Genomic DNA, 70,426 nt, shown 5'->3' with positions numbered 1-70,426 from the left:
CTGCCCCCTGCACACCCCCTACCGGGCATCGAGCCCGCAACCCGGGCCTGTGCCCTGACCGGGAATCAAACCGCGATCTCCTGGATCCTAGGTCGATGCCCAATCGCTGAGCCCCGCCGGAGGGCCATCCTAGTTGCTTTGTGTGTGTTTTTGGCTTTTCCCCTCACACCATTCTCACTTCATACTCCTTTCTGTTCCTTCTTCTCCTGGCACAGTGTTTGACTCTCCCCCCTGCCCCCACCTATTCATGCCTGAGGTTTCCCAAAAACACTAAGATATTTCTGTAGATGATGTCTGTAGACCGGTGATCTCAGCAACAGAGAAGGAACGAGATGGGGAGGAAGAAGGGACAGGGAAAGGGAAAGAGAAGGAAATGAGAGGAGGGAGGTGTGCGCAGTCTCGGCAGGTGCTGGCATCCACCCCTCAGCCCCACGCATGGGGCTGCTTCTGACTAAGGATCTAGTAAAAAACAAAACAACACAATTGCACTCTTTATTCCTTCTCACCAGACAGGAGTCAATGACTACTTTGGGACTCAGTCTCACACAGTCGTTCAAATGTGGGCTCTGCAGCCAGGCTGCCGGGATCTCGAAGCCTGGTGACCGTCCTTACCAGCTCTGAGGCCTGACCTCTCCGCCTCAGGGTTCTCATCTTTAAAGTGGAGATAATAACGGGAGCCACCTCTGGGGTTGTTACGAGGACGAGATGTGATAATGCACGTAAAGGGCACGGCATCGGGCCTGGCACAAAGTGAAGCTCTGTAAACGCTGGATGTCATTATTCTGAAAAGTGTTTTCGCTGTCGGCTGCATCATGTTCTTTGCAAACGAACTGGCCCGGTCTCTTGTGGCCTTGCCATGCCGACCGCAGCCTCATAAACGTGAGCGGCAAGCACTGCTTCTCTCTCTGGAGAGCCTATTAAATGCTCTCGCCGTTGGGCTAGTAAAGCACTAGGGTCGCTTAGGCAAAGAAGGGAAGTAACCACAACGTGGTCTGTTCACAATAGGCCTGTTCAGAAGGTTCAGCCAAAGGCAACATACACATTTTATTATTTCATCGCAAGAGTATAATAAAATGTGAAACAAATGAGCCGCGCTTGATGTTTTTATAGAACTTGGCTTATCTCCTAAGTGCGAGGTTCTTAATCAGCTGTGTACGTTAGAATCACCCAGGAGAGTTTTCAGAAAACACATATACGGGCCCCATCCCCTGAGGATTCTGAGTCACTAGTCCTAGGTGCTGTTCTGGCATGTTTCTTTGGAAAACAGTACCCCAAGTGATTCTTGTGCAAAACTACTGTTCCAGGTATTCCTGGCCCCATTCCTCCCATTCAGAGAAACCCAGTTTCAATTAGAATGTAAAGACCATCCACAATGTTGATGGCACTCTCCATGAAACTAGGGGTAGCAGAAACTTCTTAGCATGTTTTTCACATGTTCTAGGTTCATGCTCATAACATAACCACAAAATTCTAAATTAGATTCCATTAGAATTGAGCTACCAGCAGCTCTTCTAGTGGGCTTTTCTGATGTTTTCATGAGAAAAACAAAAACAGAAAGAACATTTGTGGATGATTTTAGGACTCACTTTCTTGACCCGAAGCTGACTCCACATTGGGATGTTGAAAGCATGACGGCATTGCTGTTGGAATTTCTATTTTTCCCTTGAATCTTTCCCCCTACATTCTTATTTTGGGACACTTGTCTGCTTTAATAGATGAGGTGTTCCAGTTCCTCAGCTCTTAAATCTAGAGACAAGGGCAGAACAGGAAAAATATAGTTGAATCCTGTTATGTTTAACGAAAGCACGCCTTTTAGTTTCATGAAAGGATAGATGTTGTAAATAAAAAAGACATTGTTTCACCCGCTTGTGGCTTCTGAGACTCAAAAGCTCTCCCAGTTATTATAGGCTGCTCCTCTGTCTTTAATATTTGTTGATGATTCTGCCATCTGTAACCGCTCCTTCTATGCTGGCTCTAAGGAAAAACTGGCTGAAGTGATCCAGCAAATAAAAAGGGGATTTTGAAAGAGGACTTCATTTCCTCACACATTCAAACACAATTTCTCACCTCCTTTATTCCCAAGTCCAAAGAAATCAATAAAAGTCAGAGACTGTGGGAGCCCCCATGTCGTTTCAGTTGAGTGACCATACAGAGTGCTTACGATAGCGCCCTGGTACATGGCAAGAGCAATGTGGAGGTGTCAGTTACTTTTATCATTTTTTTATCATCTTCAGGTGTTATTATTATTACCCTTGAGCTACAACTAATGTTTAGGACCTAACTATGTGGAATCTCCCCTAGAAATGTGACTCACTTATAGCAGACCCTGAAGGAATGCTTGTTGAAGTGAAGGAAGTTAATGGCTTGTGAATATAGAAATAATGTTTTGGAGTTTCCAAGGTGCTTCACAGAAGAAATGCCCTTTCTACAGTAACAAAAGAAAGAATGGGGTACTTTAAGCCTGGCTGTTAGAAGCTGAAAAGTCAGATTTTCCAAGGCACATCACTGCAGGCTGTTCTGTACTGTGACTATGTAAGACACTAGACACGTGGTGCCAGGGAATGTAAAGAACAGACTTTGACATGACCCGCATACCACATACCTGTACTGGGTGAGTGACAGGGCACTGCACTGACAAGCCCCTGAGCCAAGAGGAGACCTGCTCTTCGGTGGAATATTTTTATTGTGTGTAGGAGACTCCTGGGCATACTGAAGAGGGATATATCACCGACACTCTTTCTAGTGGGCTCCTGTCAGAAATCTGTCCACATCTCTAGTGCTCCACTTACTCCCTTGCATTTAATTGTCCCCATGACCTTTTCTGCTGATAGTCTGCGAGCTTTTTGAGGGCAGGCTCCACATGATTTGCCTTTGTAACAGCACAGCACACCAGAGCCTCGCACACAGCACTCAGTGAGAGCTGGATAAAGACAGGATGTTACCGTACTCACATTTTTTTAGTTTACATATTAAATTACTAGGAGAAATGTCTCCATATGTATATATAGTAACATTTTCTGGAAGGGGGAACTGACATATCATCTGAAATACAATTTGGCAATGAGAGTAAATATTTGAAATGGGGATAGTCTTAGAAAATTCTGGGCAGGTGAATGTCTAATACATGTTATTCATTCATTATTCTTTCTTCCTCTCCATCTATCCACTCGTTCATCCACTATCCATCCATTCACAAATCTATTCATCTTCATATTTAGTAAAAGTAAGCTACCAACTCATCCTTCCAAAACAGGAGGGAAATGTGTTGCTTTTGACTTACTAAAGTAAATGCAAAATCACAGAGATTACTATTTTTTTCTAGTGATGAGAACAATCCCATTTTCTATGACTAGAGACTTCTACCCCCAGTGGGTTAGAAAAAAATAACGACTTGCTGGCCACAGCCTTCTTGACTTCATCCCCCCAAAATTCTAAGCTCAGAATTTTTTTGCTAATTGCTCACATAATATTGGATTTAAATTCGTGAACAAAGTTGAAAACCTTTACTTTACCTTCGGTGTAAAAATCTAAATCAAATTCTTCCTCAATGTATAGATAATTAATATGGAAAAAGCCACACTTTATTATATTTTTCCCTCTTTCCACCATAAGCTGATAGATTCTGAAAAAGGATAAATAAGTTGAAGGCACCAACATTTAAAACTTGATCTTCAGTGTTGTCTCGCCCGAAAATGAATTAATTATATAGATGTTCAGGAGAATCAGAATTTTTTAATTTTGAAGTAAAAATGAAAACTTCCGCTTTACAGACACAAATAAGCCTTTAGGTTTTATGTTGATTGTGAGGTAAAAAGTATGTTTAAGATTAAAGCAAATGGTACAATGCATATGTGGGCTATACATGTGGATTTTTCCTTGGAAAAGATTTTAGAATAAAAGAATCCCATGAATTCACAACATGTGTTGGAAAAATAAACTTACAACAACAATATATTGTGTAATAGCTGTTTCTTATAATAGCTCTGTTGTATCCTTTCAATAGTTGAACATAACCACACCATCTTAAATGCCTTAAATGTAATTTTGCCTGAGACTTTTTACCTCTAATTTTTATTATTATTCTAGACTACTGTTCAGTAGAATTCTCTTAAATAAATTATGTCCTGATTCAAATTTTCTCTATGTCTACTTTTGTCCCAAAAGTCAGCAAAGTGTTCTCTACAGGCAGGTTTACCATGATAAATAACACAACAGGAGAAAACACACCATTATTTTAATGAAAACTGTGTGTGAAGTCAGATTTAGATACTTAGATATCTAGTCTTGAAAAAAAGTACAAATTTAAGATTTTCCAAATGATTCCCTGATTCTCACTCACCCTTCTTTTTTTTCCAAATGGAAAACTATTTTCTTCCTAGTAATGAAAGTTATCCCTCTTCCTAGAATGGAGACTGCTATCCACAGTGGATTAGAAAAAAGGAATGACCTCTTTGCCTTGCTGGCCGCAGCCTCCCTGACTGCATCCTCCAAGTCAAGGCCCAAAGTGACAAGGAGATGAAAGTTACTGAGTATGTTCTGAGACTCCTGGACATTGACTCCTTCAAGCCTGACCACCAGGGCCCTGAGTTCTCAGCAATGTTTGATACTGCCAGTCAGCAATGACAGGAAATGTCACCATTCCACCTAAAACAATGTTGAGGATGGCTTCAACCTTAGGATCAGCCACAATCAATTTAAACATTTAATACACCTGCGTTTCCCTTATACAGTTGCTGAGATCCAAAAGGCTGGGTGGGTTGGAGCCAGTAAGGGGACTTATGTCATATGGAGCCAAGTCTAGCCCAGCACCATTCACAAAGCAAGTGGTATTCCCATTTCATTTTATGTATTTGAGGTCATATCTGGTGGCTTCATTTTCAATAGATGCATTTTTTATTTGTTATCTATGGCAAACATGTCTTTTTATAGGTATCTTGAATTATCCTTAAAGTTTACTTGGTATCAAAACAGATAACTTGTCCTTCCAAAGCATTACCAAAACATTCACTTCAACCCAAGTAACATAAATTTCCAGGAAGAAATTGCATAGCTTCTTAGTTTGGTTCACAGCCTGATTTTTACACACTCAGAAACCTAAATTTTCTCCCAACTACTGAACTTGACTGTTTTTTTCAAAAATGTAAAATTGTCTCCTTAAAAAATATATTCTGGTATAAGTAGCTGCCACCCATTAAATGTCAATGCCCCCCACCCTCAAGACTGCTCATCAGTAAAGGCCATTGCAGGATGGGCCCATGAAAATTTCCTAGTAGAAGAGTCACACACAGTGTCAGTCACAAAACATTTGAACTTTTACCTTGTTGTCTGACATCACTTTCTTGCTCTTGGATTGTTGCAGAATCACACATGTTTTGGAGATTACTAAAACTCCCTTGGACTTAGCTGGCAGAAGAGGGGTCCTGAGCCCCAGAACTCACAGATGATTTTGGCCTGCATTGTCATGGGGGAATGACATCTTCAAAACCAGGCACAGAGAATCAGACAAGGTGACTGAGATGGGGGCAGGGGCTTAAACAGATTTAATTCTATACTGGAAACAAACTGGAGAAAAAGCCCACAACGTGTGTGTCTGTGTGTGTATGTTTGCACCTCCATGTAGATATGAGTTCCTCAAGATCATAGACAGTGTTTTACCCATCTTTGTAGCTCCAGTATCTAGCATAGTGCAGTATCTATACTAGTTGCTTAATAAATGATTATTGAATGAATTGCATTTTGGACCAGTCTAGGCCATGGGAAAGCCTCTCTAGATCATGTTTTCAGATGACTGCCACATGTCTGAGCCTTAGTTAATTTGGTCTGGTTTAGTTGTCTAGCATAATGATTAACTCTTGCATAATCCAGTCATAATTATATCAACATAGATATTAATAGTATATTGGATCCAACCACCACTTCCATTTGGTACACAGAACTCCATAGGCCATAAAATCCATTCCATTGGAAACAGAGTGGCTCTGTATATCAACTTTTAATCTTTATACAACAGTCAAGCAAAATGAGACAAGGCCTAATACTTTTTAGGCCCAGAGGTTTCCTTTACAGTTTCACTATAAGGCCAATTCCTACAATACATACATGTCCTACTACCAATTCTTCAAGCCACAACACCTAAGGCCAGATTAAAAATAACTAAATGGGTCATGACTTCTACCCCACCCACAAAATGATCTAGGCAGAAAATTCCTACCTGCTTGTTGTTCAATCTCACCTTGCTAAAGAAAGAAACCTCTGGGTGGGGAAGTATTTATTCATATAAATTCCTAAGGATGACATCCAATGAGAGATCTCTTGAGCAAGACAGCATACCCACGTGTCTGGAAAAGACCCAAACCCTGTGTCACTTGTAATGGGCCAATGAGGAGTCCAGGTAGATGACAGAGTAGAGCATTTCCTGTCCTTCCTCCTCAGCTCCACTGCTGTAATTGGGGCAAGATTTAGAGGCACAACTCCCTCCTCCGTGGATTCTCCACTCATTACTTCTAAATGCTACATCAAGTGACCTCAGTTTAACTACCCCATCTGCTGATCTCCTGGTATTCTGTTTAATAGGCTTCTTATCCAGAAATATACAGCTGGATTCATGGCTAACACTTATTGAGCACTATAGGCCAGGCACTATGCTAAGGATTTTACAAATTGTTACTAATTTAATCCTGCCAGCAACTCTATGAGGTAAATGTTCCTACTATCATCTTCACTTTAGAGATAAAACTGAAAAAAGTTAAGCCCAGGTGCCCTAACTTCCGGTTGGTACTTTAACATTATGCAACATTGCTCTAGCAAATGTCACCAAATACTTCATTTTCCTCATTCAAACGACTAATTGCTTCCAAACTATTAGTTCCAAACTGGACCCCTGCCAGTCTGGAAGCCTGTGAGGACTTGTTGGATTAATCCAAAGATATACTCCCACACATCTATTACCTGAAATTCTAAAACCTCTCTGTGTGTCATCCAACTAGATTGTCTATTAGTTGTATTTCTCCAATGTTTATTGACTGATGGGAAATGCTTATTTGTTTGCTCGTGACCAAGGTATATATCAGAGTAATTTTCCTTGAACGGTACCTAGTACTCTAAGAGATAAAAGATGTTCGATCATGGGGATAATTAGGAAAGGCACTTCAGGTTAGAGCATGAAGCCACACATCTGTGTGTACGTGCAGGATTGGCAGATGTAACTGCAGCTAAGATGAAGCACAAAAGAAATGCCTGGAGATGAGGAAGGGCCACCGAGTTTTCTTTAAGGGGGCCCCTGAGAACTTTACACCAGGTAGTTTATGTTAAGACATCTTAAAACAGCGTAAGGGTCAAGTCAGGTTTCCTAACAAACTCTGAGTATGTTTATTAGAAGATGGAAGGTGGTTGAGAGAGATGAAAGAAAAGTTGGTGATAGCCAGAAGAAGGGGACTACAGGTGGGCAAGAATCTGTTGGTACAGACCAGCATTCAAGAACAAAGACAATTGTCTACTCTGCTGAGATTGGTGAGGAGGAGGGAAGGAGTGTGGGGGATGTGTTTACGATAGTGAACTAATTCCTTGGGTGATGATACTTGATGGTCTCCCTTCTCTGGTGCAGTGCTGAGAGCCAGATGTACATTGTTAAAAGCATGGTGGGTGGGAGAGGTGGGAAAGAAGGGAAAAAATAATGATAGTTGTTGTGGATTGGAGGAAGCAATAGTGACATTGACTTTAGGTGACACATTGTGGCTTCAGCTGAAGCACACAAGCTTGTAATGAATGATAGCTAAGATTTTCTTCCACAACGCTCTGTGGGCCCTGACCTGTAGAAATCTGTGGATTTGTGGCTGGAGGGAAACTAGTAGACTAGGGAAGGACAAAGCTGAGCCAAATCCTAAGGTCAGTAGGAAGACCAATTAGAAAATAACTATGGTCTGAGGCAGCAGGAAGGGTTGAGAACCTGTATATAGTGTACATTCGTTCATTCATTTCGCAATCTTTTATTTAATCTATTGCCTACTGGCTGTCTTCTAAGCTCTGTAATATGGGGCTGAATGAGACTGTGCCTTGGAGTTAAACATTAAACAGTGACAAGGTTGTCATTAATTGCTATGGAGCACATGTGTACAAACATGCTTTGGAAAAGTAGGTTCTACGTGATGCCAATGCTCAGGCATCTCTGTCTCGTGCTCAGGCAATAAGAGAAACAGGGAGAAAAGCTTAAGTTATTCAGACAGTATGTAGATCCAAACAATTAAATGATATACAACAAATAACTATTAACATAGAGATTAAAAGTGTTAAGTAGGTGAGGGTTTGGGGGGGGGCGGGAGACATGATTCTGGAAGAGATGTTTGGGATTCAGGAGATCTGGGAGTCCAGGATGAATCTGGCCATTGGAGAAATGCTATTCCTTGAGGTTAGAGAAAGGTTATAATATGGTATGGGGATTAAACTCTAGGGCCTTCCCCCATCAGCTTCCGTTCATCATTTGCAAGTACCTTCCTAGAGGAATTAGCTGAGGGAGTCAAATGAAAGGATTAAAAATCATTGGTTAAGCAACAAACTGGCAGGGACCTAAGTCTGTATAGTTTGGTTGGCCTAGGACCAATATTAATATTCTTTTTAAAAAATGTTTTTATTGATTTGAGAGAGAGAGGAAGGGAGAGGGACAGACTGCCTCTTGCACGCCCCCTACTGGGGATCAAGGCTGGAACCCAGGGAATGTGCCCTGACTGGGAATCAAACTGTGACCTCTTGGAGCATGGGATGGGGCTCAACCACTGAGCCACACTGGCCAGGCCAATATTAATATTTTTGTTGATGTTTTTGGAAGGATACATCAAGGCCATCTAGATAGACTCAATAAATAATACAAAGACCAAAAAGAAATACCCAACCAGTGTCCTTGGTGGTTATCTATTTAGGTATTTACTGTCTCCTTCAGACCAGATTCTAAGACCCATAAGGGCAGGGACCTTGTCTGTCTTGTTCCTTGTTGTTTTCCCAACACCTGGAACAGTACCTACACATAGTAGTTGTTCAGTAAATTGTTTATATTGCTTAAACAAAAGCAATAGATTGTCATCAGTGCCGACAGCAGCAGAACATTAACTCTGCCTTGGGGTTTGGGGTGGCCTTCAGAAAGCAGGTGGTATTTTAGTTTGGAGAGTGGGTAGGACTTTGTGAGGTGGAATGGCAAGAGAAGAGTATTCCAGGAAGGGTGTAACACCATAAATAAAGGCAGTGTATTATGAAAAGCAACAGTATATTTGGCAAACAGTGAAAAGTTTATTTTTTGAACATTGGTACTTTAAAATGTGGACAGTATTAGTGGAAAGTAAGTTTCCTTTCGTACAAGCATAGCTCACTTTATGTAATAGCTGTGAAACAAGGACCACAGGGGAATGCAGTAAGTTAAATCGCTTCTAAAAGACTATGTGTGGAGTGAAATTCTTTTGTCACGTGGATAAAACTGCTCATAGAGAATCTCTCCCGAAAAGCTTTTTCCCCCTATAAGGACCGATGTATGGCCTTGGTCTAGCTTTTTTCCGCGAGATTTATTCAAGGAAGCACGAAGAAACTGGTGAGCTGAAAGAAAAGGTAATAGTGGCCAATGCTTTTTCACAATGATACAAAATTTAGATCAAGCCTTTAAGGTTATTTAATGTGAGGAGGTTACACCATAAAGGTTCATCCTCTAAGGATTACCACTAACCCAATCTTTCATAAAAACAGGATAGTGGAGGTGGAACTTGCAGAGACTTTTGTTTGGTGAACATGTAGTATGTACTAGGTGCTCTGCAGACATTGCCTCACTTAACCCTTACGACCTCCAGAGAGGAGGATGGCCACCCTCCATTCTGCAGAAGGGGAGACGGGTGCAGAACAGCCAGGTAACCTGCTGGGCTGGTAAATGACACTGAAGTCAAGGCTGGCCTCTTAGTCCTTCCTCTTTCCCTGACGCTGTGCTGCCCTGACATAAGGGTTTTTTATTGGATACAGAGAACACGTTCTTCATCAGACATAAAATACAATACCAAAGAAAGGCACAAGTCACCGAGTGTGTGTGTGTGTGTGTGTGTGTGTGTGTGAGAGAGAGAGAGAGAGAGAGAGAGAGAGAGAGAGAGAGAGAGAGAGTGTGTGTGTGTGTGTGTGTGTGTGTGTGTGCTGGGCCAGGCCTATCGCACTGTGAAACAATGTTTCCCAAATAGCCCCACGCCACGCCGCCTGTGATCCATCCTTTATAATTAACCCCGGGTTAGGGTGTTGTTGCTGGAGCCCTGGTTGAAACGCAGCTATGGAGATACGTGGCAGGATCTCTCAATTACACCCCAAGCGCCGGCTCTTTGAGAACCTGACCCGACCGGTCCAGGCTCCGGGCGAGGCGGGGGCTGCCTGGGCGCCCCTGCGCGGGAGGCCCCCGGGCGCAGAGAAGCAGGCGCGGGTGGGTGTCTGCCCTGGGGGACTCGCTCCCTGACTCTGCAGAGGTTGGGACTAAGCTAAAAGCAAACTTTGACTTTCCTGCCATTCTCTGGGGAGGGAGAGGAACGCATGTTGCCCTCTCGGTTCCAGGACGCCTCTGGAATCCCACTGACGGGCCCCCGGAGGTTCGTTCACCATCTTCAGTGCCCCTCGCCTCCGGGGGTCGACCCAGGAGCTAATACACTGGGCCCCTGCGCTCTGCCCACAGCAGCCGGGCCCGCAGATTTAACCCTTTCCCCCAGGCTCCGGCGCAGGGGGCCCCCACCCCCGATCCCCCCCGCAGCGCCGCGCCCGCGCCCGCGCCCCCCGGCTCGGGCACTGGGCATGCTCAGTCGCCGCCCGCGCCGTGCTCCCGGGAAACCTCCGCACGCCCGCCCCCGGCTGCCCGCGTAGCCTCCTGGCCGCCGGCAGCCCCGGGTGCCTCCCGGCTCGCTCGGCTCCACGCGACCCAGATTCCTGCCCCGCCCCCGCCCCTCCCGCGCCCGCAGCCAGTGCGGCAGCCGCGGCCGCCCCTGCCCAGCCCGCGCGCCGCCGGGGACCCACCGCGTCGACCGCGCGGCGCAGCGCGCAGCCCGAGCGCCCGGGGAGGCGGCGATGGAGACCCGACCGGCGCGCGCCGGGACCTGCTGAGCTCGCGGCCGCCCGGGGTCCAGGTGAGCAGCGGAGCCCGGGCCGGGCCCGGGAGGAGCCGAGGGGCGGGGGGCCGGTGCCCTTGGGGAGGAGAGGGGTGGCGGCGAGGGCGCGAGGCTCGGGCGAGCTGCGCTGCGGCGTCTGGGGCGCAGCAGAAATGTGGGGTTGTGGACCGAGGGGGGACTTGAGTGAAAGTGCACGCTCCCGCAGAGCAGGGGCCGCGGGGGCGCCTAGGACCGCGGCCCTCCGTCCTGTCCCTGAAATGAACTCCCGCGGGGCTGCAGGCTGGTTCGGGAGGAGGTTTGCGTCGCGCCCCCCGCCCCCCACCCTGGAGCGGGTCACCTAGCAACTGAACGCCGAGGGCTCTGCAGGAGGCATTCCCGGCACAGGCCAAAATGGGAAGCGGGGACCGAGGTCGGCCTGGTCCGGGTCCAGGGGTCCCCCTGCCCGCGGCCCTTGGGGCAGTGCGAGGCTGCGGGTCCGGGAGCCGCAGGGCTGGGGGTCATCCGAGCTGCCAGCCTGGAGGAGGCGTCTGAGGGCCAGAGCGCGGTTCCCCCTCCAGCTGCTGGGAAACTCCTCACTGATTGGAGCATCCCTCGGTCCTGGGCCGGGGGACTTGAACGGGCTGGTGGGGAGCGAGTGGCGCGAGAGCCGACAAGGTGATAATAAGTGGAGTGTGGTGTTGGGGTGGGGGTGCTGTGGTGCCTTTTTTACCAAGCGTGAGTGCGGGCTGCTCCGACCGAGTGTCTCTGCTCAGCCTCTCGGCGGCGAGTCCGGTGACACGTCTTATGAATATTTCAGGGGAGACCTCGCAGGCTCGCTCGCTCCAGATCAAGTTCAATGAGCGTGTGTGTCGGCCTCTCCGTTCCGCACAGACAGGTGGGAGCGCCGTGCTTTCTAGCTTTCCAAACGGCGCTCCTTCCCCCGCACCAGCCAGGCGCAGACGCCCCTACCCGCCGGCGAGCTTTAGGTTGGAAACGCACAGCCGAGCCCGTGGCTGCGGAGGCGGGTCCTGGGCGGGCCCCGGGCATTGTTCTGCGTCTCCGCAGTGCGCGCGCGGGCTCCGCGGCCGTCCCGAGTGGGGCTGCCGGCCTGGTGCAGAGCCCGGAGGGTGCCGTGTCGGATACGCGCCTTCCTTCAGTATCGCCTTAGCGCCCCAGGTGGAGTGCACTTGGCCATTGTCTCCCCAGAAGTCGTCTCTGAGACCAGTGTAGTCGAAATTTGAGGAGGGCACCCTCTTGTATCCCTTTGCATTGGGAGGTATCTATTTCTCCTTAATTCTTCCTTGGGAGTGAGAAATGAGTGTCTTTTCTGTAATCACTGTCAACAACAGTGACAGAAGAACGCATTCATATAGGGGGCTTTGGGGACCCCAACAAGCTGTGGGGCACGTTTCCCTCCACTTCGGGCTGTAACTCCCATTGCACCATCAGCATTCATCAGTAAACTCACAGGCACAGCAGTTTTTTCTTTGCAGGAGAAACCTGCTTTTTCCTCTCTTAGTGAGACAGGTATCTCCCCGAACTACCTGTGAGGAAGTCGTCTGTGGACCAAGATTTCAAGCCTCCAAAATTAACAAGATTCTAAAAGAGGCAACTCTCTGCTCTTGCCAGCCCCAGGCACAGGAAAGCTGAAGCGCTGGGACTGGCAGATGTTTCACATTTAGGGAAGGCTTTTCCAACAAAGACCCAGGCGGTTACATCACAGGCTCCACCTCCGCCTGCCAGGCTGCTTCTCCCCAGCCTCTTACTGTCCCCCAGTGCTTGATTAATGAAGAAAGGAAATTCCAAAATGAAAGACTTGTTCATTTCCCTTCTTGTGTTGTGCTGCTTTAATTAAAAATGTGAAATTTTTTAAAATGGCTAGTTATTAGTACATGTAGCCAGGACTTAACTCAGGCATGGTAATAAATCTATGAATATCAGCTTTCCAGGAGATATTGGGCAACATTACAGTATTCTTTTTGCTAAAATTATTGACAGATGGTATTGAAGGGAATTCTATGAAATAACAAAACACGTGAAAATTTTACCTAATAAACAGCTTTTCCTGAAAGATGTGACTGAGCTGCTCAGAGAGATACCCAGATGCATTCACAGATGTAAAAACTGGCCAACTGAGAAGTTTGCAGAGCTTGCATGCAAAACACCAAGAACTCGAAAGCAGTACTCCTTGAGTCCTCTGAGGACTTTTCAAGTCACTGGCAGAGTTGTGAAATTTAGCACATAAAAAAAATACAGGTTGCCAGTTAAATTTGAACTTCAGATAAACCATAAATCATTGCTTTTAGTATGAGTGTGTCCCACGCACTATTTGGGGGCTTGCTTATACTAAAAACGTATTTGTTGTTTAGCTAAAATTCAATTTTCAATGGGTAACCTGTATTTTACCTGGCAGCTCTAGTCACTGGAAATTTCTCATTTTCTATTTTGGTTCACTTAAGGGTTAAAAAATAAAGTGGAGCAGAAATCATATGCTGTTTTATAATCTGGGACAAGCTCAGTTCTGGTTCAAGCTATTGAAAATAGCTCTTGCTTAAAAGTAAGTAGTTTCAGTTCAACACATATTTCTTGAGTGCCTCTGCTTGCTAGGCTTAGTGAGAGGTGCCAAAGATACCAAGATGAGTAGGGAAAGGGAGGGGGTGTACATCGTAAGATGTGAGACTTGCTATGCCAAGTATCTGTGGGCTCCACAGGAACCTGGGAGGGACACTGAATTCTGCTGGGCAGTTTTTGACAGGTCTGGCCTTGAATGAGAAAGTAAAGGTCTTATCCTGGAAGGAAAGGGGGGGGACTCATGGATTTATACTTCATGGAGTGGAACTGGAAGTTAAAGGATTTTACCTGATGGCCCCAGTTAGAGGACAGAGTTGCCTGCTGAGGATGGAAGTGAGAAGGGGATTCTAAAAGAAAGGTTTGAAATAGTTGCTGTTGGGCATGGAAGAGGGAGCTGAAAGGGACAAGTGCAGGGATTGGTAAATGGTACTTGAGTGAATGCATCTCGTTGCATTTTGAAAGCAGCTGTTCTGCCCTTTGACTAGTACCCCAAGTTTTCCTTTACAATTCTGCTGCCGTTCTGGTTTCTTTAGGTAAAAAGGTCAAGCAGTCCTGGAATACAGTATCTAAAAGTCTTACTATTTTTTACATAAAAGCAGACAGTTAAATGTAATCATTGAGATGCTGATCCAAGTCAGTTGCTTCTGGCACAAATTTCTGAAATAAAATAAGCAGATGTTTTGGTTTTAGCAAACCCGTTGCTTCTAGTAGAAAAATATGTTAAACTGCAATCACCTTCTTATTTGGTCCAACTATCCTTAAGGAAGCAGATTCTGATGATGGAAAGAATGTAGCTTTTTACAGAAATATCACTGTGTGAAAATGACCATATGCTTGTACACACTCAGAATGTTCCACATGCAATTAATTCCAAAAAATCGTGCACCCCTTACATTTGTGTCTTTGAAGACCCAGCAGATCCTTTCACTGCTGATCAGCATAGGAAGTTTCCAGGGAAGTTGATCAAAACAGTTCCTCATTTCTTGAAGATTCCGGTTTGCCAATCTCAAGCAAATGGAAATAGAATGCCATTCTTGATTGTGATCCTGTCAACAGATCTCGTTATCTTAGGGACCATCTTCAGAAGAACCTCATATAGTTGAGTGTCCATATATATGGTTAAATTTCCACTTCATATTTTACAATAAGTTCTTAAAATCATGAAAATCACTCTGTGATAAAATGTATAATGAAGTAGTTAATTTGGGTCTCTCTTAGCAAATGATTATCCTTTAAAATAGAGCAGAAAGCAGTTCTGTTTCAGGTACTTGCACTGTTCTTCTTTATAGTGTCTGCCAAACACGTTCTGCCTTATAATTCTGGTCGTATATATCATCCTGGTGGTATATGGGGAAAATATAATTCTGGCGGTACATGGAAGAAAAAAATGTAGCAGCATATTGACGTTGCTAAAATTTCAAGGCAATTACTCCGTGGGTTTTATGTTCAGTGAGATTTCACCTGGATATGGCTTATTAAAGAAAGGCTTACTGCAGTGATCTTTAACGACAGCTTATGGGCTATCACCCAGAGGGAGCTTTAACTGAAATTGTGTGCTCTACTCACATTCTAAGTCCTCAGTAAATACTCTGAATTTAAAGAATCTGAAGACAGTATGTTCTTGCATCCCAGGAGCTTTTAACCCTTCAGCTCACTTATGCTAACCACCAGTAAGTTTTATTTTACATCAGTTTCTGTGCTTTAAAAATGGAAGCTATTGCCCGGCCGGCGTGGCTCAGCAGTTGAGCATCGACCTGTGATCCAGGAGATGGCAGTTCGATTCCCGGTCAGGGCACAAGCCAGGGTTGTGGGCTCAACCCCTAGTAGGGGGTGAGCAGGAGGCAGCCGATCAGTGACTCTCTCTCATCATTGATGTTTCTATCTCTCCCCCTCCCTTCCTCTCTCTGAAATCAATAAAGACATATTTTTTTAAAATAAAGGAAGATATGCACATTTTAAAAAAGAATATTGTGTCAATTCCAACCCTGTCTATAAAATAAGCATGAATTGTTACTACTGTTCTGAGGATTAAATAACTTCATGCTCAACGTGATTAGACAACTTGTTTATTGTCTGTGTGCTCTCTATGATGTTCCAGATGCCATAGAAATAATTCACAATTTGCTATATTTGATTTTTTTTTCTTTTTGATTGTTGTGAATGCTTAGGGAGAGCTCATTAAGCCCTTCTAAAAATCAGTCCCAAGCAAGCTAATGTAATGCCTGCAGATTCAAAGGTCTTGACATAGCTTTTAAATGTAGTTTCCATTTTAATCATTGGGATTAGGACTTGGTTAATTAGAATGCTTGGTATAAGAGCTTACTTCAGCTGCTATAACTCTCCTTCCTCTTTCCTTTGTACAAGTACATAGTTAAAAGCTGACATGTGCTTTGAAGGTCTCATTCATGATGGAAATAATAATTTATCCCATAGCTGGTATTTTGGTTTCACAAATATCATCAGTGACATCACAAACTCTGTTCTTTAATTTTTTAAATATCTCCAGTTGGCATTACGAATATTTTAAGTGTGAATCAATCTCTGGAATGAATTTACTGTGCAAGTACATTTCTTCTTTTTCCCTTTAGAAGTAGAATAAGAATGTTCTACCCTGCAGAATTTGGAAGCCAGATTTTCTGAAGGTTCTATATTCCAATAGAACACTTAGATTTTACTTCAGATTTTCTTTGGTCTTAGAGTCCATTTAAATTAAAAAGAAACTTAAAACAATTGTTTTTAATCAAGAAGATTAATTATACATTTTCTTAAAATGGTAAGCATTTATCAAAGCTCTATTAATTGAAATGTATATTATGCACACCATTAGTCATAATTTTGAAAGCCTAGCATTGAATTTTTAAAACACCTAGCATTGAATTTTTATTTTCATATTCTGTCTCATGTATATTGTGTATGTGGCCCAATATGTGAACCCAGTATGTGAAAGTCAAGACTTACAAAATAGAAGAATTTGGTTATGGTATTTGCTTTACTAAAAAGTTCTGTGTTGTAGCAAAAATTTCTCCTACTCTTCCTTTAAATTGTAGATAACCTGAGGTATTTAAAATAGAGCCAGATTCATCAAATTTCTACATCTACACAATCCTTCTGGGGCATATCTATCAAGTAGGCTCCTCAGTAATATGTAGAAATGAGGCCTTGGATGGGCTCTAATAGCTGGGTTGACCAGCTGTACCCAAAGAATGTTCATAGGTGTGGAAGCCAACATAGAAGGGGGTTTCTGTTGGCCTGCTTCACAGCATTTCCCTTGACCCTAACAGTTCTATAATTTTATTAATGACTCAGATACACTTAGATCATACATGTATCAGGTTTATTGACAATGCAAAGCTGAAAGTGCTAGTGAATTTGGATGACAATCAGTATTCAACTTGCGATCCCTTAGCCCAAAGCAAGGACTAAAACTGATTATATTTTTAAAAGAATATATTTTGGCTTCATTTATATTCTAAATCAGTTGCCCAGTGACAGGGAGTGGAAGTCCTATCTTAACAACAGTTTGGGTTATAAAAAATAATTTTAGTTGCTTGAGTATTTACCAACAGTACAGAAGAAATTAATGCTCTCTTTGGTTGGATTCATGGATGAATAGATTCCTTAATTAAAAAGGTGTCAGAAACAAACAATACACCACACTATACTAAAGGTGATGCACTCTGGGCCACCTGTCAGGAATATAAGAAGAAGGAATGCCTTTTTGGGGTAGGAAGTTGGCTCACATGACCTTAAAAATACCTCCTAAATCTGATTATGCCATTTAAATTGAGCTCCCAGGCAGTTATACATGGATCTGCCAATGTCTAATTAGGCTTAGTAACATTTATGTAGCATATAACTATTTCACATCCTTTCCTTAATTTATAATAAATATCCTTATTCTTTTGTACTTAATGCTTATTCCCTAGGTAATTAATCAGTCATTTAAGATAAATGCATCTACTCTGTGACCACCACTCGGTTAAATTAAATAGACCATTTCCAGATATTCTTTAACTATCTAAGACCATACTTGAAATTCTTAGTTCAAAACTGTAAATATTTTGATTAGCCATAAAATAGGCATGTGCCCAGGTTCTAAAATAAAATTGCTTAGTACACCTAATCAAATTGGACAAAGATGAAAGGCAAACATGTTCACTCTGTGTACTCTATTACTCGGCATTGTGTTTTGCCTTTCAAACGTATTTGTTTATAGTATTGGGTGGACACTTGTCATTCCTTTTGAACACTGCCCTCTGAACCCTTTGCCCATGTTGGGGGCGCTCCCACATTACGACACAGACCACTCTCCACTACAGAATTGCTGGATGCTTTCTTTCGTCTATCCTTGCACCATAGGCATGGATCTATAACTGAGACTCTGCCCCAGATGTTCCAGTCAGCAGCACTCCTTGCCCACTGCTGGTTCAGCTCCAGAGCCTGGACCTGGTGGTGACAGGAGAGGTGCCTACACTGGACCAGCTCTGTGTCATCATTCCAAGAGTTATTTTTGGCTACATAACCTCTAAACCCAGTTCTCTAGCCCTCCTGGAGATTCTGTGGGTTACCTCTAGGAGAAAGTTTGTTTCTGCTAAATAGGCAGAGCTAGTTTCTGGGGTTTTCTGCAGTAATAAACCCTGACTGGTACAAGGTGCAAGTCCATGCTTCCGTTGGCATGTTAATCCCTAGGAGCCACTGAGCACAAAGCACTCCGAAAGGTACAAAAGGAAATGTGTATTCATTCCCTGAGTATTTCTGGAACAAGTCACCCTGCTTGGACAGAAGGAGAGGCACACAAGGCTGGTATTTGCAAATTTGTGTTATGGGGACAAGAAGAGGAAGTAGTAATACCACTGGCAAACTAAGATGTAGGCAGAGATCTTTATGTGGATCTCCTGATTCTAAAGATTGGTTTAGTATAGGATGAAGGGTTGGGATAAGAAAGGATACTTTTTGGGAAAATACTGTCTTTCATCAAATTCAAGAGGCAAATGTTTTTTCTTCATCTTAACATTTATGAAATTAGAACACATTGTTAGAGTGTCTCATATTTTAATTGACACCCTTTTCTCCCCAACCCATCTACCGTATTTCACCAAATCTAAGATGTCACTGATATATTCCGTTACATTTTTTTACCAGTATGAAAAAAGCTTGGCAAGTACTTATTAAAAAATGATGATGCCGCCCGGCTGGGCGTGGCTCAGCAGTTGAGCTTCGACCCAGGATCCAGGCGATCGGGGTTCGATTCCCGGTCAGGGCACATGCCCGGGTTGCGGGCTTGATCCCCAGTGGGGGGTGTGCAGGAGGCAGCCGATCAATGCCTCTCTCATCATTGATGTTCTCTCTCTCTCCCTCTCCTTTCCTCTCTATGAAATCGATAAAGATATATTAAAAAAAAAAAAAAAAAAAGGTGATGCCTAACATTGTACTGAAACAGGATGCATCATAGTTTAATTAGCAGCATTTTATTCTTCCTTAAGGGCACCTGACATAATGTTGCATTTTACCATTGCTGGCACTGATGAAATACCATTGGAAAGAATGAGATAATTTCACTCAGTTTAAAACTATTTTTTTATCTGTTTTACAGTATGAGTTGCTGCAGAGCCCAACCCAAATGGTCTCCTCATAAGAGAATGCTATGCTCTCATCTATAAGGTTGGGGTCAGCAGTTACCATAGGAGCAGGGTCCCCTGTTTGCCTCCAGGCCCCTGGAAATGTGCCAATTTGCTTGGACTTTCCTGGCAAATGTTTTTAGATAGATGCCCTCACTATGTTCTGATTCTATGAAAGGGAAAGTTTTGCAGAAAGCACCCCTTTAGATTGGTGAAACCAAATGCATTTAATGTTTATGCAAATATAAGTTTACCATTCTTTTTAAACTAAAATTTGTAATTGAGAATGTACAAAATCTAGGTTGAGTGTTTTTGTGGAAAATGGGTTAATATTTAGATTTTGAAATTTCTTTATTCTCTTATAAAGACAAATTTCATCAATCCTACTCTCCCCACCTTTTCTTTCTCCATGAGTACAGTGCACACACAGGCCAAGACAGTGAGGGGCAGAAAATCACAGTACCTTTAAAGCAGATCATAAATAGATGTGCAGGCAGCCCTGAATTCTGTGGCTGGCGTGGACCTCAATTGCTATAAATCACAAAAATAAGCCCTGGATGAGTATTTCATTCCTGAAGAAGGGGGGGGGGAAACCTTCTTAGTTGTCATTTTAGTGACTGTCAACAGAGCATTGTTCAAACTAATCATCAGAGAAGGAAAAAAGGAAAGTTCTGGGATGTGGCCTCAGGGAGATTGTTATACATGAGCATTGTGCCTTACTGTGACGTGCTGGATGGCATGTGTGAGATGTAAATGCACAATTGGAAAGATTTTTCATTCCTCGGGAATGGTAAATTTACATATTGCTTGTTCTCTCCCCCCATGTGCGTACCTCTGGGACAGCAATTTTCAATCGTTTTCATCTCTTGGCACACATAAACTATTTCTAAAAATTCTGCAGCACACCAAAATATATATTAACTTTTTGCCAATCTAACAACAACAAAAACAGGTATAATTTTGATTCACTCACACCTGATGGCTGTTGTTGTTTTAGCTGTTGTCATTTTTATATTTGACAGTCTAAAGGAAAAGAGGTCAGTGCACCGACTAAATAAGTCAGGTATTGCTTGTAAAAATTCTTGCAGCTCACCGGTTGAAAACCACTGCTGTATAAAGTCAAAATTACATTTTACACGTTTCAAATGCCCATCAGAAGCCTTAGAAATTGTCCTTTCCCTTCTCTTTCCTCCCCTCCCATTCCTTCCTATTCTTATTTCATGTGGTAATTCTGATTGCATTATGTCCTTTGAAAACCAATCCCTCATCTGTTTCGGTTTCCCTTGCAATGACGCTCTGGTCCTCAGGACTTGACAAAATATGAAGTATATGCACAGTTAACCATTGTCTGAATTTGCTAATTCAGACTTATTTGTATGCCTGTTTTGAATCTGATATTTGGCCCACCTGATTTGAGAAGACTGACCTCCGTGTGTTATTTTGTGGGCCACCTCGGCCAGAGCCCAGCATCTCACATGGCAGGTGGTTTACTAGCCGCTCCTTGTCCACAAGCGGCCTATGCCCTTGCCTGTGTTCCCACAGAGACTTGCCTCCTGATGAGAGATCAGGCTTGCTTTAGAGAACTTTCTCTAATTTCTTGAAAGCCATCCACAGGCATGCATATGTGCAGAGAGAGCATAATAGAGAATTAACGGGAGCTGGAAGCTGAGTTAATCACATCTTAAGTCACCTTGGCTTCAGTTATCTGTAAGTCTTGGCCTTTATCAGCATAGTTGCCTTTCTCCTTCATTTTACCTCCTTCACCTGGATATAGCCATGGCTGAAAAAAGGGTGGTAAAAGAGAAACATGTATCTCTTTCTTCAATAGTCCCAAATCCCTACCTGACTGACTGAGGGATGTCACCATTACAATTTCATTAGGCGCTAGCAGGGCACAAGAGCATACCATGAGGCCATTCAAAAGGAAAACTGAAGTTTCCACATAGGTTAAGATAATTTACTTGGAGCTTATTATCGTCATCAGGAAATTTTCTCAATGGCCTTTAGAAAATATTTAAAGTGACATAGTGTAATAAAGACACAGGATTCATGGATTCTAACCAAATTCGGCTTTCTTCTCATACCCAAAGAAGCTTTGGATCAAACTGATTTTTATGGTTCCACATATCATTGATTTCTTTCAGCTGAAGTGAGAAGAGCCCAAACTGAGGAAATTAAATCATTGGCAAATAATTTTGATATTGCTGATCTTGAATTTACCATATGCCGAGTAAAGTTGTGTGTGTGCCCCTTCTGGAACTGCTAAATGAAACTTTTTTTCCTTCACTACTGCTAAAAAATGTTGCCCAAAGTATTACTTTTTAAAATTTTTTGTCGCCTTTTTTACGAAGATGGCGCCGAAAGCAAAGAAAGAAGCCCCTGCCCCTCCCAAAGCCGAAGCCAAAGCAGAGGCTTTGAAGGCAAAGAAAGCAGTGCTGAAAGGCGTCCACAGCCATAAAAAAAAGAAGATCCGCACGTCACCCACCTTCCGACGCCGAAGACACTGAGGCTCCGAAGGCAGCCTAAATATCCTCGGAAGAGCGCACCCAGGAGAAACAAGCTTGACCACTATGCCATCATCAAATTCCCCCTGACTACCGAGTCAGCCATGAAGAAGATAGAAGACAACAATACGCTTGTGTTCGTTGTGGATGTCAAGGCCAGCAAGCACCAGATCAAACAGGCTGTGAAGAAGCTCTACGACATTGACGTGGCCAAGGTCAACACCCTGAGCAGGCCTGATGGAGAGAAGAAAGCATATGTTCGACTGGCTCCTGACGATGATGCTTTGGATGTTGCTAATAGAATTGGGATCATCTAAACTGAGTCCAGCTGGCTAATTCTAAATATAAAAATCTTACACTGTAAAAAAAAATAAATAAATAAATAAATAAATTTTTTTGTCTTCTCACCCAAGGATATTTTTTCCATTGATGTTTTAGAGAGAATGGAAGGAAGGGAAGGAGAGAGAGAGAGAGAAAAAGAGAGAGAGAGAGAGAAACATCGATGTGAGAGGGACACATCTATTGGTTGCCTCCGGAACATGCAGGGATTGAATCTGCAACCCAGGTACCTGCCCTTGATTGGGAATCGAACCCCCTACCCATCGGTGCTCGGGCGGATGCTCTAACCATTAGGCAACACCAGCCAGGGCCAAACTTTAACTTCTTCATCTAGATTCAGGGGAAAGAGAGTGGAAAGTGTTTTTATCTTCTGCTTATCATTCATTACACTAGTTGTATTTTGAGGTTGACCCATTTGGTCTATGTTTTCTCTCCTTGTGGTGTGGTATAATGAAAAGAAGACAAGAACAACAAGAAGCAATTCGGGTCTCTGCTCATAACTAGCAGGCTGTGTTATCCATCTTTCTTCCCGTGTGACTGACATATGAGGGTCATTTGTTCAGGCAAATGCACCACGAATAGTATTGGTCCAAAATACAAAGGATGTCGGGCAAGTGGAAGAGAGAATTTATTATATCTGTACCTCTTTTCCCAAGACGAGTGTTATTTGCATCTTAGAGTCGAAAAAGCCACAAGGAGGATTTCCTGGTGTTGACTGAGAATCAGAACAGTTCATTTTGAGGTTATTAACGACATTCCATTTTCATTTCTATACTTGGTGTTTGTTAAAATGTGACTAATTCTGATGCTAAAATAAATGATGTCTTTTTAAAAAAGGAAGCAATTAGGGGAATCTAAGGGAAAGTGGAACTTATTTTGCTTTTCAATGAATTCGGGAAAACTCTTTCAGGTTAGTATATGTCTTCTACATAGATTTGGAATATTTTACCAACTATTTAGATATATTTTATGTTTGGTTAAAAAAAGAGTAAGCAGATATTTTTATCTACAAAGGGAAAGGTATAATGTATTATGAAGACTAAAACAGAGGTAAAACAGGTTTCTCTGCCCTTGGAAGAGAGACAAGGGCAAGTGCTGAAGACCCTGTCCCACTGACCAACGACTCAGAGTCATTCGGAGGGAGTGAAATCACCACACGAATCACAGAGTGGACCAGGAGCTTGAGTTGTCATTAGTTTCTCCAAACCCAAGGGAACACTAGATTTCCATGGGGTTGGGGGTGGAGTAATAGTTTTACTATTAGTTATTTCAGAATTATACTGCCAAGGATTCTTATCTCCTTGGAAATGTGGCCTCAATAAGAATATTTAAAACCCACACTTTTAGGCTCTGTTATGTGACTTCTTCCCATCAAGTTTTCTTGCTTAGAAAATTTCACTTCTCTAGTACATTTGCTTCAGGAAAGGAAAGAGGTTCAATTTCAGTGACATAGTCACCTTGTTGGACAAGAGTCCTCCAGCTAGCTCCCAGAAGAATACTCCTGAGTTTGGAGGGGCAGGTGTACATCCAGGCCTCGATTATTTCCAGCTCTGCATTTTACTTTGAACTGAATACACTACTTATTCTCGTCATTCTTAAGTCAGTTAAGAATTTTACCTCTGTGGTTTCCAGAGGCCGCACAGGACAGTAAATAATAAGACTGCCTGAGAAGCCAGGCTTCGAGGGTTTGAATCCCAGCTTTGCCAGGCACTAGCTGTGTGAGCTTGGAAACCTGCTCAATCTTCTCAGCTATAAAACCGAGATAATTTTGATTCACTTCATAGGGTGACTGTTAAGTGAGTTATAAATAAAGGCCATAGAATATCACCTGGCACATAGTAAGTGCTTTGTAAATATTAGCTATTATCCATAAGACCTTAAGCTGAAATTAAATTGTTTAAATTAAATTTTATGTTTAAATATGCTCTATAAAACATTTTTCTAAAAAAATAACTGAGATAATCACAAATTAGACAAATATTAAGAGTGGAATAGAATTTACTTCATGGGTTGCCTTTTATTAATGTATTAACATTATGAGTCCACAAGCATTTTGCTTATTACAGGGGATGTAGCCAGTTAGAATTTGAAGGGCTGAATAGAAAATAGCTTTTCTCACCTCTTGTAGAGATTAAGATTTTAAAGAAAGGAGCTCCGTCCCCTCTAGTTGAGTCTCTAATTCATTCCCGGGGATGCTCAATAGATAGGTCAGCTTCTAAGACATAGGGTCACCCTGTGATACTTGACAAAAGAGCTGCGGGGGCCTCTTGCTCAAAGGAGGCAGGTCAGCTTCCTCGGTGCCAGGCAGAGGGTATTTTCAGAAGAAGCAGACCACCCTCTGCTGCCCCATTCCTCCCAGCTGGGGAAAAAAAGTACAAGGGGCACACAGCCCCACACGCAGCACTGAAGTGTCCTTGATGTCTGGCGGTTTTGATCCATTAAGCGCAAACGTTGACCCTCCCCTTGGGAACAGGTCAGGGCAGTGTCCCCTGCACACGGAGGGAAATTAGTGAAAATAGGCTGACAGTGTCAGGAAACCCACGTTTATGATCATATTCTTTATTTTGGTTAAAAAGGAGATCTGCATGTGTGTTTTTCTTCCAGTGGGGCGATTTTTAGTTGGTTTTATTAGGGCTTTAAAGAAGTGCATTTCTCTAAAAGTGTGCAGAGTTCATTTCAGCAAATCCGAATTGAGCACTCAACGGGCCAGGCATGGGATCAGGCCCCGGGGCTTCCCTGGTGCCCTGAGGAGCAAGCAGTGCAGAGGGAAAGAAACATGAAACAGGTCATTTTAGAACAGTGGGAGAGATTTAAAATAGAGCAGGTAATTCTGATGTCCCCATGGTTGCAGACCCTCCAGAGAGGCAGTTATGGGGAAGGGGCAGCACACAGAGCAGTTTTCATGCTGTGAAAACAGGGGGCATCGAAGTTAATGTCTGATCCCCCCCAAAAAGCTAAACTTTATGGAAACAATACCTCAATAAATCTGAATGAAACCCAAAGTTAGCATCTACATTTTTCAGTTAGTGAGACACATATAAACAAGGCAAGTTATTTGCATTTGATCCAGTTAATATCAACAGGCTGTGGGTGACATACTCGAGCGGCCTATCAGGGCAACCGTTTTGTTAGAGCCTTGTGCAGACAAGAAGCGAACTGATTTTCCCGACCTTAGGCCCTGCCCAGCCACTGGAGAAGTGCTGCTTTGGCTACAAAGGGGCCCTGACAAAGAGATGACCTCAGCACCACTCGTGGAAAAACTACTCAAAGGACATGTCTTATCAACAATGAGTGGCTCAGGGGGCCATACATTGCATACCAACCATGATTTGTCACATGTTTCTGTCTTTTACACCGATTATCTAGTTATCAATAAGTAGGATATTAACTAGAGTGCCTCTTTTAAAATAAAGCTAGATTTTAAAAATAAAGTGAGCAGTCACTCTTTTTATTTTCCTGTAGAAAACATTTAGAGAAGTTATTTAATACCCAGTGAGCAATGAGCTGAATCGTATTTACACAGGCTTTCCTCTACCACCCAAAGCCATTTTTAGTGTGTCCTCTTTGGGGGACAGATAATTAGAACTAATTGTTGTCTTTGTTTTCTGTTTGGGGGACAGATACTTGGAACTAATTGTTGTTTTCTTTCCCTTCGCTTTTTCCACCCAATCAGTAAGTCCAAGTGATTCTACTTTCCAAATACTTTCCACCTCTGTTCACTTCTTTCCATCACCACTATCATTGTCCCAGTTTAAGTCACAACTTATTTTAACAGTCTCCTAAGTGATTTTCACTTAACCTAATAGTCTTTTACTTTAGAGGAGTATATATTAAGAACGACAAAATAGTAATACTAGTAAAGAGGACCATGCATAGTACATACCTGTAATTCTTCGAACAACCCTACAAGGTGGTTATAATAACACTGCTCCCCATTTAACAGGGAGAAAACAGAACCCTAGAGAGGTTAAGCAGCTTGTCTAAAGCCACTTGGCTAGTGGTAGATCCCAGATATGAAGTCTCTGCCTCCAAAGTTTGTGCTCTCTAACCACTGTGCTCGCTTTCTGCCATACTTGACCAGTGTTCCCTTAAATTGTAAGGCTCCTGTGTGGTATTAAACTCTGTTGCATTACCAAGCATAATGCTGGGCACATAAGCATTCAAAAGGTGTTTGTTTTAATGGATAGACAGGAACCTCTATGTAGAGGGCAGGAAGCTGAAGTATTATATTACTTTATTTATCCTATATCATGAAATGAGATTTTTTTTTTTTAAGTAAATCAGTTTTCTATTTAACTGAAATTAAACCATTTAAAGTTTTTTTTTAAATATTGGTAAAATGTTTCTGAAATGCATTCCATTCTTTATTGCCTTAGTAGTATGACAGTTTTAATTTAATATTATCCTAGTGACAGAGAACTAGCGTTACTAACAAGTATTGTATATGATACTTCTTAAGTATTTCCTTCTGGGCTATGGTGTTAATTACCATCTGTATGCCTATGAAGCCCAAATCTTTACCTCCAAAGGGAATTTCTCTCCTGACCTTCAAATCCATGTATAACCATGCTACCACTTGACTCTGAAAGCTCACAAAGCCCCCAAAGACCCCCAAATACACCCAGATCCCCAAATCCTGTAGAATTCAGGGTCTTAGTGAAAGATACTACCGTCTCCCCATCTATGCCAGCCATAAACATGGGCGTAGTGTTAGACTCCTCCTGTCCTTCACCAGCCCATTTCCCAATCAATCAATTAACAGAAGTCCTATTGATTTTACTTTCTAAATATCTCTCAAATCCATCACAGTTCTATCTCTGTCAATTGCCTTATCCTACCATTATTATCTTTGCTTGGACTATTGTAACAACCTTCTAAATGGTGTCCCTTCCAGTCATTTACCACAATCCAATTTATTCTTTATGCTACAATCAGAGTGCATTTTTAAAACTAGAAATTGGATCAACTCAGTTTGAAAACTTTAAATAGTTCCTCGTTCAAACTTTTAAAATATTGCTTACAAATATATATGCATGTATATGTGTATATATATATATATATATATATATATATATATATATATTACTTACAAAGCCTTTGATGATCTGACCATTTCTTGCTTTCCCATATCTCACCATCCCTGTTTTTACCTGACCCTCTTACCAAGTACCAGGTCACTAGGTCATGTGGAACATTTTTTCCTCTATACATTGTGTATTCTCTTGCTTCTGGGACTTTGCATGTACTAGGGAACTGTTGACCCCTACAGCTAAGACCACATCTCTCATATTCACCATCACAGCACCCGTTTCCACTTGAAAAACTGTGTTTGAGTACCTATTTCTTTCTCTGTATCATTTCTGCTTTCCTCCCTCAAGACCTCTCTTATATTCATCCTGTAACCCTAATGCCTACCTTTGTGTCTAGAGCACAGTAGGCACCAACATATTGGAATAATTTTTTATTTTAGAATAGTCTTAGATTTACAGAAAAGTTACAAAGATAGTACAGAGTGTTTCTTCATTGGCATCCAGTTTCTTATGTTAATATGATACATTTATCACAGCTAATGGACCAATATTGATACCTCACTAAGTAAAGCCCATGCTTATTCAGATTTCCTTAGTTTTGAACTAATATTCTTTTCCTATTCGAGGATCCCACCCAGGATCCCACGTTACATTTAGTTGTCATGTCTCCTTAGCCACCTCTTGGCTGGGATCGTTTCTGAGACTTTTCTTGTCTTTGATAATCTTGAGACTTCTGAGGAGCACTGGTTAGGTGTTTTGTGGAATTATCCTCAATAGGAGTTTGTCTGATGTTTTTATCATGATTACCCACGACTGGGGTAATGGGTTTGGAGGAGGAAGACCTCGGAGGTAAAGTGCCATTTTCATCACAGCGTGTCGAGAACATATTCTATCACCGTGACTTATCACTGTGATGTTAACCTTGATCACCTAATTGAGATAGTATTTGTGAGGTTTCTCTACTGTGAAGTTACTCGTTTCCCCCCTTTCCATACATTTTTCTAAGGAGCCCTGGTTCCTTATATTTGAGGATATTTTAGAAACTATGATGTGGGTGGACATTAACACTTTCTAGTTAAAATTTGGATTCATTTTTAAAAGACACCACTGAAAATGAAAAACAATAGTTGTTTTTCACCTTTATTTTGCTTAAGGTGTATTTTAAGAAATAAAATGTTTATCACGTTGAAGTTCAGTGTTCCCTTCCCTAATCTTAAACCTCTCCCTGCCCCCCGAGAAGCAACCACAATCTTAAATTGATGTGTACATTTTCTTTTTCCAAGTATGCATGGGGTACTTACAGAAACAAGTATGTGCTAAAGAAAAGACTGGCTTTTGGGTTGAGTTGCCCACATTTCTGGGCTGTTCCAGTTGGTAGCTGTGCCTCCTCCCTCAGCATTTGTCCACACACTCAGCCCCTCTCCCTGCCACTGCAGCTGGTGCCCCATTTATCACAACTCTCCCGTGGTAACGTCTCTCTGCTATTGTTTCCAGCCTCTGTCTTCTCGAGGCCATTTCGTCCCAGCTTTGTAGGCAGCTTCTGGTGTCATTCTTATCAAAAGGAAGGAGACCAATAACCTGGTATTATAGACTTTGGGAAAGCAAATCGCAAACTGAAAAGTACTAGACAAATATAAAGCCTCACTGTCCTATTCACAGTGCAAAAAAAGTGGGGGGAGGTGATGCGGGGCATATTCGTTTGTTTGGAGTAGTTGGCTCTTTAAAAGCTCTTTTTCAGCTTAAAGACATTACCAGCTGCTTCTAGTTATTTTTGAGTTGTACTTCCGAAAGGCTGGGGCTGCCAGATTTAAGACCATCGGAGAGCTGGAAATCAGGATAACTTCATGGTTCTTCTCCTTCCTCCTCAATATATACTGTCCTTCCAAAGGTAGGAAGGCCTCAAATAGAGAAAAAGCTTACTATTGAAGACTGCTCATGAATCTAATAATTTCTCCAGCAGGTGACTTAAAATGAAAGGCTAATTGTTGGTTGTAAAGGAAAGGCTTTAGCTGTCATCTCCATCCCTAGAATCGAGTTGCTTGGTGGGCAGTTTGGTCGATGTCCTGGGTGCCACATAGCATTGTCTGCTTCCTGGGGTAGCAGGACTTTGGGGGCTGGGATTTCCAGCCCCCTTAATAGTAAATATGTCTACTTTCTTCCCACAGCTTGCACTTATTTTGACAAAGGCAAACTCGAAAGCAGTTACTTGAGGACAGTTTGGATAACATCTGGATAATCAAAACAGGCACCATGAAGCACTTCCTGAGGTAAGGGTTTCTCGTTTCCCAGATGAGCCCCCTGAAATGGAGACGCTTCCTTGCCCATTAGGATAATATTTCTGTTCACCATTTGTGATCAGGTAACCAGGTCTCACACTGAACTTCGGCTAAGAAATATGCTGTCATGAGGTTCCTCTGCCAACCCTACGTGCACATTGATGCTGAAAAAGAACATTTACAAGTGATCGATTACAAGCGATTACTAGAGAGCATGGGCTCCGGAGCTTGGGCAGGGAGTACTCTGGACAGCCTTGATGTTTGTGTCTCTAAAGAGTGGCGTGCTGCTGGCCTTAGTTGAGGCCTGAGGTTAATAGCCAAAGAATACGTATAATTTGCGCAGAATCATTTTCCTGAAATAAGTAATTTTAAATATTCCTTCATTTAGATTTTGGTTGGCTGGCCAATTCATAAAGGTATTTTCAAATGTTCCTTTTTGGTAAAAATATATATTCTAAGCTTCTGCTCTTCCTGCCTCGGTGATGTCCTTGAAATCTACATTCATTGTTGATTCCCTGAAGACTCCACTGTATAGAGTACCTTGTATGTTGGTATGTTTTGGCATGATCTTGTTTTATCTTGAAAGCCATTTGGCTTGACCTATAATTATAATTATTTTCAAGAGCATTGACTGCCATTCACAATATATTCATTAAATTCTTGAAGAAATTTTATATGATATTAAAATATGACAAAAATAAAGTTAGTCTGGCCCTGAAAATTAGAAAATAAAACACACTTTCCAGAATATTGCATTTCTTTCCCTCCAGATGGTGGCCTACACCTATTACACATTCTGTCCCTTGCTCTGGCTTGTTTTCTCTGAGCAAATAATTAGTGGACTTGCTTCTTTTAGGAAATTGTTTATTCTTTCAGTGGCTGCCACTTAAGATTTTTCTTTTCCCCACTGATTTTGTTCACACCATTGTTTCTGGAACACCTAGATCAACTTATGTGGAACTCACTGTCTTCTAGTGCAGCTACTGATGTTTACTGGCTCTTACAATTGCGAAAACCTCCCTGAGGTCACTATTAAACTGTTTACAGGCATAAGAGTTTATAGGCATACTCCTCAACCTGTTTATCTCAGTGGAATAAAAGGATAGTATTTGAAAAATCACTAGGAGATTTGCCAGCAAAGTTTTTGACCTGATATGTTGTTGGTTGCTATGGTAATAAACCCATCTGTTTACACATTATGAACAATTGTCATTTATGAATCCCTCCTGCATATCAACGTGGTGTCTTTTAGTTGTAGAACCATGTTAACAGGAAGCTTCAGTGTGGGACAAAGCTTAGACATCAGCAGCTCCTTTTGTGAAAGGGGAGACTGTAGTGGTCAGGTTTGTGGCAAGATGGGTGCTGCTAGATTTTTTCTTCAGTGTCTTACTGGTTTTAGAAAAACTTGAGCAGCCTCAAAACCAGCCATTTTAGGAGAAATAGGAGCATTTGTTCCTGTTAGTTTTTTGTTCAGTCGAATAGGTATAACACTGTGCTTGGTGCAGGTTATAACATTTTAAAACTAAGTTGTATGTGATGATTTAAACTGGTACGGGGAAACTCTACCACTGTAATGTCGCACAGACTAGCACTGAGGATCATGGAACCAGCACATCCGTGTCAGTTATGTGTTCTGATGCAAATTTTTCTCTTTTAAGTTGACATGCATATTTTCTAAATATTATTGCACATTGCTTATTTGTGTGAAACTGAGGCTTACACATCAAGAAAGAAACTTGAGGATTTTCATTGACCATTGGTTTTAATAATAAAAGGAAACACAATCATTGCCCCTCCTTAGTAGGTTATTGCTTTTGGTTTTAGTTTTTGTTTTTAATGCTTCTTGTTAAGTTATAATGTGTGTATTCATTACATGTTAATGTTTATGGAATTCAGAAGGCTAAGAGGGCCAGGAGTAATAATCCTGCATTACAAACTACCAGATCATTCAGATTGCCTCTTATTCCCCGTAGTCTGCTCCCACAGATGTTAGAATATGCGCCAATCTTTTTATTTGAACCAAAGAGAAGGTAATGTAAACAGCTTGAATAAATCAGGTGCTAATTCCTGAGCTCAGCGAATATATTATGTAGAATGGAGTTGACTTTCACTGAGAAAAAGTCAGCATTATCTAAAAGCCCAGAGAGTGATTGATTTGTCAACTCCTGCGTTGCTGTAGAATGAATTGCTCCATGTACAGCCACAGAAGTGAGGTTAACCAGGCTGTGGGAAAGAATGGATTTTAATCCACATTTAAGACATGTGGGACCCACACTCTGCTCTCTCCAGCTCACTGTTACCATCAACTATATTATTAATGGTGTTACTACTCAGAGTATAAAGGAGTGAGAAAGTATTTTATGTTTGTTTTTAAAAAATTACATAAGATGTTAGAAATACATGCTATAGATTAATACACCCGGCTGAAGGGTGTATTGTAAATTGAGAGTAGATATGGGCTATTAGGTAAGTAGTCACCCAATATGACTTTAGCCAGGGTTAGCATTAAAAGAAAACCAGGGTGTAAATGGAGAAGAAAGTGTGTCTATCTGTTATCAGAGAGAGGGCAGTTTTTGAGCCCCAAATAGAGCTGAGGTTTAGGGTTTAGGTTGCATAATAAATTTTATTAATTTTAATTCCATTGATGTATATAATAGAGAAGGCCTAGGACTTGGACTGAAGATCTTCTCCCTTGCTAGGATTTCCCTGTTGAGATGATATTTTTAAAGTCATCAGACATTATTAATTTTGAAAATTTATAATACAGGGAATCTTTTAGTCACCCCATGTAAATAATTGCTTCCCACTCTCCTGGCCTCAGGATCTCCATGTCTGGGCCATAGATTCCACTGCATGTCCTTCTTCCTGAGACAGAAGAGAGGAAAGGAAAGCATCTGCCAAACCCAAACCTCCACGGGGACACTTTGAGCAACACAGCAGACTTGTACCCAAGTTCTAGCTGTGAAGCAATTGAGAGGAAAAAGGCATTTCTCTACTATAATTAGGTAAATAAAGGCTTCCAGTGAGCAAAAATATCTGTAAATTGGGGTTTTTAAAAATATCTTTATTGATTTTTTTAGAGAAAGGGGAAGGGAGAGGAAGAGAGAAATATCGATGTGAGAGCAAAACATCAATCCTATCAGCCACCTCCTGTACACCCCCCAGCAGGAATTGAGCCTGCAACCCCCACAGGTGACCCAACGGAGAATCAAACCAATAATCCTTTGGTGCCTGGGATGGTGCTCAACCAACTGAGCCACACCAGCCAGGCTGTAAATTGGGTTTTATAAGTCATTCACACCTGATTACTAAGTTGGCCCACTGACTCACTTAGTGATCATTTCCCCTCTAACAATGGTAGTACTATGCCACATTTTAAATTATTATTTCCTATTAATAACAAATGTGATTAAGTAGAATTGATATCCCATTTTACAGTGCAGGGCACGAAGGCTTAGCAAAGTTAAGTTACTCCCCCAAGGGCACACCGATATTTGAAGGCAGGCCTGTCCGACTTCAGAGCTATTTCCCATTATTTCATTATTGTGTTACTCCTTCGCTGTGTCCCCTGTGAGCCGCTGTGGGTGATACAAAAGTGAATATGAGGTGGTCTCCGCTCCAAAGTAACATACCCCCTGGTGAGATGAGGCACACGCCTGCAAAACTAAAATACAAAAAGGAATGTGGTCAGTGACATGCCGCAGGCGTTTTGTGACAGGAATACTCAGGGAAGGCTTCACTGAGGTGATACTGAGGGGAAAGAAGGACCAGGATGTTCATATTTTTAAATAAAGATGGAGGGTGTTGGGGGGAGAAGATGCTGTGAACAAAGCGTGAGAAAGTGTGACCAGCTGCCACAAGCAGCAGGTGGTCCGGGTGTTGGCTGTAGGCCCTGTGTAGGGTGAGCAGAAGATAAGCTGCCACGGTAGAGTTAGGGGCAGTTCTTGGACACCTTTGCAAGGACACATAAAAGAGCCCAGAAGCATGGTGACATTTCCACCCAAACCTAAAGTAGATCTCAAAGAGAAGGGAAAGTCAGACGAAAAATATTTTCCTTTGCGACACATACTTAGCCTTCCCTTAGAGCTAGAATTCTAGTCCATTCCCTTTGCCTTGGAGCTGGGAAGGCAGAGGCCCAGAGGGCAGAGGAGCTTCTCCAAAGTCATACAGCTAGCTCACAGTGGCAGATGGACACCAGGCTTGAGTCAGATATACAGACACGTCCCTTTCAGGTAGGCAGTATTTCCATTCAGCACCCACCGATTTCCATAGCTTCAGATGCAGGGGCATGTAGTTGTCCCAGAATTTGAATAGTATCACCTGGAGCATTAACTGAGCTTGTCAGATGTAGAAGCCAAATCCTGAAAAGGGGTTTAATGACCTGAACATACAAATACCACTCTCACTGTAGACTGGTGTGTTTAGCCATAGGTTTTTCTTTTTTAGGGTACATCTATGTGTGAACATACATAATAAATATACATATATGTATAAGTATACATAAATATACGTGTGTGTACACTGTGTATACACACAAATACACACATATCTACACATACATATATTTTAACTTACTTTGTTCCCTGCATTTAAACTAAAACTTTCCACTCTCTTGTTGAAGTCTGTTAACCTGAATAGTGTTCTAGGCAAAATGCTGTAGGCGACCTCACCTGCCCCTGCCCATTGCCATCAAGCTGCCACCAGAGATTCATTTAGGGCATGATCATGGGCTCCCAGCTCTTCCCCCCTTGGCTTTCCCTCAGCTTTTCAGGGGCAGCCCTTGGCCACCTCACCGTTCATTCAGCTCCTCCTGTGGAGCATGAGATGAACGAAGGCCCTGGACACTCAGTAAATGGCAGCTTGAATTTCATTCATTTGCCTTTTGGAGTTTTCACTTTTGCTCTGAAATGAGGAAGACACGCTGGTTTTCCTGTTGCTCCTGCCTCCTTGGCAGGATAAGCAAGAGTTGGCTGTACTGTCCCATCTCCGAGGGAGGACCTTTCCCTCTGCCGTTCGCATGTGAAGCTATTTCTTTTGTAGAATCATCACTCTATCTGCTTATTTTGTTTTTATTGTCATTCTCTTACTAGAGTGCAAGTTCCTCGTGGGCAGGGACAGCCGGTGGTTGCAGAAATTAAGTTCCTGACTCGGTTTTGCTTTTTCCCTTGTCGTCTTCCACTCTTTTTCCTCCTGCGCTACACAGCCCATCTTCTCATCTTCCATTTGTTCACTCTAATGAAGGAATAAGTGAGGTACCTTTCAATTACCACTTTTATTTTTTCCACAATGCATTTAAAATCCCTCTCCTTCAACTACTCTGGGTCTTTAACTCAACAGAAATTAATTTTTTATTCATAATACTGAGAATATCCTCTAACCGGGTCCTGATGGTGTATGTATATATGTGTATGTGTGTCTATATTTTTACTTATATTATGTTGTGTATCTATAATTCTAAAAGGCCCACTCCTCATCCCCTATAGACGACTTTAGGGCTTATTATGGATGATGACTTTCTTTTATTTACAGATTTATTTAATATTTTGGTTCTTTTATAAAAGTATTTTTATTTACAATGAAAGTTTATATTTTAGATTACACTTAAGTGCTTTTAAAATATATATATTTTTATTGATTTCAGAGAGAGGAAGGGAGAGGGAGATAGAGAGTTGAAACATTAATGATGAGAGAGTCATTGATCGGTCGCCTCCTGCACGCTTCTGACTGGGGATCGAGCCCGCAGCCCCGGCATGTGCCCTGACCGGGAATCAAACCTCGATCTCCTGGATCATAGGTCGATGCTCAACCGCTGAGCCACACCCAGCTGGGCTTAAATGCTTTTCAAATGTCAGTGTAATAATGTGTTTGCTGCTTCCCTTATAAATAAGCCAATAAAAATATCCAAATAGCAAAAAACATCTGATTTTAAAAAGTAAATCTTATAAATGTATGTATTTAAGCATCAAATTTTTAATTGAATTGTGTTGTCATTAATAAATTAAGATAAACCTGTGCTTCCTTTTCTTTGAAAGAAAAAAGATAAGCCATTAATTAGATGTTTAGCTATCCCACAGTCAGCTAGTGTTCCCTAATTCCTCAGATAAAATTTGCCTGGAATGTGAAAACAGTGCCCTTTGCTATAGCAATAGAATTTGGAATAGTATCAATCCATAATGGATTTACACCCACCACTTTTCAAAGGCAGTATGATCTCTTCAGATAAATAATGGAAAATACCACAGGGTCCCACACTGTCTGGGCACTGGGCACTGTCTTGAGGCTGCTCAAGGGAGAAAATATACTCTTGTTTTTCTAGAGGCCCACAAATGGTTTCATCGTGTGATTTCCCATTTCCAGTTCCTGTGTCAAGTCCTCTGCAGCCTCTCTTTCTAGTAGGAAGCTCATTATAGAGAGGGTCCCATTTTCTAGGCCAATCGGCAAGTTAGTTTCCAATTGATGGCCGGTGCCCCTGACTTGAAACTTCAATAGAGCAACTGAAATTTTTTTAAAGTAAAATATTGATATAATTCACCACAAATCAAAATTAGGCTCTCATCAAAAGCAACTGAAATTTTTTCAGTGTCATTTTAGAATGTGCACGAAATGCAGGAAACGTTGAGCAATTTGCTGCTGTTGTTGATGGCCGTTTAGATGAAAAGTGTTTTGTTTAGGAAACTGTGGTTTGAACAGAGAACTGTGATGATTTTGTACGTTTCCCTCCTCACCAATAGTGTACTTCTTATTTATTACAGGGTTTCTTCAAGCAAGAATTAACTTTCATTAGCAAATTCATTGACACTGTTCCAAATAAACCACTTTTCTCTTATTATTCCAAGAGAAGACGGCAGAGTCACAAATTTAAGATGATGGAGTAGTGTTTCATTACAGGTACCCACACCCCCTCCCCCCACAGGCAGGAGGCCGCCCCTGCTGAATGGCTTCTTCCAACAAGGCACAAGACAGGGGCTCGCTTTTATTCGGTGGCAGAGACGTGATCCATTTTGAACAATTTACATTCTGGTTCAAGCTAGAGAACGAATGTTCAATAATAAGAGTGATCGTAATTGCCTTAAAGAAGCTTACTGCTGTGAACTCAGCCATAAACTCCACTCTGCAGCATACTAATAAATGGCAGTGAGAGGAAATACTGAAATAGAAAATGTGTAAATAGCTCTTACTATGAAGTCAGATTCTCCCAGTGCTTAAGCCAGTCATTCAACTTACTGTCATTTCCCTTATTAGCCTATAAATTCCTCCTGCAGGAACTCCTTTTGGAACACTAGCAAAAAAGTTGTGATTAAGAAAACAGAAACAAATATAAAAAATGCTGTCTGTGCTCGTAGTTATTAAAAATAGGAGATGGTGATCAGTATGTTCCCCTGAGTCTTGAAAAAGCCTGTAAAATGCAGCACATCTTTTCAGTAGTGAGTTGAGACTTTTCATCAGAAGCAAGAAAACTAGGTCTAATGTTATGAAGAAAAAAAGCAAAACATTCCCGTAATTAAACCTAAGCTGATTAGTTCCATGATTCAGGACAGGAGTTAAAAACAAGCAGTGCTAGAAATCCCTGAACATAGGGTTCAGATGGTAGAGAGGGCGTGGCTCTAACTCTTATTCAAAGAGTAGGAACAGAAGGATGGGATTCAAGAAAGCGAATGGCATCTGCCTCGGGTGCACTCGAGATGCCTCCACTCAAGGCGCCAGAATAAGGAGATGAGGGAAATTAGGAGGAAGAAAGGCTCTGTGAATCCAAAAGGCCTGAAACTCAGATGAGAAACAGGCCCTCCCTTCCTTCCTTCCTCCTTCCCTCCCATCCTTCCCTCCCTCCCATCTTTCCCTCCCTCCCTCCCTCCCTCGCTCCCTCCCTCCCTCGCTCCTGCCTGCCTTCCTTCCTTCCTGCCTTCCTTCCTTCCTTCCTTCCTTAACTAACCACTAGTTAGCTTAAGAGCTTTTAAAGATCCATTTCTTTAATATCTCCCTTTTGAAGGTAGACATGCCAAACCAATTTAACATTCTCACAAAATATTTAATTATGTTTACTGTTCTCCTCTGGACCTTCAGCAGTTTTTCCATAAACTTTACAATCTTAAATACATCCAGAAATTTAAGAAGTGAGCTCCTGGCTGCACTTGATGGTGGAGAACAGCCATTCTGAGACGCTCACGTGGAGGTTTCGCTGCTCCGGTCCTTTCATGAGGAAGCAGGCTGTTCCTGTTATCAAAATAAGTCTTCCAAAGAGAGGGGTAGCCCTGGTGTTTTCATCTCTGACTATGCCTTAGGTTTACAATCTAAATGCAAAATGAATTATATCTGTCAAAACATTGTTTGATCTGATGATCTGGCCTGAAAAAATATAGTTTCTGGCATAGCAGGAAAATACAGTGCCTGGCATGGCAAACTGGACTTTTGATGACATATTTGTAAGTATGCTGGCCCATTAGAAAAACAAGGAAAAATATATATATATCACTGATAATAAATAGCATTATCAGGACTACTGGCCCAGAAATTACAAAAGAGTGAGAAGCAGTGTGTAAATAAATGTCACTTCACAATTGAAATGGGCGTCTCTCTTCCGTGATTTGTGATATTGTTTATGTGATTACGTGAGAGGGATGTGGTGCTCCTCACAGAGTCGTGAGACCTAACAGCTGATGCAGCGTCTCCGACCCCTCACTGCAGATTTCACTGCGTTTACCTGACTTTGACAGTTTCAGCACCCTCAGAGGAGTTGAAAACATATGTATATCAAAGCAAATAGAATACAGTGCCTTTTCTCTCCTTTTATGTAAGGCTGTCTTGCTGCAAAACAGTTCCCCAGGCATATTCTTCTCCTATACAGGGAGGCCAGTGGGAGGAATTACCGATGAGGTATAAGTCACTGCACATCTGGATACGACCTGCCACCTGGGATGACGCTTCCCAGCCTCAGGCCACGGCTTTGTGTAGATCTGATGGAGGAGTTGTACGGGGAAAGCTTTCTGTAGTTTAACACGAGCTATAACATGGTCTGGTGGCTGGTACCCTGAGTATTGTGAATACAGGGATGCACCTTAAGGAGTAGTCAGAGCTCTCTCCTCTAGGAAGCCTTCGTGCCACAGGAACCTGACACGGACTTAGAAGAGGCTTCATTTGAGGAGCTGGCCCACAGCCAGGCGGACTTCACTGGAAACTGCACATGACACCATAAGGATAGATCTCACGGAAAGCTTTTTCTCCTTGACTTAATAACAGGAATAATGCCAAACAGCAATTAACATCACTGCCATTTGGCTGGTGACCAGCTCACAGAGATAGTGCTTCATCTTTTTTGGGGGGCAGTAGTTGCAATAATGGAAAACTTCTTCCAAGAGAGCAAGTTGAGGTTTATAAAATTTCTCCCTCAATTAATTAAAATGTTCCACTAAATTTATTTTTAGGATTACTTTTTTTTTTTGGAAGCTGATAACCTAAATCCTAATATATCTTGGAACATATTTGACTAAAACAGTTAGATTTCAGACTTTACAACATAGTAAATTCATTCTTTGTCTTTTAGCAGAATCTGACTTCCCGTAGAAATTTTATATGCACTTTAATAATGGCCCTGGTGATCATTTTATACACTTTTATTATTGTTGTAACTTTTTTTTATAAAAATTAAATTACATATATTTATTATAGAAAAAAATAAAATATACTTAACCAAAAAAGAAAATAAAAATTACTCATAATTTTATTACCCAGAAATACCACCATTAACATTTTTGTTGTGCATCTTGCCATTCTTTTCTTCTTGTTTATACATCACCATAAAAATTTTTTGTTTAACTTTTAAATAAAAAGTAGATCATCCCATACCAATCCTTTCTTCTTATTATTTGATAAACATATTATGGACATTTTCTCATGTTATTAGATATTCTAGAACCTAATTTTATTGCCTACAAAGGATTCCATTGTGTTCTTAGTGTAGCAGTTTGGTTATTTCTACAGTTTCCTCCACCCCCTTTGCTTTTGTATGATATAGATCCTATGCTTTTGTTCAAGTTAGCCTTTGGAATTTTTATTTTTAACACAAGCTGCTCAAGATACTGGAGCCAGAGCAATTTGAACAAAGGAAAACTATCAAGGTGTTGGTTCACATTCAGGAATGAATCACATCATTGAGGCTATTGGTTAACTACTCTAACTCACCCGAATGACCCTGGATCACTTTATGTTAGAGCTGGGGGGGAATAGTGAATATTGCAGAAGAAGAAACATCGTTTAGAAATGACACCAATAGGAAGTAATATAAATAATTCTGCCTACTAGGACTATGCATAGTATTAAGAGAAGATGGGTTGAATATAAGTTTTTGGCTATAAGTCCTCTTCATTTCTATAGCTTGAGTCATTTTGAGACTTTGAATGGTACCACGAAGTAGTAGGCACTGACATATTAGAAATAAAAGTCAGCATAAAACACAAATTCGCATGAAAACGTGCATGATTGGTGACGATATACTTCACAGTCTGTGAGGTACCACTGGAGTGAGATAGGGTGTGCAGTTATTTAGCAGTAGCCAAGAATAGACTTGTCACATAGTAGAGTTTGGGGAAGGTTGAAATCAGAGGGTGTTGGAGAACCAAAGGTCAGCACCCTTGTTCAGGGAACTGATGAGGAGCCTCCCGGCAAGTGCAAGAAGTGCTGGGATTGGTCAGCAGAGAAGACAGGTAGCCACACAACCAGGCCCTCAAGGAGGACAGCAGTCCCCAGAGGAGAGCAGAGGGAAGGAGAAAGGAGTGGAAACAGGAAGGAATAAAATAAAATAGTGGCCTCATAGGGGCACTAAGGATGGGCTGGGGATAAACCAGGGCGAGCCAGAGGCTGTCCCCAGCCGCAGGAGAGGAGAGTTGCCAGGGCAAGTTCTTTCCCAATGTCTAAGGGAGAGACAACTTCTAGGTACTATTTTAAAGGTACTGATTTATTTTAAAATGTTTTTAAGTGCCTTGCTCTCAGTTGGAATATCCAACTTACTAGAATAGGACTTCCTGGAGTTGCTTTGCAGTCATAGCAAGTGTGTCCTCGCAGGCCTGGGCTTCCCTCCCAAAGGCGGGTTTGAGGCTACCTCAAATAAAATAACGTGGGATTAGAAAAATGAGACCAGCTTGTAAAGCCAGAAGTCTAATGGCTATTTTCTTCGGGGCTTCTTTCCTTGCTGGTGGTGGCTGCTCTCTGCTCTCTTCCAGAGCTCTAGGGAAGGCTGCTGTGTTTTGTCTTTGACAGAATGCTGATCCAGGTGTGCCTGTATTTTTACTGCACGTTTTTGTGGCGCTGCCTGAAATTTGTCATGAGGAAGCTGACCGGGAGATGTGAGCTGCAGCGGATCTGTTACAGCACCAAGCCCGGAGCTTCTAGAACCATGAAGATCGGTAAGCGTGAGACAGAGAAGCAAGCGAAATGCAGGCGTGGTGGGACTGAGGATACCGCGTTATATCTCAGTATAGTACTTTAAACCACTTGTAAAGGATAATTTTTGAAAGATTTTTTAAATTATCTCTTTTATAGAAACATCATTGAGGGGTTCAAAAAGTAAGGTAAGTAAAACTGTTTCTATATTTTTCAACAACTTTTCACTTGGAAGCTAAGGTCTATCATCAAAAAGTAAAAATTTGAAGAAACGAAATATACCATTGCCTATAAAAACTAATAAAAATTGAGAAGAAAGAATTGCCTGTACTTTTAACATGAAAGTGGCCACTGTATGTGAGTGTTTAAGCAAATGTGAGGTGCACTTATTACTTCACTGTCTAATTCATCTTTTTTATACCTCTTCCCAAGCCACAAAATAAAAATTCCTTGAAAATAAGAGCAGCATGAATTCTCTGATGTTTCCTTAATATCCAAATCACTTAACTTTATGCTCAAGATTTTCCAAGGAAATCAAAGCCACTATTCCAGTGTTTATTGCACATAGTTAAGCATCCACATAACAGAGAAAATCTGTTGTTTTTTCAAGATTCTTGAATATTATTTAATTTTGGTATCCTTAAGACTATATCCCCCATGTACTTCATTCAATCACAGACATAATGCCCAGTAACAATGGAAACCAGGTATGTTGAGTGAGAAAAAGAAAATATAATATTTTAATAAATAGTTTAAGACAGATGAAAATGATTTAAAAAAAACCTTACTATTTCTGTTTTATGTTATTACCTTAATAAGGAAAAAGTGCACTACCCCTGTCATGAAAATGTCAGATTTACTAGAATTCAAGTAATAAATCAATTTTTGCTTTTAGTTTAGTTTAATATTTTCATAAAGAAGCTTTAAACAAATATCTGAAGCCCCTGTCTAAATAGATCCTAAATAGACCCTGTTTAAGCCGCTGGTATTCATGACCAGGGAAATGATTGAAACATGTTTTCCAGCTGTTGCAGACTTCAGTGAGTGTTCACCCTGATGCTATTGAAAAAACTATAGAAGACATCATGGAACTGAAAAAAATTAACCCCGACGTAAATCCACAGTAAGAATTATTTTGTTTATTATTTTGTAAATATAGAACACAAGTCATGGCTACATATTTATTATTTCTATAGGTTACTTGCGCTCTCTCCCCCCACCCCCCCAATCCCCAATCATCTGCAATGTTTTGACTCTCAGATGAAGAATAAAGAAAAAAGGTGCCATTTCCATATTTGTAAATAGCAGCAACCTTGTACTTTGTTATGATTTATGCTTATGCTTTGAGATGCAATGAATGTAAGAACTATGATGGATGCCTCTGGGATCGGCTGAAATAAGGGGAGCCCATTCATCAAGTCACTCCAAGCAATGCCCGTGTTCTACATCACAGTAAAAGTTCAAATTGTAAATGTGCCTGAGCCCATTCTGCTCCATCAGTTTATGGCAGGCTAAAAATCCAGGAGACAGGCGTGGACACCTTGATTTAAGCCAGTGAGACCTATAGAAGACTTTTTACCTTACAGGTTTTTTTTAAACCAAGGGGGGTGGGGAGGGAGGGAGGGAGGGAGAGAAAAGCATGTGTGGGAGGGAGAGATGGTTTTTATATGAAGACTTTAGAACTTTGTAATTTATTCATCTCATCTTGGAAGTATTAAAATGCATTTGGCAATGTACGTGACATTTAAAATTAGCTTTATATCTTTCATTGGGAACAGGAATTTTTCAGTAAAAAATTGGGCTAAGGATATTGGGTAGAATGAATTCTGCATGCAGATATATTTAGAGACAGTTTAGGCAGGTAGCAATCAAGCTGTCTTTTAGATATGCACGAGAACTTCAGATGCCGTCCCTAAGAAAGGCTTTTCACTGCCAAAGACAGAGCTGTAGTCAAGGGAATTTCAGAGTTCACTTTGCATATGTCTGTCTCTTGGCTGGATTCTAGCTCCTAGCTAATTGGGGCTCATCATAAAACTGCATTTCCACGTGGTCTCCATAGTATTTTTCTGCAGACACAAGCTAATTAGCTGCCTTTTTCTTATTCAGCCATTAAAGGTGATTTAATTATGCAGTAAATGTCTTTTTGAAACCTTTTGACATATATTTTATTTCTCTGGGAAGGTGATAATAAGTCAATTTATTTTAAATTAAGTTGAACAAAGAATGTAAGACTACCATCAGGCATGCGCGATATGTTAGACCTATAGCAAATCTGTTCTGTCTTGTCTATGAAAGATACATGTTTCATTCAAGAGCATTTCCTTGCCATCTGTTCTTTTTATTTCCTTTAGGGGGAAAAACAAAACAAAACCCTTATAGGTAGTGCATTGTGTTTTTACATCTCAGTATGGATTTTGCTGCTTTTCCCCCCCAGATTGACATTGACAAAATATGATTTTTAAAATTTAAATAACTTTCTGGAAAAAAATCAAGAAATAGAGAGGGCTAGGGGAAATATTTTATGATTTATCAAGCCGTTACTACTATTAACCTCACTTTGATTTTGTTGAACCTCACCCCAGGATATTTTCCCGTTGATTTTTACAGAGAGTGGAAGGGAGGGAAGGGGGGCGGGAGGGGGGGAGAAACATCCATGTGAGAGAGACACATTGATTGGTTGCCTCCTGCACATACCATGAGCGAGGCTGGGGATCAAACCTGCAACCCAGGTACTTGCCCTTGACCAGGAATCAAACCCGTGACCCTCCCGTGCGCAGGCCGATGCTCTAACCATTCATTGAGCAACACCAACCAAACCAACCTCACTTTGTTTTAACTACATTTTTTCAAGTGCTGTTTATGCTGCTGGTAAGAATCAGTACAGTAAAAATTGAATTTGCCTTCTTTTGTTCCCTCTTCTTTCATTTCTTCCAACCTCTTCTTTCCCTCAAATTTAACTCTTTTCTGTCCTGCATGGGTTTTCTGGGTGACCAGTACCACTGATCACTTTTCCTATATGAAAATATATGATTTAGTTTTTTGGTGCTATGGTAACAAGGGTCATTTAATTGAACATTCCATTTTATTTAAGTTTAGCATTCTGGGTTATCTGACATCATCTCCTACATTTGGAGTAAGTATACAATCCTAAGACATAATTCTCGATTGCCCCCAGTATTAGTCTTAATTTTCTATACATCTTATTTCCCTCCCTGCCCAAAAAAGATGATGATGACACTGTCATCATGATTACAATGACCACCACGAGAACTGAAATGTTCAAATTCAGTGAGTGAATTAGGAGTAGGAGTATACCGGAGAGGAGTTCTTGGGTAAATCTTACGAAATTGCCAACGTTCAACTACTGCGAACCCCAAAAGCTAATGACTGTAAAGAATTTAACAGGAATAAGTCAACGTGAAATACCACCTTTAGATTTAAAAATGCCATCAAGTGAATGTAGAAGAATAACTTAGGTGACAGTCGTTTATATGAAAAAAGAACCTTGGTAATTGGTTAGCCATTTAATAAACGTGTAATGTTATGTGACTGCTTAAAGAGACCCTATCTTACCTTCTGGGTTGTCGGAGAGGAAAGCAGCATTCAGACCCCGGCGTGATGCTTCTCTGTGCGGCCTGCTTGTCGCAGTGGGTTCTGTTCCGGTGATAGGCTGTGGTGGCCGTTAAACAGGGCACACTCAGCGACGACCGGGCGAGGCAGTAAAGCGACTGCAAGCCATGTCGCACGAGAAGGAATTGAAGGAACAGGGGATTTTTTTTAAATTCTGGAGATGAGACTAGAAGAAAGAATCACTATCTTAAAATAGGTAGGCATGGTAGGGGAAAGGTGGACATACATTTGCTCAGAGAACAGAATTTGAACCACTGGTGATCAGGAAAGCAGATTTTGTTTCAGCCTAAAGAAAAGTGTCCAGACAACTAGAGAAGTCGGAAGGGAATGGGAAATCTTGTAAAGTAGCAAGTTCTTTCTCTTGGCATTGCCTGCCCATCAGGAATGCCCCCAAACAGAGGTGTTTGTTTTTTAAGTTTTGTTTTGTTTTTGCAGAGGTGTTGGTGTTGTTATTTTGACGTTTTTTCAAATCCTAACCCCCTGAGGGCTCTTTCTCCCTCCGTCTCTACACACACACACACACACACACACCCTTCTGAAGTATTCTGAAATACCCACTTAGTGGGAGCTAAATGAGCCCTAAGAATCACCTGTATTTTGTGCATCTCACAAGTCACCTGCATAAAGAGCTCCCTTGTTTTTTAAGCCACATTGTTGCAACATGGCTTCAGAAAAGGCCAGAATGAGAGTTGCAGCCAAGTTCTACAACCGGCATGCAGCTGCAGTAAGAAACTGTGCTTCTATTAGATAGATCCTATTTGGGCAATTTCCTGAGTGTTAGACAAATAGGAAAAGTCCTGATATGCTTCCATCGGGTGAACAAATGCCAAAGTATGCCCTGCTTTTCTTCACGTGTGCTCCTTCCTTTTCGAACGCCCTAGGTTGGGAATCTCTCTTCAGGCTTGCCTTCTGCAGATCGTGGGGTACAGAAACCTTATTGCAGATGTGGAAAAACTGCGCAGAGAGCCCTATGATTCTGACAACCCCCAACACGAGGAAATGCTTCTGAAGGTCAGTTCTCGGGCACATTTCAGGCCCTCGCTTGGGTCAGCTAATGTTTGCCGAGCTCCTGCTGTGTGATAGGCACTCCATCTCAAAAAGCATCTATTTTTCAGAAGTGAATTTAGAAAACAGTTCAAATAAGTAGTTGATTTTAAATTTTTTTATCTTAATATTTTAACTCAAAATTCAGTGCTTTGAGCTAGCGTTGTATTAATGTCCCATAATACACCATCAGATCATACAAGATTCCTAAAATTTTGGGTTGACAGCCAGAAGGAGTATTTATAATTGCATATTAGTCATCCAGCAATTTTAATACACCAGGTATAAACCTTCACCTCCTTTTCTAATAGTCTCCAAGTTACATGAATAAATAATCATCATTAAGGCCTTGGGTAATTTCCCAAGAGGGCTTTTGCTGAAGCAGAAACCAACCTCATCATCTTTGATGTCTATTAAAAGTCATAAATGGAAATCCCAGGTCACTCTTTGACAAATGCTATTTCTCCTGTTGTTAAACAATCTAAACCAGAGCCCATGTGAAGGCCCAGAGAAACCACCTCTGATTCTTTCTCAGACTGCAGAAGGAAATTGGCCTTAACCTAAATACTCACATGAATTTTCCAATGAAAAATTTACCTCCAGCATCTGAACCAGCAAGCAAAGTAGCTCTACCAACGAGTTCAGTGGCCATGCCTTGTTCAGCTTTGTGCCCCCATGTCCTTAGCAGTACTTAAAATCCAAAAAGGCAGCAACAAAATTGGAAGAAAACATTGTTTAGGTGCCTTAACTTTGTTTTACTGAAAAATGTCAACAGAAGATGTAATTTTAAGAGTGTATCCTGTTGTGTTTTTGTAGGAAGGTAGGTGTGTTTTTGTGTCTGTAAGTACTTAAGCAGATGACTCATTTGTCTCTACTAATTAGTGCCAGATCTGATGTGAATCATTAAAAATTAAAGAAGGCTCATTCTTAGCAATAGTTTTTCTCCTTCCCTTGCTCTTCTGTTTAATTTTAGCTAAGCCACTGACTGAGCTTCATCTCCTTTTATTGCCTTATTTTTTCCATTTCTAATAAAGGTAGTTGAGTTCAATGAAATGATCTCAAGTTGGGAAATAAGAAGTCAGTGAAAGAGAAATAAGATGGTATAATTAACGGGCTGTCCACAAGCACCTGAACTCTTCGTTGGCATGGCTGAGATGCCCACTGAATCAGTGACACTTGGGTACTTGCTACATTCCTAATCTTAGCTGACCAGTTGTATGCATGCTGGCACATAGTAGGTTTTTAACAAGTATGGGTAAATGCATGAATTATTATAGTTCATTGGATACATGTCAAGAACTTTCATGATATGACTTATCTGTGGTCATGATTTGAGTATGTATGTGTTAATCATTTTTTATTGTCTGTGAGATGTGGGGAAAGTGATAGCTGTTACCTTTACTTTAGAGGTGAGCAAACTACAGTCATTTTAGTCCAGGCTCTGATTCGCACAGCAAATAAATTATGAGCACTACTGTGTTAGGCACTTTGAGGAAAGGGATCTTTTCTACTCTTAAGTGGTTTGCAATCCAATTGGGGAGATACCATTCATTTACAAAAATCACTAACGCTTACTGGAGAGCTCCCCGCAAATACCTCTTGAATGTGTTCCATGCCCACTGCCTTATTCCCGTTATCTCCAACAGGGGCCACTAACGCTGCCTCCCTCCCGTCTCCTTAAATACTGTCGGAAGGATTATCTAGTCACGTCATTCTCTAGGTTAAAAACTTCCCGTTCCCTGTGTCTAACAGTAGAAAGCCCATGTACCTTAGGATGGATTTGGACCCTTTCCAACATTTCTTTAAGCTATCTTTCCTGTATCCCCATCATGTACAGCACATTCCCACCAGGCTCTGCCATTCACCCTGCCCCAGAAGAGGCTGCGCCGTCCCTTGGGCCCAGGTATTTGCTCACGCTGTTCCCTCCATTCCCTATTATTTTCACAGCAGAAACTGCTCACTTTTTTTTTTAATCTTCATGTGAGGATATTTTTCCCACTGCTTTTCAGAGAGAGTGGGAGGGGGAGAGAGAGAGAGAAACATCGATGTGAGAGAGACACATCGATTGGTTGCCTCCCGCATGCACCCCAACCAGGGCCAGAGATCGAGCCTGCAACCGAGGTACGTGCCCTTGACCAGAATCGAACCCGGGACCCTTCAGTCCACAGGTCAGCGCTCTAACCACTGAGCCAAACTGGCCAGGGCTTTTACTTAAGTCCTTATTTATTAAATTTAGACATCTTTTCTAGCCTCCACAAGCAAACTTAGGAGTGGGGTCTCTATTCTCCTCTTCAGTTTATTCCAAGCGCAAGTATGGTAATAACAAAATGAGTAATAATAAAACATTCATTGAGTGTTTAGTATGTGCCAATCATATCAGTAAGTGTAACAATAACTTTATGATGAAATATTGTCATTATCCTCATTTTTCGGGTGAGGAAACAGGCTGGGCAGTTAGGTGACTGCCCGGGCTCACACCGTTAGGAAGGGCTCTGCACTACTGTGCCATACTGCCTCTCGAGGGGGCACCAAGTCTCGTTCCCATTTGTATTTCCAGAGGCTGGCCATGGTTTGCGTTTAACTGACTAAGCTCAGGTTTCTCCACCTTTGAAGCGGGTAATAACACCCTTGTGACCCACATTATAAAATTGTTTAGAGCAAGGGTCAGCAAATCTGGCCAGCCACACATTTTTGTAAATAAAGTTTGGTTGGAACACATCCATTCATTCATTTATAATTGTCATTTATGTATTCATTTATGTGGCCGCTTTCGTACTACAACGGCAACATTAAGTAGTTGTAGCAATGACTGTATGGCCACCAAAGCCTAAAGTATTTATTGTCTGGCCCTTTACAGACAAAGCTTGCTAGCCCCTGGTTTAGAAACTTTAATCTATTGCTATATTGTTTACGTGCTTTGATTTGTAAACATAGGAGACCATTATCGGTGTTTCTACTTAAAGGATAAAAAAATCTGGGTTTTATGATCATTTAAACATAGACTGGAATGAAACAGAGTAATATCACTTTATATTCATGTAGCACTGTTCATGTGAATTATTCAAATGGACATTTTTATTAAATATTTTTAACCAAATTAATGATAAAGGCAGAGTTTTAAGGCGATTCATGACTTAACAGAAAAAATATAACCCAGAATTGAAAGATGCTCTCCTAATGGGAAGAGAGTCTCATGGTGGCCTCTGTGAAAAGCTGCTTTTGAATGGATGGATGGCTGAATGGCCTTGCCCCTTCTGTTCTGCAGTGGACCTGAGACAAGCAGAGGTATTCAAATAAGCCTGCAGTAAAGGCTCAGTGCAAAGAGCAGAATTAAACAGAGCAGGGGCCTTGGTGGATAATAGTAGGATTCAGCATGCAGCTTCCACATTGTAGCTTGTCATCTGCCACAGGAAGCACCCTTCTTAGCTCTGGTCTACTGTACTTGGCAGGTGGCTTTGTAATAACTCTACTCACAGTAGCACAACCTTAGGTGGCTGGACTCCTCAGAGGCCCGTCACCTTCGTTCAGACTTCCAGTTGGCTTCCAACGTGCAAGAAATGACCTAACCCTTCAGGGTCATCCTGCCTCTTACCCTTAATTTTTTCAGGGACAAGCCTATCTAGTGGAAGGGAATCCAGTAATTCAAGCATTCTTACAGTAACTGTACACATGGTAGCACTTCATGTAAGTAGTTTAGCCTAATCAACTTTCATTTACCAACAAAGTGACCCTTACTGAAGCAGATAGGATTAAGAACGTCATTAAGAACACTTTTTAGCCATTAGTCTAGTCTGTCTTGATACATGAAATTATTAAAATAGATTTTATTAATCTCTTTACTCCCCCAAACTAAGTATTCCTCCAATAAATGAAGTTTATAGCTTACCTGCAGAGAGAAAATGCTTGCTTTTCTCTTCTATTTCACTCACTTGATGAAACCAGATTTAAACTTTAGGGCCCTGAGATTACTTCAAATTATCGCCCACATGAATGTGATGAGCTTTACAACCTGTTTCTTTTGGTTTTTATTTCTTTTTTCATTGTGGCAATAACCAAGTCATTTCCTAACAGAATATTTAAAAGAGACCTTTTCTCTCACTTTTCAGTACTCTTCTTCCCCTCCCCTTGCCCAAGGATATTTTTTCCATTACTTTTCAGAGAGAGTGGAAGGGGGGGGAGAGGAAAAAAAAGAAATTGATGTAAGAGAGACATATCAGTTGCCTCCCACATGCGCCCCAACTGGGGCTGGGGATCGAGCCTGCAACTGAGGTACATGCCCTTGGCCACAGTCAAACCCAGGACCCTTCAATCTGTGGGCCAAAGCTCTAACCACTGAGCCAAACCGGCTAGGGCAGCACTCTTCAGATGAACTCAGAAACATTTTCTGTTTTTTTTTAAATATATCTTTATTGATTTCAGAGAGAGGAAAGGAGAGGAAGAGAGAGAGAAACATCAATGATGAGAGAGTCATTGATCGGCTGCAGCCTGCAACCCGGGCATGTGCCCTGACCGGGAATCGAACCCCAATCGCTTGGATCCTAGGTCGATGGTCAACCACTGAGCCACGCCCGGCCGGGCCATTTTCTGTTTTGATGAATGCAAAGCACTGACAAATTCTTACATGGATAATATAAAAAGAGGTTTCTTATACCCATGTTTCATATTTTGCCTTCACGTGTGACATATTTACTTCCTTTCCTCTGAAATTTTTCTTTCACTCTTTAGATTGATCTACCAGTTATGCCACTAAGATAAATTATTGTATCACTTGAATAGCACTTAATTTTGGATGAGTGCCTAAAATAGCTTTAATGAGTTACAACTCTTTTTTGTCAGTTCACTGTAATGCAAGGTGTTTGTGTGTTCCTGTTGTGCTTGAACTTTAAAATATTTATAACAGAGAATAAGCAGTTTAGAAGTTGAATTATGTCAGAATAATAATAAGGAAAATTTACATTTGTATATGTCTCCATAGTGAGGATTAAAATATTATTAATATTGTTAGAAGTAAATTTGCTTACGTGCCCATCTCTATTTATTAGAAAGAAGTAATAAGCATTCCATATCTATACAGCTGTGGGTGTCTCACGTTCATGCTCAAGTACTGATATGTGTTAAACATATTTTTCTACAGAAAACTTAGAAAAATAGAACCGGTTTCTTAAGCAGTGAAGAACATAGTGTTCAGAATTTATATCTGTCCATTAATATAAAATTGATTATCACTGAAACATTTTTAGGTAACTCAAACATAATAAAATACCTTGAGGTTGATTCATGAACATTACTGACCTTCCTGTATTTCGCTCTGTGATGTTTACCCTCACCTCTCTATAGGTGAGCCCTAAGAAATAAAACTCAAGTCTGTTCATTTTTCTTTTGGTTAATAATGCTGCTAAGAGCTTTGCTGTAAAGTAAGATAAGCATTTTCTGAGGATGTAAATAACTCACAGCCTCAAAATTTTCCCTGTTCTCGCCTTCCCTTTATTCTCTTATATATTTTTGGGAGACTCCAAACAGCTTGTGTGGGAGATATATATCTGATTAGAAATTAAAACAGAAATATTTAAAACTCTAAAATATGAAAGTGCAGATTCCATTACTTTCAGGGCGATGACATCATCCCAGGTCATGCAGCCTCTGGAAAATTCCACTGTGTACTCATGACAGTGAGAATGAAAAGGCAAATAACCTGTTCGTTTTGTTATGAAATAGTTTTTGCCTTCCAGAGCCTCTGCAAAGGTCATGGGGTTCCTCCAGGAGTGTTCTGACAATACTTTGAGAACTGCTGTCATAGATCATTGAAAGATGGTCAGATCTTTCATTGTAACACATTTGCATGCATTCGATTTTTGCAAAGCTCCTCCTAATGATGCGGTTTACAGAATCTAAGCCAATAGGAAAGAATATTTATGTGTGTGTGTCAACAGGCTAATTTCCTTTCTTGTCTCCAGTTATGGAAATTCTTGAAGCCCGATACTCCACTGGCATCTCGGATTTCTAAGCAATGGTGTGAAATTGGTTTCCAAGGTGATGATCCTAAGACGGATTTTCGAGGAATGGGACTTCTGGGACTGTATAATCTGCAGTAAGTAAATGAAGAATGGATGTTAGAGTGATCTTCTGGTCTCCTCATACTGAAATGGCAAAAGTGAGTTGTTAGTTCTAAAAGCCACTTCCAAGATGACTCCAAGAAACCATTCCAGTCCTCTGAGAGATAATTCAGGTTCATAAAATTTAAAAAGCCACTACCATCATACTTTTTATCTGGGAAACTTCATGGATTCTTTTAAGCAAATCTCAAATTTATTTATTTTAATTTTTTATTATGAAGAATGTTAAGTATATACAAAAATAGAGAGAAGATTATAAAGCACTCCCCTTATACTAATCACCCAGATTCAGTAATTATCAAGGTTTTGAAAGACTTGTCATGTTTGTTTTGGGGAGTAGAAGCATGTTAATGAAAATCTTACACTGTTTTTCATTTCACCCTTAAGCTCTAAAAAACACCAATTTTACCTTACATGGAATCAAATGCCACTATCACACCTAACAAAATTAACAATAAATCCTTGGTGTCCTCTATGTTCAGTTCATTTTCGAATTTCCAAGTTCTCTCAAAAATCTTTTATAGCCAGTTTGTTCAGTCCAGTTTTACACAAGATCTCCACATCGTACTTAGTTATTATGTCTCTGCGGTCTTTTTTAATTCAAGCAGTTTCTCTCCTTCTGCCCTCTCCCTTTGTCCCCTCTGCCATGCCGTTAACTTGTGCAAGCGTCCCAGTCAATTGTTCTGTAAAATGTCCCGTGGTCTAGACTTGTCTTTGCATTTGTACCCCTCCCTTGTATGCCCTGAAAGTCACAGGTAAGCAGAAAGGCTTGAATGGGTTCAGGAGGCCTGCAGGGCCCCCACTCCCATTCCCTGGCTGGGATGGATCAGAGGCATTACTCCGAGGGCTGCATCGTGAAGTCCCCCATCAGCCCTTTATCTAACTATTTCCTCCTTCAGCGTTCTTCACCGAACCAGTTAATTGATTGTGCAAAAACTGTTTTTCTAATTCTGTTATTCTCCCCACAGTTGTTGGCAGGAATTCTGTAGAGATTCGGTTTCCTTTATCCACTATGGTTATTTGGCTTCTCTGAAATATAGGCAGGACAGATGCTCACTAAATAAGGTGCCAATTTTCAGCATGAGGACTTGGTGCCCTAATTCCCGTGTTGTGATCAAAAAACTTTTGTTGGCTTTATCTCTCTCTGTTTTAAATATTATTTTTAATCCTGGTTTTTATGTGTTTATTGTGATTTAACTAATTTCACTCATTATTTTTTCATGCTTAAATTGAGTTGTTTGTAGTCATTATTTTTCAAGCCAAATGGAGTCCTTTTAGGCTGGTTCTTGTAACCCTTTGACACACCCTAATAGTGAGAATAGTGATGTGTTGTTTTTTTAATCCTCACTAGAGGATATGTTTTTATTGATGTGAGAAAGAGAGAGAGAGAGAGAGACAGAGAGAGAGAGAGAGACAGAGAGACAGAGAGAAACATCAGTTGGTTGCCTCCCCTATGCACCCAGACCTGGGATCAAACTTGCAACCTACGTATGCGCCCTGACTGAGGATGGAACCCACAACCTTTGGTGTACAGGGCGACGCTCCAACCAACTGAGCCACTTGGCCAGGGCAATAGTGATGTATTTTTTTAAAAGAAATTAAGCCTTAGTCACTTCTGCGGTACCTCATTTCCCCCCAATCTTGCCTTTATTTTAAATTTAGGAAGTTTTATAATCACTCATTCGTTTATGAAATGTTTTAAATGCTATATTATTATGTAATGTAAATAAATAAAAAGTAAATTTTGATGACAAAGGTGGTGTTACAAATTAGTGGGTAAAAGATGAGCTTTTGAATAAATAGAGCTGGGACATTTGGCCTTCCATTTAGAAAAATGAAATGAAATGAAATCTCTTCCTCACCTCAATGGCATAAACTATAAAAGAAAAATCAATAAATCAATAACTTTCACACATCAAAATTGAAAACTTTCATAAGAAAAGCTACCATAAACAGAGTGAAAAGACAAGCCAAGACGGACACATAATTATAACGGATCCAGAGACAGGACTATAATGTTCTCTGCGGGGTTACTTGTCTCATTTGAGGTCATTTTTAGAGATACTGGACCAAGAAATATGAATAGGCAAGACATGAAAGAGGAAACCTAGATAACCAACAAAAGTATGAAAAAGAGATTTCATTTCATTAAAAATTAGGGCCGTGTGCGTTAAATTTGCTGACTTTGGTTTGAAATTTTCTGCTGCAAAATTCAAGAGCTTGTTTTATTCTTTAAATTTATGTAAGAAATATAGTCACATCAAACTACATAACATGCTATAGTTTTATTCTCTAGGAAACTTCATTTCCCCCTTTTCCCCAGAACAAAATTTTATTTTTAACATCTCTAAGCTCTATATTTTCCATTCATTCTAAATTCAAATACCCCTTGAATATTCCCCAAGAAAAATGCATTTGAAAAACATCCTATATCCTCTACTCTACTCCTCCCTGTGCCCTTTGGCTGTCACAGTCCCTGATCATGTCCCTTCATCCAGGCTTTTCTGCCTTCTGGGGGACCTCTTTTGGCCTCCTCAACTATAACCCCCCTTAATAAGGATATCTTGGGCTCTCTGGGAATGGCAAAGTTCATAATTAAATTTTCAAACCTACTGTAATCATTCCTAAATCTGTGTGAATTTTACAACTACCCTATTACACTGTCATTGTATTTGGGAAATTCTATTAGGGAAAGCTGTTCTCTGGAGGAGCTGAAACAAGTGATAATCTTATGCTCGTGTCCACCTCTGAATTTAAATGGCCTCAAATTGGGTTAAAATGAATGTATTTAACAGGTATGGAGTTATGGTTTTCTTTCCCTCCAACTGCAGGTATTTTGCAGAAAGGGACACTACAGCAGCTCAGCAGGTCCTTTCTGACTCTCTTCATCCAAAATGCAGGTAATTGTTGAAAATAAAAGGTGTATTAGGCTTTATGGATGTGGTAGAATTAACTTCACCTCCTACATGGATCTATTGATGAGATTCTCAGGAGTCAGCCCACCAGAAGTGAGGCTTAACGCTCTTTCAAACAAGCCATTCTGACAAATTCTGACTAGGATGGTTAAAACTTCAGGTACTTATGTGCATTGGCTCCACATGCAAAGGATTATTAAATTAGCTAGCATGAGGTAGACTCCTTAATTACTATAAAGCTCTGCCTTGCAAATACTATGGAATGACTTGCGTTTTAAAGTATACTTGTACATTTACATTATGCCGTATGGTTGCCTTAGGGTTTTCTGTACAGATTGTTTTTGTTAATATTAAATGGAAATCATAAGCCTGAAACATGCTGTTCCTTGTGAAGTAAATTGGTGGAACCTACAAAAAAGCACCAAACACTTCAGTACGTATGGGATTGAGGATGTAAAATAGAACCATTAGAGTGAGATATTTATTTAAAGGGACTGATAGCATCACTGGTGTCCAGGAAGACTGAGGAGGTGGGCCCAGAAGACGGAGAAAGTAAGAGTCTGGGGGAAAAGGTCAGAGCCAAGGGAGCATGGTGGGGAATAGAGGGGAAGGTGAAAGGCGTGAAGTCGGGGGCTGACTGAGAAGCCTGGAGTAGCTGAGGCCCTTCTTTTAAAAAAATAAAATTCCAGATTCTAAATTAATTTGCATTTTCATTTACCTTTCTAAATTTTTTTTTCTTTAACTGATTACATAAAGGGATATCACTAAAGAGGAAATAAGGTATTTTTCTTTGCTTTTGTGTTGTATTGCTTTTATTTGCTTTTAGAATAAGTATGGGCAATGGTTTTTAAAGAAATATAAATTCACGAAAATTTTTCCAAAAGCAAGCATGTTCTATCCTTTAATTTAATATAGTTTATTTTGTTTTGGCTCTGTTATAAGGAGAGAAAAACCAAGTTAGACCAACCTGACAAAAAATGTCAAAAACCCTTCCTGCAACCATGGCCATTCCTGGTTGGAGAAACATTTTGAACATCGCCTGAAGGCTGACCCCATCCACTCGCCAGACAGGGGGCGTTTTATTTGGGAACTCTGTTGCACGGAGCAGATTTGCTCTTCTATTGATATATTTCTAATTTCATTATTATATGTAGTAGTTATATTTGCTTTAGTCATTCTTAATATAAGGAGTTCTGCTATTTAGCAATCATGGTTTTGTCTCACTTTTTTCTCCTCAGCATGGCAAGTTCCTTGTTAGTGTTCCTATTTTCTAAATAAGTCCTAAGTTTTATCATACCATTCTCAAAATTCAGAAGCAGATTGACTTCGGGGGCCCCCTGCCACCTTACTATTTATTATACTTATTCTAGTTTCTATTGGCTAAGGTTCACTTAATGATACTATACTTCTCAGATTTATATTTATAATCTCTCATAAGATTAAATTATCATTTTCTTTATCTTTTATTTACTTTGGGAAAATACTAAAATCACCTAGCTCTTTCTTGATATATTACATGGCTAAAATCGAGCTATGTTAGTTTTTTAACTGCATTGTCTGAACTGCATATTTCTGGAATGCAGAGACTCTGAACTGCCTCTAATTAAAACTGACTGCGGGGTCTGTGTGCAGTGTCAGGTGGCATTTCCCGGAGGAACATCGGCCAGAAGACAGGAATCCTCCGTGGTCCTTGGGAAGAGGCAATAAGCTTAAAGCATCTTTTTGATTAACATTTGATTAAGCATTGGAGGGGGATTACTTTTGGCTGCCGGCCGTTCTCAGAGAAAGGCTTTAGAGTTTGCCTCCTGTGTCAGCATAGAGAGGCAGGGTCTGAGGGCTTGTGTGATGACTCCTACCTAAGACACTAGCATGTGCATGTGTGTGAGCGTGCACACGCGGGCGGACACGTGAAACTACCCCGCTTTGTCCCTCAAGCTACGATCAGATTGACTAGATGGAGTTCAAGCACGGATGGTAAATGTCACCGAGTGTAAATGTCTTGGAGATGTTACTGTCCTTCCCTGGTGCCTGAAGGAAGTGCCTATTGACCGATCGTGATGCGAGCATAGGTTCTGTCGGGCCCTGAACATTCCAGGCCTTCAGCAGGGAGAGGCCTACACAGGCTGCGGAAAGCTCTTTCCTGGCCGTTCTTCAGCAAGCATTATACTATTGCTCTTGTGGACATCCGTCCATTGAATCCTGAAGTAACTTGAGGGATAAAAGTGGATTCAAGTTTAAAGGAGAATTTTGACTATTAGGCATTTGTTTGTTTGTTTGTTTGTTTTGTTTGGAGTGTGGGGGGGAGGGTATGTGTGTTTCCTCAAGAGAAGGATTCATTCTTTGGGGCCAGTATATCCTATAGGTAATCACAGAAGTGGAGGTCGTTTGGCCTTTTATTTTTTTTATTTTTTAAGATTAGTAATTTCATTCAGCCAAATCATTGGGCCTTTTCTTATACTTTCCATGCAGATAGAGATTTAATAAATAGAGAGAGACTGTATATTTACAAAGCTTTGTTGAAGAGAAAATAGGTGCTTATAAATTCATTTATAGAAAGAATCTTAAATTTCACACACAATATATTTTAATTTGAATACGAGTCTTTTAAGGTAAAAATGTCCTGATGCCACTTTGGCTGGTTTGTTAGTTGGCAGTTACACTTTAAAAAGAGGTGGCATGTTTTCCCACGAATTAAAGACAGTCACTTTGAATTGTAGGTAGTCGTTTATAGACTGGAAAGTACATATAGTTAAATACAAGCTTTGCAGTGTGTTTTTGTGATCTTGTGCTGTGTGTATTACATGTGTGTCTTTTAATGTAGTGTTTTCACTGTACTATAGAGAATTCTCTCCTACTGGGAAGCAAAATGTTCATAATAACTCTAGCTTTAAATTTTCATTTAGTTCAAATGCTAACCACATTTTTTAGTGTAAAATACTGAATGAAGGCCCCATTAGCCACAATGAGGAGTGGACCATGGTTCCTGCCTCCAAGACATTAGCAAGGAGGAAGGGAGTGGGCATGGGGATGGTGTGCAAGAACACACAGGAACAGAATGCAAGGCAGTAATTTCAGAATGCTTCTGTGATAGATAGGACCCTTCGGTCTTATTCAGAAGCTCAAATGATAAATGGATCAAAAGTGGAACTGCTATGGTTTAACTGTCTTAGCTTAACCAGAGGAAGTGCCATAGCTCTTGTTAAAACAGAATTTTTAAAATCCAAGTAGTATTCCTCCTTCTCTTCCTCCTTTCCTTCCTTCCTTCCTTTTCCTCACTAACTCAATTATTTATCAACAACTATTTATTCAGCATCTTCTGTGTGCCAGACATCACAAACAGGCTGAGCAGGATAAATGCCTTGAGATAAAACCAAACATGGTGAATCATGAGAGAGTGAGGTGGCACCTAGTTTAGAAGACAAGGTTCATGGAAAAAATGTTTGATAATTAATGATAGTACAAATGAGTATCTTAATGTTTGGCCTTCAGGGCTATCGCCCACAGCTGAACTAAAGTGAATCGGGCATAAGAGCATGGCTTTAAATAATTCCCTTTCTGAGCTCCATATAAATTGCATTGTGGCTTTTTAATTGATAACATTTTCATTGGTTTGTATTTGATAACTGAGTTGCAGAGGTCTCTGCCTCTAGTCAGCAGTTTTAACATGAACATTAAAAGGGAACAAGTACCGATCAGAGATTAAATCTTATTTATTTATTCATTCACTCATTCAGCAAATTCAGCAAAGCAGAATGGGAGCAGAAAAGGAAGGACAAGGCAATTGGGTGAGTTTGGGATTTCACAGTAGAACACGTCAGTCTGAACCAGAACAGAAATGCCCGAGGAGCCCTGTGAAATATGGCAAGGGTGAAAATCTGCCCGTCCTGATGGAAACATAGCATCCAGCTGAATTTTTAAAAGGACAATTTATGTTTTTGGATATATGTGTATTTGTGTGATTATGCAATACTACTTTGCCTGCCACCAACTGCAAGGTTTAGAAAGTTATGACTATATAGAAGCCATTTTCAGAAATCATTTAGAATTGTATTTGGTAGTTTTCTTTTAAGGATTTCTATCAAGTATCAGGCTATTTTAGAAGTTTAGAAGTTTTTTTATAATGCCTATTTTATCTAAAAATACTCTGAACAGACAACTCCTGTATATTATGCGATAGGATTTAAGAACTGTTTCATTTAATTTTTGATAGACATGTAGAAAAGGGACTAGAAAATATACCCTGAGCATTAAAATATTTATTTTTTTCTCATTTTAAAAGTAATATATGCTTTATTATAGATAATTTAGAAAAATATAGGAAAGTAAACAAAAAAATCACCCCAGTCTTATTACTCTAACATACCAATATTAATATTTTGTGGCATTTGATTCTAGCCTGCTTTTTGTGCACACTTGTGTGTCTATACAATACAGCTTGGCTTGTTCAATGCATAATGTTTTATATTCCTCTTAAATAGTCTTTAGGAATATAGTTTTTAATGGCTGAATATGTTACATGAGATTACTATAGGTTATTTCACCAATCACCTTTTTTAGGATATTTGAATAGTTTCTATGTCTTTGCCACATTAATAATGCTGTAATGAATATCCTTGCATATGAAGCTTTGTCAATTTTTTATTTTTCTCTCTCATATATTTGGAAATGGAATTACTAGGTCAAAGCATATGAACTCTCAGTTCTCTAGTATACATTATTAAAATGTTCTGGTAAATTACCAAATTGCAGGTTTTGATAAGGTGGAGAAGGAAGGGACACCTGCCGCTCTAATAATTTAATAATTTAAAAATCAGACTATCATGTTTTTAAACCTTCTTTCCCCTGTGTGACACACATTGGTCTTACGGTTTGCACTTCACAGGTACTCCTTTGCAATCGTGGGTATCAACATAACTGACCTGGCATATAACCTCCTGGTGAGTGGAGCTCTAAAAACCCACTTCTATAACATCGCCCCCGAAGCACCAACGTTGTCTCACTTCCAGCAAACATTCTGTAAGTGTCCCGTTGCTTCATTATCAGTGTTGGTTTCTATAGAACATTCTAGACAAGGATCGAAGCTGAGTTATCTTGTGATTTAGCTGCTTTGGGGACTTCGAATTTCCTCTTTTGGTTTTGATTTTTTTTGTTTTTCTCATTTGAAAACCTACACGTATATTTTCAGGCACTGGGGATTTGTCCACTTTCCTGGCCCTTGCATGATATCCAATGTACCTGTTCCTGGTCTGACTTAAAGACATCATGGGTGACTCTCTCCCTTTGGCATAGAACTTAAGAGTGCAGGCTCTGAAGACAACCTGAGTTGACTCCCAGATCCATGTTTACTAACCTCTCTAAGCCTCAGTTATCTCATCTACAAAATGAGTCTTTTCCTTAGAGAGCTGCTATGAAGGTAAAATGAGATGATGGATAAAAAGTTTTTATTAGCCGGCCCCATAGTTAGTGCTCAGTGAGCATTAGAAAGAGGAAATGTTGGTTCAGCGGGTGATATTGATCTAGGTCTCCCCACTGAAAGAACCCATCCATATCACTCTGCAGGCATGCTCGCAGTCAGCAAGCCCTATGTGCTAAGAGCTTCCAATCAGCTTTTAGTCCACCTAGCTTTTTATTCAGTCAGAAATATTCACAGACAGCCAAGGATTATCAAATGTCTGAGTGTGGTGGTTAAACACATATCATCAAATTATTTTGACACACCTCCCACTAAGAAGTAAGGTTTGTTTGTCCCTCTCACCACTTGAATCTGGGCTGACTGGTTGGTTGGCCAGTAGAGTATAGCAGAATCGACACCATGTGACTACTGAGACTAGATCAGCAAAGGCTTTTGCCTGGTTCTCTGGGACTGAGCTGCTTTTGGAGGCATGACATACTATGTAAGGGATTTGATTCCTCCTGTTGTGAGGAAGTCCAGGACACATGGAGCAGCCATTTGTAGGTGGTCTGATTGGCAGCTCCAGATGAGGTCCCAACTGATATCCAGCATTTACCGCCAGACATGTGAGTAAAGATGTCTCAGATGGTTCCTGCCACCAGCAGTCAAGTCACCGCCAACCTTCGGGTCTTCCCAGTTGAGACTCCAAGCATTGTGAAGCTGTCCCTCCTATGCCCTTTCTGAATTACTAACCCACTGAATTCATCAGTATATTAAAATGGTTGCTTTAAGCCACTGGATTTTGAAATAATTTCTTAAGTAGCACTTGGTAACAAGAACAGTAAGAAAAGCCTCAAACATGAAAGAGAGTGCAAAACAAGCAGAAATAATGCCACTAAAAGGAAATAGAAACTATACAGGGAGAAGAAAATGTCAAAACTCTACATCATTACCATCCCCAAAGAGATAAGAGAAGAAATTGCAACTATGAAACAATAATAAGGTGGTATAGAAAGAACACCCCAAGAACAAAAGAATGCTCTTAGGAATTAAAAATCACATAGCAAAAAATGAAATCACCAGGAAGGATTAGAAAATAAAGCTGAAAATTCTCCCAGAAAGCAGAACAGTATAGGATGAAAAATAGAAAAATAAAGACTGAGAAATTAGAGGATCATTCTAGGAAGTCTTATAACTGAATAATATGAGTGCCAGAAATAGAACAGTGAAACTAAAGAGAGGGAGTCAAAGAAATAAATCAAGAAAAATTTTCAGAACTAAAGGATGAGTTTTCACATTTAAACTAATAAACACCAATAGATTAAAATAAATTCACACCAAGATCCATATCATTATGAAATTTTATGACACTGGAAAGAGATGATTCTAAAAACCTCCAAAGCTATTATATAAAGAATTGGGAATCAAGATGCAATTGGACTTCTCAACAGCAACATTGTGTTCTAGAAAACAGTGAAATAAATAATGTCTTCAAAATTTTAAGAGATTATTTTTTAAAACCTAAGGGACTATGATTTCCAATTTAGAATTCTATACCCAGCTAACTTGCCAATTAAGTATGGGAATATAATAAAGACATATTTTTAAAGCAAGGTCTTAAACATTTTACCTCTATAACTATCAGGAAGCTCCTAAAAAGATATGTTTCCACAAAATAAAAGTGTAATTCTAAAGGGAATGAATTAGGTCTGGAAAATATGAAATCTATCATAAAAGAGAAGTGAAGAGAATCTTCAGGATGAAGGGAAAGGGAAGCCCAAGATGATATATATCTGTGCAATAGCCTGAGAATAATAAATCCAGATCTTAGCAGGTCAGAAGTCTCTGGGAGAGACTCTTTGAAGAATATGAAATTGATGGAATATATACCAAGTTTGAACACATTGAAAGGGCTATGGCATACTTAAGGGAAAGTTTAAGATTAAATTAAGTAAATGGAAACTAAGCAAATAAACAAAGAGGGCAGTTATTAATACTAGGTAAGAAAAATATTAGAAAATATGTGATAATGTGATTGGAATGGGTGAAAAGGAGCTAAGTCTCCATCTTCTATAAAGGGAAGTAAAAAAAAATCAAGCAACAGGAAGTATGTTATTTAGACCTATGGACGTCAAAGATCAAAAGAATCAGCTGAAAGAGTTAAACTGTTGATTTAGGGAAGAAGGAGTTAGGGCATGAGGTGCTGCAGGTTTTTGTAACAAGACTTGTTAAACTATGTGCTTGTGTAACTTAGATAAAAATATGGAACAAATTTTAAGATACACACACTTTATGACATTTTAATGGAAGTCCCTTACATATGTGATTGTAGCTCCTACTCTGACAATTAGATGGTTGTACCTACTCCTATAATAGCTCTGACCATTTCCAACAAATATTACTGAGGTTTTACTGCAGATCAGGTTCTGACTGAGGAAGACAGATATCTAAACAAATGATTAAAGCATAGTAGGAAGAATTTTGTGATTGAGGAAGTAAAGATACTGTTTTTAAAAATTTTAAAGGCTGGCTGGCATAGCTCACTCAGTCTGGGAGTCAGGGAAAGCTTCCCAAAGCAAATGTCATTTTTCATGAGACCTGAAGGATGAGTGATAGGAGATAAAGCAATGGTGGCTGAGTGGTCCAGCTAGAGGGAGTGACAGGGGCAAAGGCTACAAGGCAAAAGAGTATGGTAGATTCAAGGAACAGAGCACAGTGTTTGAGAAGGGGTGACTAAAGACGACACTAGTAAGAGCAGGGATGGGGGAGCATATATCTTGAAGAGCTTTTAAGCCATTTAAAAGAGCATGAACATGTACATAAGTAATGCCCCTTGCTAAGTTTCCTTACCCCGTGTGCTTGCCCTATTCTATGTTTACCATGCTCTTTAGGGAAACAGCTTTCAGAGGAAGTAGAGTGAGTTTGGGTTTAGGCATGCAAGGGATAGTTCTTTTGAGAAGTTCACATTGAGCTGCATAGTGGAAATTCTAGTGTAAAGCTCTGGAGCTCTGAAGAATTACAAGGGCAGGTTTGAGGTTCATCAGCTGAGGAGACTGTCAGAGCCACGCTGCTAGAGTAGATATTCAGTAAGATGTGATGGATGGATGGATGGATGGATGGATGGATGGATGGATGGATGGATGAATGGATGGATGGGAAGCTAAAATATTGGATGATGTCCTTTGTGGGAGAAAGGGAGTCTAATTTATCTGGAAAAATTTAGCCTTTGCCTGAATTGATATGCTGCCAAGAGAACCCTAGCCCAGGCCAAGGTGAGTAAGCATGCACTAGGATTAGTTTCCCCAAGGCCCTCACCAGGTTTTAGAAAGAGCAGTAATCCCCATATAGATTGGGGGGTAGGCGGAGGGACTCAGGCCTTTCTAGAGGAAGAAAGCAGTGCCCTGAATTCATTGTTCCCCCATCGGGCATGCTCAGCTCTGCCCGCTTCCTCTGTAATATTCTTGCAGTTACCTGTGCCCTTGCCTGTGTCTCTCCTGTCTGCTAACTGAATGCAGTGCAGCAAAACCAAGACACATTCAAGCAACAGCAGATCTGCTGCAGGCTTAGCCTGGAAGAGCCAAATTAGTATTCAAAACAGGTATCATCTAGGTGAAAAACTGCACAAACATAACAGCTCCGTCAGTCTGCCTGCGCGGCATCATGCAGTGAGCACTGCGCTGCCGAGGCGCGTTCCGCGAACGCTGCATTCAGTCCAGCGCCCCACGGAACACACGGCTCCGCTGAGATGGAGGAGGGGTAGTGTCGTGAGCAGAAGGAAAGCATAATGGCCAGAAGAGGGCAAAGACTTATCTTTTCTTTGACCTTCAAAAGAGGGAAGTATTCCATAGGAAGGAGGACCGGAGGAAGTCTCCCTGGCCAGTTTTGCTCAGTGGTTTGAGCATCGGCCCGTGGACCAAAGAGTACGTACCTTAATTGCAGGTTTGACCCCTGGCCAATTGATGTTTTTCATGAGGATTAAAAAAAAAAAGAACCAGAGGAAGGGAACACCCTGGAAAAGGCAGCTGGCATGACAGTGGAAAGCCAACTGATTTTGGTTCCTGGCTTCTGGCCTCCAGCTGTAACTGTGTAATTGTACCCCATTCGAGTGTTTTTCTAAGCCCAGAGTCCTCATCTGTAACATGAAGATGCATCAGCATGACCTGCCCCACAAAGCTGCTGGAAGAATTAAATAAGAGACTATACACAATAGCCTGGCCCGTTTCCTCTCTCTACTTTCCACAATATTTTGTTAGCTTCCTTGGCAAATCAATAATCATCTGAAATTGTCTCCCCGGGTTCCTCTCTCTAAAAGACCAAGAATTGGGGAGCATAAGAATTCTGCCTTGCTCTTGTATCTTTACATATTTGATAATTGGAAGATGGGCCAATGACCAGCTGATCAAACAGATTAATGAACAGATTAATGTTATATAAATTAGTGGAGTTTTATGATTATAATATCTACCTTGGAAGCCACGCCACCATTTCTGCATTTTGATCAAAATTATATTATACAGTCTCTAATTATTTTCCTGATGGGATAGAGAGGGTCCTAGAAAATCAATCTATAAGCTTTATAGCTTGACTTTTGTAGCCTTAAGAGGAAAGGTCCTGAGAATGGTGTCAGATTGTTAGCCACCCTCACCTCCACTCTTATCCTAGCTTGTCCTTTAAACTTTTCAAAATACTTTTCCGTATGTATGTTTTTGTTTGTAAAGTGGAAAAATGGGGAAACCTGATCTGCATTCTTCTAAAACTCTGTGCCACACTAGATCACCTTTGGAGTGAGTTGCCAATTTACCTGCACATTGTAGCAGAGTGAACATTTTTATGTACATTGCGGAAAAGTGAATACTTCACTGAAAGGGAATTTTTCACAGTGCTTATTTATGATTGTCAATAGGTGTAGAGAACTCATGAGATACAAATGAAATGCCTTTAATTCATCATCTATGATTTTAATTCATAATGTTGGAAACCTGACTCTATATACAAAACAGCTCAAGTGTCTTTATTTGAGCTCAGAGGCCAAGTCAGAAAAATTATGTGTGTATTTTATAGAGCAAGGAAAGAAGAAATTATAAATGATCACAGGTTTTATTTAGGACCATAAAAATTCCAATATTAGAAAGAAGCCAAGGGAACTTAAAAAGAGGGTATTTTCTAGACCAGTGGTTCTCAAACTTTAGTAACATGTATGAGACTCGTCTCACCGAACTGTGATGTCTGGTTGAATCTGGGAGAGTCTGCATTTTTAACAGGGATACTTTAGGAGTTTTCCCAGTCCCTGAGATAAACAAATGATTGAATTGTTTCAGTAAAATAAGATACTGAGATTAAAGGAAACAAGTTTCTATTGGTGGGCACTGAAACAACCAGCATGATAAACAGACTCCAAGTCGTGGCTGTGAAAAATAGTGAGGAGAAAAGGGATGCTTAACCTGGAAGAGAGATAAGCTCAGGTCATGAAGGGCACTTCAGATACTTGAATTGGAGAAGCATTGAATTTGTTTCAAGAAATACAGGGCAACATAGTTTGGCTTGGTGAGAGGAAGAACCTTTAAGAATCAGGTTCTTAGAATACTACTTTGCTTTAAAAAAGAAGGAAATCTTACCCTTTGTGACAGAGTGGATGGACCTGGAGCGTATTAGGCTAAGTGAAATGAGTCAGTCAGAGAAAGGTAACTACCATATGATTTCACTCATATGTGGAATCTAATGAACAAAATAAACCAACAAACAAAATAGAAACAGACTCAGAGAACAGACTGATAGCTTTCAGAGGGAAGGTGAGGTTGCGGGGCTGGGTGAAAAAAGTGAAGAGATTAAGGAAAAAATTCAAAGCCACAGACAACGGTATAGTGATTACTAGAGGAAAAGGGGGTGGGGGGGTAGAAGAGGGCATGGGGGGATAAATGGTGATGGAAGGAGACTTGGGGTGGTGAACACACAATGCAATATACAGATGATGCATTGTAGAATTGTACAGCTGAAACCTATATAATTTTATTGACCAGTGTCACCCCAATAAAATCCATAATAAATAAGGAAAAAAGTTCCACCCTATAGGTCTTTGTTTAGGAACCACAAGGAGAGATACTATACCCAAATAGAACTGGTAGGTTTCAAATCACTCTACTCTCATTGGAACTTTATTTCTGAAAATAAATTACTTATATCCATTAGGGTGGGGCGGGGGGTTGGGATCAGGTTCTTCATCCATGGTACAGGCTAATGTCAGTGCTGCCACCAGAAGAGTTCAAGGCCAGCTGATACCTCGGGGAATCCAAGCATCGAATGGAGCAGGGATGGATGGGATGGCTCCTGGGGTCCCTGATACCTCTGACCTGAGGCTTCTTGTTTGGATGAGGGTTGGTGTGTGTCCCCATCAGAGATGTTTATGTTAACTTGTGTTAACACAAATTAACCTAATATGTTAATATGTGTAGAGGGCCCAAAGACAGTCCAGTCCTAAAAGAAATGTAGCAGTCAACCCCTGAAAAAAGGGCAATATCAGTTCTCTCTCTCCTTAGTACCCTTCCCCCTGTAGTTGCAGAGAGCCCTTCTACCTAAAGATGCACAAGCACACCTAACCACGTAATGAGTGGGTAATCGAGTGAGTTTGTGGATGGAGACCCACATCCGGCAGCATGTGTTGGGGGAGAGTGGGAGCAAAGGCCACTTCTAATTTTGTATGATAGTGAGATGTGAATAAAGATTTTTAAAATTCTGTTTATGAAACTATGTTAAAGGTTTTCTCGTAAGTAGCTAGTTTCCAGAAAAACAAAAGGTACTGATTTTTTTTTACAACTAGAATTGAGTATGTTTGCTCCAAAATTCTCTTCCCGTGCCCCCTATCATCTCTGCGACTCCCTCTTTTCCCACGATGGTGAAGAAGCCAGGATCCAGCCAGGTTTCTGCTGCAGAGCCCTGGTTCCTACTCTCCACTGCCTTCTCATGAAAACACAAAGAAAAGCTTGTGTAATGATCGGTTTTCTTTTCTTAACTGGGATTATGTTCTGAGATTTTCTAATATATGGAGACACTTGAGCTTGCAATAGATTTACCACATACAAATATCTATTATCTTTTTTTAAAAGCTGTTCACATATCCATTTTGAATGTGGTGGAGGGAGGGGGCACAGTGGGGAAACAGAACACAATGAATAGATTCTCATAAGCAGACGCTTAACGTTTATCCCAAAAGTTTTCCCAGTCCAGATCGTTCATAGATAACATTTGTGAGACATAAAAGTCTTTGAAAACGAAATTGTCCTTCAGAACACGTAAGTTTTATTAGCAATTTCATGTATTTTAATGACCGGTCTGTGCTGTTTAGAGTTGATTTACAATTTTTATTGTCTTATAATAGATTGTCAGGATGCATTTGTTTGATTTGTCAGGGTAATTTAAAACTTCACTCAAATCAAATACAAGAGAAAAAAAAGGCTGAGTGGAGTAATTTTGAAAAATTAGACCATTATGTTAATTTAATCAGGAGGGGAGGGATGAAGTAGTCACTGTCGGCCTTTCAGAAGGTTCCAGATGTGATTCATTGTCAAGAGAAGGCAGAAGTCATTTTTATTTCTGCTTGAAAGGAGTGGGAATAATTCCAGGACTAATTGCAAAAATCTTGCAGATTAGCAGCTCCTACTGCACTGGATGTTAAGAATAATTTTTCACAGTAGTATTTGCTGTGAAACGCTTTTATCTAAATCCCCATCTCTTCTTTGAGCTCCACGATGCTGTTCTTTTGTCTGACATCTCTTTAAGCCGTTCAGGGCGATTTTGAATGTGGTGAAGGATTTTTTTTTTCCCGCCTGCGTTCGTATCACTGTCTTATCTCCAACAGGCTATCTGATGCATGAGTTTCATAAGTTTTGGATTGAGGAGGACCCCATGGACATAATGGAGTTCAACCGCGTGAGGGAGAAGTTCCGCAAGAGGATTGTAAAACAGCTGCAGAACCCAGACATGGCGCTGTGCCCGCACTTCGCCGCCTCGGAAGGGCTAATCAACATATAGCCGCCCACCCTGACGGTCACGGGTCCCCGGGAACACTGCCTCATTGTCGTGTTAGATCTCTGCTTTGTCCCAGCTCGCCCACTGAATGCACACAGTGATCGTATGCATGCGTTTTGGTACAGTATCTTCATCTCTTGGTCGTAATTACCAGATCCCCAGATACCACTGTCCCTGGAGTATCTGCCATCCAGTGACTGCTCATATTGTGGCACTATGCGGCGTCACATCCGCCTTGACACCGGGTATGGAGAGAGTTTTCTATTTTTTTAGATTGTTTTCCTCCCTCTCATAGTTCAGCATTGAAGACCTGTATTTCTCTCGCTGTGTTTTGTACGTAAGAGAGTCGGCTGAATCTTGTTCTTCGGAAGCCTTTTAATTTATTGATATGTTTCATGATTACTGCTGCTAGCTTTTCAAGCCAGGTTCATGCTTGGGGCTCATTCCTATAAAGTATAAGACTTTAAAATAATACAGACAGACACATGATAAGCCAAACCATTCCTGCAAACGTAGCTGCGCTTCACAGAAATGTAACGCGAGGCTTACAAGAAGCAAATTTAGATAGGTGGTGTTTTTGTTCGAAGTACCCCACAATTATATTACCCCCAAGTCTGTCATAATCATTTGGATATCCGATTATTTTATCCCCATAATGTCACGGGCTTAGAGGCCTAAATACGCGTATGAAGCCTAGAGCCTCAGAGAAGTATACGTATGTACTTCAAAAGCTGCAAAAGGTTTTTCACTGCCTGCCTCTTGCCGAACTCAGAGTGACACCTGGGCACGGTTCTGATCCCAGCATCTTTGTTCGGGGAACTGAGCGCGGACTGGCTCGTTTTCTCTGTCAAGAGGCAATATTTAAAAACAATTTGCAAGAAAATGTGTTGCAGGGGAGGAACCTAAGCTACGTCATTCTGCAGTATTTCTTGAAAATAATAACCTTGTCTTGTATCAATAGAAGTAAATTGCTTGGAAGGGGGAAAAGGTTAAATCATTCCAAAACTGCTCAAAACCATTCTCAAAGCCATGGTTTCGTTTGGAATTATGATTGTTGTCTGTTGAATAGTATTTACCATGGCATTTCATACCCATGGTATTTTATACCTTCTACCAGTTTTAGTATTATTAGACGTTTGTGTAATCACTTGCTTATTTAAATGAATTTTGAGTACTGCCTGTCAGTTATATGAATAAATGACACGTCATTCTACTGTAACGTATAGTGGATTCCATTTTAATGCCTCCGTGCTCCTACAGCTCCTGAATATGCAAATATGTGAGTGGGTAGAATATCAAAGACAGACCACCTGGGGCTGAATATAAACTGTGCCATCATTTCAAGTAACGGAATAAATTAGAGGATGTCACGTCTGAGAAACCTCTTTTTTTCTCTGATCTCCGGGCCTGGTGGTGCTTTAATGAAAGAATAAAGTGCACTTTTTTCTCTGTAGCTTCCTATAAAGCCTGGCTTGTCTGCTGGTAAAGGAAGCGTTAAGCTGCCTGTTGTTTGCCGTCCGCTCCAGCTCCCCTGGGCTTTGCTGTCCTTTCCTCCCGTCCGTGCACCAGGTGGCAGCATGTCTCAGCGCCCTGGTACAGCCCCGTGCCCTTCCTTAGGACGCGGCCAGGAAGGAGCTGGTGAACGCGTGGTGTGCACCTGAGAAGAGCAGGTGAGAAGCTGTGAACCAGGTAGATGCCTGTCGTGGGAGCCCTGAAGTTTCGCTGCAGCTGCTCTAGGTGAAAGCCTGTTCCACAGCAGCCGGCCTCCGTGAGCCACACGCGTGTGCTGTTTCTCTCCACCCGCCACCGTCCTGCGTCCCTGGCAGGGCCTGATGGCATGTGGCGTTGACAGCAGCTTCCGTCCCTTCTGTTCAGGTGGAGGCAGTTGACAGTGACGACGCTGGGAGCTCTCCCTTCCAGCTGGTTGAATGATTTCTCCCTGTTGGATTTGAAGATGGTTGCACAATTTTAGGGTGACAAGGCTCTGCCAGTGCCTCGCAGTCAGAGAATTATTAGATTTCTCATTCACGCCTTTGGGGAAGGTGCAGTCTCCCCAGTAACATGAAGTGAGATGAGAAAAAGAAAAGCAGGACATTTAAAATGCACTGAAAGTGTGTGACGTGTTGCCCTTGAGCATCCTGAGATTGCCTTTACGTATTCCGTTCAATGAGGGCTGACCACCTAAAATGTACATGATAATGCAAGTCCCAGGTTGCCCAAAACACTACTTGCCACGATAAAAACACACTCCAGCTCACACCACAGAGAAAACACACACACACAACTCTTTGAAGCACCGTTTCTGAAAAGCTCTACTTCAATCTGCCTTTCCTTCTCGCAACTATTATTGTACCGAGAAAAAGATCTTCAGCCTGATAATCCATCATCTTTTCTGTTTGAAAAGAAGCCTAAGTACAGGGTGGGCAAAAGTAGCTTTACAGTTGCAATGCAATTAATACAATAATTAATAAGTAATAATACAAGAATAAACTCTGTGCTTCACGTACTCGCAACG

The 70,426-nt window shown here is 40.9% G+C and overlaps 1 protein-coding gene and 1 pseudogene across 4 annotated transcripts; both read left to right on the top strand.

Moving 5' to 3' along the window:
* Positions 1-10,846: 10,846 nt before the first annotated feature.
* Positions 10,847-69,371, top strand: ELMOD1 (ELMO domain containing 1). Of its 3 annotated transcripts, XM_081154779.1 has the most exons (13): positions 11,034-11,123; positions 29,312-29,413; positions 34,513-34,674; positions 36,175-36,310; positions 40,673-40,818; positions 40,955-40,983; positions 41,821-41,918; positions 45,307-45,436; positions 51,424-51,557; positions 54,414-54,482; positions 58,232-58,282; positions 59,380-59,513; positions 67,742-69,371. In XM_081154779.1, the coding sequence occupies exons 5-13, from the start codon at positions 40,674-40,676 to the stop codon at positions 67,912-67,914; spliced, it is 963 nt and encodes a 320-aa protein (XP_081010905.1). In that variant the 5' UTR covers positions 11,034-11,123; positions 29,312-29,413; positions 34,513-34,674; positions 36,175-36,310; position 40,673; the 3' UTR covers positions 67,915-69,371. The 3 variants fall into 3 exon arrangements, with proteins under 3 accessions (XP_081010903.1, XP_081010904.1, XP_081010905.1); XM_081154778.1 differs by lacking the exon at positions 34,513-34,674 and having other exon boundaries at positions 10,994-11,123; XM_081154777.1 differs by lacking the exons at positions 34,513-34,674; positions 36,175-36,310 and having other exon boundaries at positions 10,847-11,123.
* On the top strand, positions 21,604-22,109 carry LOC308565500 (large ribosomal subunit protein uL23 pseudogene; annotated as a pseudogene). Its single transcript has one exon. The product of its transcript is annotated as a large ribosomal subunit protein uL23 pseudogene (transcript).
* Positions 69,372-70,426: the final 1,055 nt, after the last annotated feature.

Source organism: Miniopterus schreibersii (assembly GCF_964146895.1).
Source record: "Miniopterus schreibersii genome assembly, chromosome: 12".
NCBI lineage: Eukaryota > Metazoa > Chordata > Mammalia > Chiroptera > Miniopteridae > Miniopterus > Miniopterus schreibersii.
Note: the sequence above shows the minus strand (reverse complement) of the source record. Positions and strands in the feature narration are given on the sequence as shown.

What these genes read in the sequence shown, in the direction of transcription:
- ELMOD1 (XM_081154777.1), top strand. An exon ending in TGAGGGGTTCAAAAAGTAAG is followed by an intron (nt 40,984 to 41,820) that starts GTAAGTAAAACT and finishes CATGTTTTCCAG; the next exon opens with CTGTTGCAGACTTCAGTGAG. An exon ending in TCACTTCCAGCAAACATTCT is followed by an intron (nt 59,514 to 67,741) that starts GTAAGTGTCCCG and finishes TATCTCCAACAG; the next exon opens with GCTATCTGATGCATGAGTTT.